This window comes from Condylostylus longicornis, unplaced genomic scaffold, assembly GCF_029603195.1.
Source record: "Condylostylus longicornis isolate FDR11 unplaced genomic scaffold, ASM2960319v2 ptg000005l, whole genome shotgun sequence".
Lineage (NCBI taxonomy): Eukaryota > Metazoa > Arthropoda > Insecta > Diptera > Dolichopodidae > Condylostylus > Condylostylus longicornis.
Window position 1 is genome coordinate 1491736 of NW_026577974.1, and position 72089 is coordinate 1563824.

The window sequence follows — 72089 nt, forward strand, 5'->3', positions numbered from 1 at the left end:
AATATTTATTAATTGCAGCACCTTTTTTAAATTTTAATTACATTAGTTTCACTTCAATGTTAGATTTTAAAGCTTAATTTATGAGGAGAAGTTATATTCCCTCGGTCATGTTTTTAAAGCTTATGATAATTAAAAGATAAAAAAAATACTTACAGAAAAAAACGCAATTCATCTGGTTGGAGCCTTGGAAAATAATGCTAGCAACGGTTGAGTTGTGTTGGTCTTCTATTTACACTGATAAACAGGCTTTGATTTGAAGTTCTCAACATCTTATTTTGAAATTCCGATCTTAGCATGGTATGTGTAGCATATTTTCTGCAATTTTTGATGATTTGTCAGAAGACCTTCTTGATCAATTAATACTTCAAGATTTCTTTGCCTTATTCTTAAAACAAATCTTAAAAATATGATAAATATAATCTTACATTGCTATATATTCAATGGTCTCTTAATCTAGATAATACATAAACTTCATCAACGCTTTCATAAGCCTTTTTCGTAAGTTTAACAATAAGCGGTTCATCACATCAGTGCACTCTTGTTCACTTTTTAAATATCACTATTATATTTATCTTTATAATATTGTTTTACTTTCACTTTTTACTGAACTCTCCTGCTAATTGTTTTTGGTTCCACTATTAGTATTAATATTAAAGTTAGAATTTTTTTCATCATTGTTTTTAATATTACTCTCTTGGCAACGGTTGAGTTGTGTTGGTCCTCTATTTACACTGGTAAACATCCTCTGATTTGAAGTTCTCAACATCTTATTTTGAAATTCCGATCTTAGCATGGTATGTGTAGTATATTTTCTGCAATTCTTGATGATTTGTCAGAAGACCTTCTTGATCAATTAATATTTCAAGATTTCTTTGCCTTATTCTTAAAACTAATCTTAAAAATATGATAAATATAATCCTACATTGCTATATATTCAATGGTCTCTTAATCTAGATAATACATAAACTTCATCAACGCTTTCATAAGCCTTTTTCGTAAGTTTAACAATAAGCGGTTCATCATATCAGTGCACTCTTGTTCACTTTTTAAATATCACTATTATATTTCTCTTTATAATAATGTTTTACTTTTGCTTTTTCCTGCACTCTCCTGCTAATTGTTTTTGGTTCCACTATTAGTATTAATATTAAAGTTAGAATTTTTTTCATCATTGGTTTTAATATTACTTTCTTGGCAACGGTTGAGTTGTGTTGGTCCTCTATTTACACTGGTAAACATCCTCTGATTTGAAGTTCTCAACATCTTATTTTGAAATTCCGATCTTAGCATGGTATATGTGTAGTATATTTTCTGCAATTCTTGATGATTTGTCAGAAGACCTTCTTGATCAATTAATATTTGAAGATTTCTTTGCCTTATTCTTAAAACTAATCTTAAAAATATGATAAATATAATCTTACATTGCTATATATTCAATGGTCTCTTAATCTAGATAATACATAAACTTTATCAACGCTTTCATAAGCCTTTTTCGTAAGTTTAACAATAAGCGGTTCATCATATCAGTGCACTCTTGTTCACTTTTTAAATATCACTATTATATTTCTCTTTATAATATTGTTTTACTTTCACTTTTTACTGCAATCTCCTGCTAATTGGTTTTGGTTCCACTATTAGTATTAATATTAAAGTTAAAATTTTTTTCATCATTGTTTTTAATATTACTCTCTTGGCAACGGTTGAGTTGTGTTGGTCCTCTATTTACACTTGTAAACATCCTCTGATTTGAAGTTCTCAACATCTTATTTTGAAATTCCGATCTTAGCATGGTATGTGTAGTATATTTTCTGCAATTCTTGATGATTTGTCAGAAGACCTTCTTGATCAATGAATACTTCAAGATTTCTGTGCCTTATTCTTAAAACTAATCTTAAAAATATGATAAATATAATCCTACATTGCTATATATTCAATGGTCCCTTAATCTAGATAATACATAAACTTCATCAACGCTTTCATAAGCCTTTTTCGTAAGTTTAACAATAAGCGGTTCATCATATCAGTGCACTCTTGTTCACTTTTTAAATATCACTATTATATTTCTCTTTATAATATTGTTTTACTTTTACTTTTTCCTGCACTCTCCTGCTAATTGTTTTTGGTTCCACTATTAGTATTAATATTAAAGTTAAAATTTTTTTCATCATTGTTTTTAATATTGCTCTCTTGGCAACGGTTGAGTTGCGTTGGTCCTCTATTTACACTGGTAAACATCCTCTGATTTGAAGTTCTCAACATCTTATTTTGAAATTCCGATCTTAGCATGGTATGTGTAGTATTTTTTCTGCAATTCTTGATGATTTGTTAGAAGACCTTCTTGATCATTTAATACTTCAAGATTTCTTTGCCTTATTCTTAAAACTAATCTTAAAAATATGATAAATATAATCCTACATTGCTATATATTCAATGGTCCCTTAATCTAGATAATACATAAACTTCATCAACGCTTTCATAAGCCTTTTTCGTAAGTTTAACAATAAGCGGTTCATCGTATCAGTGCACTCTTGTTCACTTTTTAAATATCACTATTATATTTCTCTTTATAATATTGTTTTAATTTCACTTTTTACTGCATTCTCCTGCTAATTGTTTTTGGTTCCACTATTAGTATTAATATTAAAGTTAGAATTTTTTTCATTTTTAATACTACTCTCTTGGCAACGGTTGAGTTGTGTTGGTCCTCTATTTACACTGGTAAACATCCTCTGATTTGAAGTTCTCAACATCTTATTTTGAAATTCCGATCTTAGCATGGTATGTGTAGTATTTTTTCTGCAATTCTTGATGATTTGTTAGAAGACCTTCTTGATCATTTAATACTTCAAGATTTCTTTGCCTTATTCTTAAAACTAATCTTAAAAATATGATAAATATAATCCTACATTGCTATATATTCAATGGTCCCTTAATCTAGACAATACATAAACTTCATCAACGCTTTCATAAGCCTTTTTCGTAAGTTTAACAATAAGCGGTTCATCACATCAGTGCACTCTTGTTCACTTTTTAAATATCACTATTATATTTATCTTTATAATATTGTTTTACTTTCACTTTTTACTGCACTCTCCTGCTAATTGTTTTTGGTTCCACTAGTAGTATTAATATTAAAGTTAGAATTTTTTTCATTTTTAATACTACTCTCTTGGCAACGGTTGAGTTGTGTTGGTCCTCTATTTACACTGGTAAACATCCTCTGATTTGAAGTTCTCAACATCTTATTTTGAAATTCCGATCTTAGCATGGTATGTGTAGTATTTTTTCTGCAATTCTTGATGATTTGTCAGAAGACCTTCTTGATCATTTAAAACTTCAAGATTTCTTTGCCTTATTCTTAAAACTAATCTTAAAAATATGATAAATATAATCCTACATTGCTATATATTTAAAGGTCTCTTAATCTAGATAATACATAAACTTCATCAACGCTTTCATAAGCCTTTTTCGTAAGTTTAACAATAAGCGGTTCATCACATCAGTGCACTCTTGTTCACTTTTTAAATATCACTATTATATTTATCTTTATAATATTGTTTTACTTTCACTTTTTACTGCACTCTCCTGCTAATTGTTTTTGGTTCCACTAGTAGTATTAATATTAAAGTTAGAATTTTTTCATCATTGTTTTTAATATTACTCTCTTGGCAACGGTTGAGTTGTGTTGGTCCTCTATTTACACTGGTAAACATCCTCTGATTTGAAGTTCTCAACATCTTATTTTGAAATTCCGATCTTAGCATGGTATATGTGTAGTATATTTTCTGCAAGTCTTGATGATTTGTTAGAAGACTTCTTGATCAATTAATACTTCAAGATTTCTTTGCCTTATTCTTAAAACTAGTCTTAAAAATATGATAAATATAATCCTACATTGCTATATATTCAATGGTCTCTTAATCTAAATAATACATAAACTTCATCAACGCTTTCATAAGCCTTTTTCGTAAGTTTAACAATAAGCGGTTCATCGTATCAGTGCACTCTTGTTCACTTTTTAAATATCACTATTATATTTCTCTTTATAATATTGTTTTAATTTCACTTTTTACTGCACTCTCCTGCTAATTGTTTTTGGTTCCACTATTAGTATTAATATTAAAGTTAGAATTTTTTTCATTTTTAATACTACTCTCTTGGCAACGGTTGAGTTGTGTTGGTCCTCTATTTACACTGGTAAACATCCTCTGATTTGAAGTTCTCAACATCTTATTTTGAAATTCCGATCTTAGCATGGTATGTGTAGTATTTTTTCTGCAATTCTTGATGATTTGTTAACCTTCTTGATCATTTAATACTTCAAGATTTCTTTGCCTTATTCTTAAAACTAATCTTAAAAATATGATAAATATAATCCTACATTGCTATATATTCAATGGTCCCTTAATCTAGATAATACATAAACTTCATCAACGCTTTCATAAGCCTTTTTCGTAGTTTAACAATAAGCGGTTCATCACATCAGTGCACTCTTGTTCACTTTTTAAATATCACTATTATATTTATCTTTATAATATTGTTTTACTTTCACTTTTTACTGCACTCTCCTGCTAATTGTTTTTGGTTCCACTAGTAGTATTAATATTAAAGTTAGAATTTTTTTCATTTTTAATACTACTCTCTTGGCAACGGTTGAGTTGTGTTGGTCCTCTATTTACACTGGTAAACATCCTCTGATTTGAAGTTCTCAACATCTTATTTTGAAATTCCGATCTTAGCATGGTATGTGTAGTATATTTTCTGCAATTCTTGATGATTTTATGGCCTTTTAATCTAAGCCTTTTTCGTAAGCTTAACAATAGGCGGTTTATCAGATCATTGCACTTTGGTTAACATTTTGAATATTACTATCTCCCCCATATTTAGATTTAATGTATCATTTTTAAGTCCATTATCATATTTGGTTCCAACATTTTGCTCGATATTGTAGCTCTTGTATTGTTGCTATTACTATTCGTAATTTGTGAAATAGTTTAGAGGTCGTTTTCAACCAATAACTTGGGAATAATTTTAAATATATTTAATAATATAATTTGTAACATTTTTCTTACTTTTACCTTTTACTCAACTGTACTGCTTACTTTTTCTTTTGACTCACTATTGGCATTAATATGATAGTTAGAATTTTTTTCCATCTTTCTTTTAAATGAGATTACTCTCTTGGTTGTCGCTAACGCTCTTATTTTTAAAATTTTCGTTAATATTTATTTTTAAAATTTTTATAGGTATTATTGTTATTATCATGATTAGTATTAACATTTGTTTTATCGTCCTTATGTCTACATGTAAAGTATTGTAACAATCGTGACTCTTGTTAATGTTAAAATTATCATTTTTCTGCTGGTATTATTTTTTGAACAAATGTTTATCATATTCTTTAATTTTCTTCTTCAATTTGTTCTATTTTCACTTATAAGACTACTTATTGGTTCTAGTATTTTACTTTAACTATTGTTTAATTTTTTGGTTTATTAAAATATTTTTATTTGCTGAACTTTATTTCTCTATTTTTTTTAGTTGTTTTGGTTATAATTCAAATTAAGAATTTAAAGCTAAGAACAAAAAGAAAAAAAGCTACTTACGGGAAAAGCTATTCATCTCGTTGGAGTTTTTGTGGATAATTCGAGCAACGATTGGGTTGTCTCAGTCCTTTTTAGACGCAGAGCTGGACACTCGTAAACCTCCTACCTTTCCTTATGTTATTTGGGATATCCACAATGCCTGTACTTTCACGCCTATATTATTCTGCTCCCTGAAAATTTTCCTATATTATTCTGCTCCCTGTCGGGTTTTTCCGTAATCATTTTGATGTAGTTATCTAGAAGCTTAATTGAGATTGAGTGCTCATCGATTGGGCAGAAACAAAATACGAGTTAATATGGCATGCTGTGAGCATAGGGATGAAAGCGAGTGCGTTACAATTTTAAAGAAAGTAAACTGCAGACATCTGTTCGAAATTTTAACAATTTTACTCATTTGCACTCGCAACGGAAATTTTTAATGGTTTTTTTTTGATATGTCATTACTTTTTCTTGTTTAAAATATTATGAGCATGTGTTATGTGTTACAGTATTGTTGGTATTCTTTGACAGATAACAGCAAAAAAGGGTAAAAACTGAAATAAATGTACGATGATTCGTTCCTTTTATCTTCTTCTACTTGTTTTACTTTTAGTTCAGTTTTTGCACATTTCTTTAACATTGTTTTTTCTTATTCTTCCTAAGATATTTTATCCTTTTGTATCTGAAATATAAAACGCTATAATTTAGCCTCAAATATATTTATGAGCATTTAGTTTTGAAATAGATTTTATAAATTTCATAGCAAAGAAAAAATTCTTTTGACAACATATTTTTCTACCATTTGTTATGTCAAATAATTTAAACGTGTGCGTGATAAATGTTTTGCAATCATTATATGTTTATGTTCTTTTTTATTGTCAATGATAATATGTGCAGTGATGATGAAAGTGAATAATGATATTGATAACAATCGAAAGTAGGTTTCGCATTAAATTTTCTTTGGAGATTGTTCATAGGGTGCCAAAATCAGAACCTTTTAAACTTTTTGATTGTTTTCTGTTTTTACTTTTATTGCCTCATCCTTTTTGATTTGGAAAAATTTTCTAAATGAAGTGATTGTTTATTGCTAATTCTTATGGGTTTCAAACAAAAAAAATGAGATCTATAGAATTATTTCTTTCATTTCCTTTTCATTTCTTTCATATTCTATGAAATTTGCTATTTAATTTTTTATCCTATAGTTCAATTTTTTGGCAATTTTTTTTATAAAATCCATTTTTCTTAGTTTTGCTATTTTACTATTTTTTGTTTTGTTATAATCTAAGGACATTCAAAATGATTTAATGTCATTTAGGTTATTAATATTTTCAGAGCTTATAAGTATTTTTGTTGAGAGGTCTTGAAATATTTGTTTTAATTTTAAAAAAAAAGCAGTCACAGGAAAAGTACGTCAGGGCGAATTAATATATTTACGCAAAAAAGACGATTACAGTTACTTATATGTAATGATAAAAAAAACTAATGTTATTGAAATTCCCATATTTTACGATAAGATTGTTAAATTATATTAGATTTATGTATTTCATACATGTATGGTAACTATGTTTATTTGTATTTTTTCCACAAATATCACATAATAATAAACCTTCTTTTCTATTTGAAAACAAATATACTGAAACCCAAATTCAAAAACTGTCTGATATTATGTACAAATTTGTCGTAATTAATTATCATCTTAACTTATGAATTTATGTATACATCTGTGAAACCATCAATAATTGAATTTGATATCAAATGAAAACAATTTTTTTTCTTTTCTATATTCTCTTGTTATAATTATACTGCGACGAATATTGGTTCGTTGGTATGTATAAATGCATAAACGTGTTATATTTATTATTATTAATTTTAATAATAACAATAATAACAATAATAATAATAATGAAACCAATTTAGATGTAAAAATCTACAATTTGGTTTGCAATATGCAATCTGAGAATTTTAAGCATCACCAATTTAATTCGATCTTTTTATTAATGATGGTAAACCTCATAACGTATAATTTGCAGTAGCAACTGTTTTGTAATCAGATCTTATTATCTCCGATCATCATCATCATCATCATCATCATTATTGTTATCAAGTTGGTATACCTAACATGTACATTAATTTATATACAAAAGTAGATCAAACTCTCATGATTAATAATATTTTTATCATTTTAACTTTCATTTCATTCAATAAAAAAAATATGAAAATATAAACCTGCTCTATAAATTATCTAACAGTAAAGAAACTTATAACACTGTTTTGAGTTATATTTATCACAATATCCCACAATATTCACTATATTCTATATACATGTATGACTATACATTCACTTATGTTGGCAATAACCACTAATGACAATTTTGTTAATAAACACTATGAAATTTAATCAAAGTGGCAAAACAACACTTCGTATTTAACACACAACAGTGTTTTAATAACATTAAAATACAAAGCAACAACAAAAACAATCGAGAGAACTTAGAAATAAATGAGAAAAAAAACCTAAATACATTATAAATGTATTCAACAATTTTATATGAGTGTTTATGAGTGAGTGTATGGTGCTTAAAAAATGTGTGCTCTCATGTTTTGATAATTATAAAATTTATGACTCTGTAATTTAATTCAAGTGAAACTAATTTAAAGTCATCATAATTAAATATAAAATACCTATACAAAAACTTATATGATTAAATTTTATTGTAAAAATATAATAAAGAAAAAAAAACATAACCATAATAACATTGAATTAATTTTTGATTGACACTTGCAACAACTGTCAATGTAGTTAAGTTGTTGTTGATGTTTTTTATTTTATTTCAAGAAAAATTATAGAAAAAAGGGAAAATCTTTCAGCTGTTCTGTCAAAATAAAACAAAATGAATACAAGTTTACTGTGTGCGGTTTTTCATTATACTTATAATACTATCTCTCTCTCTCCTTCATTTTGATGGCAATATTTTTGCTTTATGTGAATATATTGTGTAATGTATACGAAGTAATATTTAAATAGATATAAAATAAATTTGTTACTAAAAAAATATTTTTTGCCACAATCTAATTCAGAAATATGAAACATTTTTATCGATGTAAGGCCAAAATAACAAAGATGCATTATTAATTATTATGCTAGTTAATTCAAAATATATAATTCAGAAGGCACAGATGTTAAAGGAGGGCCCTCATGATGTTATATGAGAACTATCATATACGTCACTTACGAACTTTGACAAAAAGAAAGATAAAAGCAGGTATCGGATTGTCATATTCATCATAAAACGCTCGGGCTGTAAGTTTCTGTTCATAATATACCGGTTTGGTCTATTCAACATGTTATTATTTATACTGAACACGTCTATTCCAACCATTATTATTTTTTATATAGTTGATCTAGCGGGCTACTATGTAGTGCAACTTCCGCTAAACGATTCTCGCATTTTAAATTTTGACCCTATGTAAATGGAATATTACAAATTTGCGTATGCGAAAGTATCAAAAAAGGAATTACAGAATGCTACTTTCGCAAACTTTTCATTCACTTGCCATTTTGTTTACGAATCTCATTGCGAGTCAAAGTTTTTGAAAAAGTAAAACTAAATAATGTAAGTGTGACATTTATTTTGATTTATTAAATTTAAAAAACCTTGCATTTCAAATTTACTGCAATTACTTAATTTTTGTATTTAATAATTATAATTACAGGTCAAAATAAAATACAAAACCATTCCGGTTTTGACTTTGCTCCTTTGCAGTTTTATTTTTATGGGACTGAACTTTTTATCTATAGGCTTACAAATTTCGGTTATAAGAAGTAAAACTGTTTGCTGAGCAAGACAAATATTTAAATCTTAACTTGCATAAAAGTTTTTTGCTATCCATATTTGTTTAAAAAATCAACAATAATCGCTTAACATTCTACATACATTTCAATGTATGACTATTATAAAATAATACAAATGTTTACTTTGAAAAAAAACTGTCAGAAATGTCAAAAACAAAAAATTTTAGAAAATGCTGCGAGTTTAAATTTCTTGTCATGCGATTTTATTACATATTACCAAACCATTTGCGAATCGCAAATTAACTTCCATTTTTCGAATGAATGTATGGTATAATATTATGTATTATATGAATTATATTATTATATGAATTTTGCATAGTAGAGAAATGTGCATCTGCCCTGTATCTAATGTAATTATTTTGTTTTGTAAAACAAAATAAATACCTCTAATACAAATTTCATTTAGATCTCTGTTTTCGTCATCATCATGAGAGTTTTATAAAAAGAAAAAAATTAAAAAATATTATTTTATGGAATCATGTTATTTGAGATTTTAGATCTTATTTGTAGAATCAATTACAGTAAAACGGTTCAATTCACATCTGATTGACAGATAAGGAGAACATTTCAATGATTTTTCTTAGGTTTCGTTTTAGCTTTCGCAGTTTTCAAATTTAATTGAGTGATACAGATTCAATGAAAGCCAATAAAATATGAATAAAATTTAATTCGCAATGCTATATGATATTTCCAATGTTTTATTAAAATAAATGGATGCATGCATGTGTTATGCGTTATTGTTACTATATTATAACATATAAGATTTAGTAAAAACAAACACTAGTTAGTTATAAGATTGTTTAATTGTCAAATTGTATAATTTTGTAATGTTAGAATGTTGATAAAGTTTTGATTCGGTTTAATGTCGCATACTCCATGCACTTTTAGGACACTCTAACCAAGAGCACTAAACTACAAAAAAAAATTTATTAAAATTCTTCAGGGTGATTTACTTACAAAAAGCTTATAATTGATAGCAATATCAGAGTGTTGCGACAGCTTCAAATTAAATTCTTAAATGTCGCCATGTGTCGCTATCTCGCAATTCAAATATAAAAACGCAAATACAAAATATTTCCTTTATTTATAGAAGCAAAACAAAATTTGCTCTGGCTCTAAATGGCTTAGTTACACACATTGTACTTATTGGGTACAACGTGTTACAATCATGAGTTTCAAGTTATACTGAATATTCACTAATACCTTAAACTATTTTATTGGAAAAAATTTATTTATTTTTGCAACAAAATATTTAAAGCTTTTAATTTTGGAAAATGAAATTTCTTGTTATTTACAAAACGAATAATCGTAATATATTAATCAACTTCTCAACAAACACTATAAAAGTTAATTCATTACAAACATTTTTGATTATTTACTTATTTAGTATTATTTTTTCTATATTTATTCCCCTAGTTTTTGTAATTTGTGTAATTTTTCATTTCTGTTATCTATCTATTTTCACTAACTATGGTAATAAAATATTTTTATTATACTCTCTAAGGGGTAGTTAAATGTTAAGCCTAATGTTCAGAATATGGAACATAAAAATATTATCCGTATTCGTCTACGCAAATAATGATAGAATGAAAAAAGAGATAATTGCAAAAACTATGCAAATAACCGCTTGTAACGAAAATATATTCTTATAAAAGCAGTAACATCAACAACAGCAGCATAATGATAATAGAAATATTGAAATGAAATCACATTAAACACGCAACATTCGTTCACCTAATTCCCTATTAAAAACAGCTCATAAAAAAAATTGTAAAATATCTTTTAACAAATAAATTTTGAGCAACAATGAATAGTTGAGAACATTAAAAATTGACGTGCTATACATTAATGCAAATGTTGACAATGCTTTATAAAATGAAAAGTTACATTTACTGTTATTTGAAGTCAGTATTAATGTAAGAAATAAATAAAATAAAAAAATTCGAAAATATAAGGGAATTTTATAGATGTGTTTTTTCTTTTAGCAAGAATAATAATTTTATTTTGCAATAATTCGTTTGCCATTCAAATCCAAAGTACGAGGGTTATAATCACATAAAAAATATTTTTTTAAATTGTTTATACAGCTTTGTTTAAAATAATTAGACAATAAACATCATTGTTGAAAATTTTGTAACCGTATCCTTTGCAAAAAAAAAAAAAAATCTACAACTAAATTTTTAGCATTTTGAAAAGAATTTGATGTTTTTTGACAGTATTGTGACGTCCGTCAATCAATTAATTCAACACTTTTCCATATGTTTTTTAATAAATTGTCACACCAGTTTTAATAATTCGGCTTTTAGAAGAATTTTAACTGATTGAATTAAAATCTTTATTGAATTGAAAATAGGAACGTCATTACATTTATTATCCCATATAAAGACATCTTCACATTCCCATAACAGATTACTAATTATAAAACCTGGAGTCCTACTATGTAATTCGAATTTTGTGAAACGATTTTTGTATTCGGAGAAATGCAAAGGTAGCACCAATCAAGTTGAAGCTACTACCTTCTTGAAATTAGAATTACATAATAAGGCTCCTGATATAAAAACTCACGAAAATGACTACGTTTAATTTATTTTAGCCAATTCTTAAGAAATAAGCTCTGCAATTTGCCCGAGTTACCTCTCAAAAACAGTTTAAAACAAATATTTTTATTAAAAATCGTTTTCAAAACCCTCGTACATAACGTAATATACATACACACTATACTGTACATCATTTTTTGTTATAATGTAGAAAATAAACAATTTTAATTTATATGCCTATATAAGCAAATTTATGTGTTTGTATGTAAGCAAATATTCAATTTAACGTTTTAGTGTAAAGTTGGATATTTTGCTTGTAGAAAGAATACTGTGGTGAATATTTAGTAAAAAGATCGTACATTTTTATCCTTAATGTCATCATGTGTCAATGCAAAAAAGAATGAAATAAAATAAAATACCTATAACGCAAGGACAAACGTAAAATTAATATACACCAAGTCAAAAGAGCACGCAATAGCTCAATAAATCAGCTCAAAAAAAAAAGGAAAAAAAATATTAAAAGTGTGAATAGCTTACAAGTCCATATATACGTATACATATATATTGACACACATATACGCAACCATTTTGTACTCATATATATGCAGAATGATAATGAATTGCTTTGTGCCAAGTACAAAAACTTAGGGTTGTTAAGGGATTTATACAAAATATAGGTTCATACAGAGTGTTCATTCTTCTTCCTATTGTTAATTTATTACGTCTATTATTAAATAAAAACTATGTATAAAGACAACAGATATCAAATATAAAATAACAATAACTTATATTCAATTCTATAATAAAAAAGGATCAAAATCAAATCTTGTTGTTTTTACTTTTTTTTATATATTTTTAGGGAAACGTAATTTTTTTTTTACCAGGATATTCAGATCGTTTATTGCTACAGTAAATTGAATGCAAACGGCATGAAAAAAATTAAAGCATGAAAAATACAAAAAAAAAAAAAAATAAAATTCAACTGAAACTGAGAAAACGTGTGCCCACGAACAACAGGATATTTTATGGTTTTATTTAGAAAACCCATATGATCATTAATTTGGTACATAATTTATTGAATCACTTCTGGTTCACTCTGATGGGGTTCTTTTTTATTTTACTATTAGGTGTATAAAATAAATAGGATACATATGATGTACGTATTTATACATCTATAGGTATATATGAGTGTTTAAGCAAGGATAAATAATAAATTTAGAATGTAGGTATAATTTTTTAAATAAATAAATAAAACAAGAACTTTAATCTTTCAAATGTATGTAGAAAATGATTAAATAAAAACAACAAGATAATAAATAAATTAGTATGAAATCATTTAAAGTAAATTATGTTTAAGTTGCAAAGGACTCAACGTGAGTTATCGAGCTGATTTAAAAAAAATATTTATCACAAAGCAAGATGTTTGTATGCGTGCATATTTGACATAGCATATAAATTTTATTCTTCGGTGCTTTCTTAAATATAAAAAAATTTTTTGAATCCCATAAAATCGAAATCAAAAATCGGTAATAAAAAGTTTTATAGAAACTTACAACAATGTGAACAGGGCGTGGAGGAAGCTGCTTTTCAACGAAAGATTGAAACACAAAATAAGGTCAATAGATTGATACTACAGTTATTATTTTGACATAATTCAAATACAAACTTTTTCTAAAAAACATACACTATTCTAAGATGACCTGACCTGGTGGTACAACACCATCAGAAGAAGTCAATACACCATTTAAACATACTATTTTCAAAGTGGTTAAGAATACCCCAACTTGTCAAAAATTACAATTATAATTTCGTTATATTATGTTCTTCATATGTCATATTATTCCTATAAAGAGTTTTTACATTTTAGACCAATTAATACAGCACTAATTCTTAAGAATCCATGTATGTATAACAACTACGATGTACTAAAGTAGTAATTTACCAATTTCTTAACTAATTCTAAAAAATCAAATCATAGACATAACTTGTGAACTTATGGTTCTTATTAATATCTACGTATCATTACAATTTATTCCACTATTTAATTATAAAATCAACTAGCATTAATTACCTTTACTATAATGGAAATTGCAATACGACAAAACTTATAGTAGTTATTAAAACCCAATTTTAGTATGTCTTAAATTGGATCAATTCCATGTTCAATAAAATGTTAATCATGCGTGATATGAATTCTTAATTAAGTCGTTTTAATAAATGTCCCTACAGACAGATGTACACATACAAATGCATATAAAAGTAATAAGTCAAGAAAGATCCGGTTTTCAGTTGTTACTTCAATTTACTTTTTCTTTTTTTCAACATCTTCTGTTAAAATTATTATGAATTTGCAAATTATTCCATATGCGTAGCTCTTAAACACACCAAAATACACATTCGGCTATTTTTAATACACATTCGGCTAAATGAGAAGCCACCATGGTTTAATTTTTTGTAATAAATTTTCCATGGTTTTCCGTTTTTCCGTACATTGGAGAAGTAGAATGTTGATATTTGCAGGCATTGGTAGGAACGACCAGAATACCAAACGAATGGTTTCAAAATGGGAGAATTCTACATTTTCAAATTTGAAAATTATGTTACGATTCAAAGAACTTCTTAACATAAATTTTGTTTATAATTTTTGTTATCAATTACATTTTAATTGCCTATTTTAAAAACAATTCAAGAATTTTTATATAAATAGTAGAAATTTCGAAACAAAAGTAAAAAATTATAAATCTTTAGCTTTTGAACAAGCATTTTAGTAAACACTATTCGAGGAAAATTTTTTAAGATCCTTGAAATTAGTTTTTCAATCGAAGACTTTTTTCCCTTTATTCGTAACTTAAAACATATATTAACCTTTCCACTCTCTTTAATTTATATATTGTCTGTAATTATAATCGCAAAGCATTTATTAAATTAAACAGAAACTAATTATACCTATACAAATGTTTTTCATTCAAAAAAACTTTCTTTATTCTTATATTTCAAAGCTATATAAGAATAAACACAAGAAAATTAAATGAATTTCAAAGTTTTTTTTTACTTTTTTTTTAATCTTAAAGAATTATCACCAACAATCAGGAAAAACAAAAAACTTAAAGAATAAATTACAGATAGCAGAGTTAGTAAATCTTCCGTCCTTTGATCCATAATATCTCATCTATCTTTTAAGTCAATATTATTTCTGTAAACGCTTTTATTGGTATGCATGTGTATGTGCACTTTTTTTTACTTTAATTTATTTTTTTATACACATTCCACTCTATTCTATTCAATCCATCCCCCTGATGATACCATTATTACATTAGACATTAAAAAAAAATTCATTTCAAGATAATAATTTAACGTTAACTAGAAAGTATAGTTTTTATTTGGAAAATAGAAAGGAATAAAGGCAACTAAAACCAGAAAGAACAGTAATAACATTGACTCCTTGATGTGACAGCTTAAGATTAAGTACACAATTTCTATTCATCTCATTTATCTTTCTTCAGTATTAAATTATTTTGTTGCAATCCAATTTTTAATGTACCTACATTAATATGTATAATTGTATACACAAAAGAATTAAACTTCTCTTTTTTATCAGCTGTTCTTGACTTTTTTGAAAATTAAAACTAATTCTATATAAGAAATAAAACATCGTATCGTACATAGTGATTAAACAGTGAATTGTCTTCGCAAATTCCTTCTTCTTCGTATATTTTCAATAGCAAAATACATTTGTATGTACAATCTTTTGAAATTATCTCACCAATAAATTAAAATTAAATACCTTAAAAAAGGTTCTATGAAATACATACCTTTTAATTATGAATATTTCCGAAAAAATTTGTATTAATTTATGTATATGCATATAAGAATTCCTAATTGTCCATTCCCATATTTTAAACATTAGACACTACTGAAATTTCGCATATTTTTTGGCATGAAATCACTTCAATCATTTCGTTATTCACATAATTGTCTCCAGGTAACTTTATTATACATTATTTTCCATTATTAAATAGAATTTTAATGAAATATTCATTTTTCACAAAAATTCTTCTGCAAACTACGCACAAAAAATGGCGGTCAATTAAATTAAATTATCACGCAATAAAACAAAGATGGGAAATATTCAAAGAACTTCTAAGTGAAAATTGAAAAAGAAAAACCAATATTTTTCAAGCACATTTTTTTTCGATGCATCGATTATTTACATTTTTTTTATTAAAATTTAGGTTTTACATATGAAGATATACTTTGTCTCGTAATTTCTTCATATTTCATATTAAATCTACAATATGTCATTTTATTAATACTTTCAAAATAAAGGACACAATTTTTAAACATTAAGGCTTAGCCAAATTAGTTAATACCGTGTATCGAATACAATATTCAATTTAATTTATATGCTATGTGAACCAAAGTAAATACAATCGTACTATTTATCGTTATCTGTCAAAATTTAAACAAGTTATAAAAAGAGTTTATATGTAAAACAAGATATAATATATTGCGAATTAAAAAATACGCTGTATATGTCAATTTTTGTTAGAACATTATCTGATATGGTGTCAGGGTTCTAATATAAAATTTTTCTTTATGTGTGATCGTTAAATCAAGAATGTACTGTAGAGTATAGATGAACAAATAAGAGTATTTCCAGGATAGCAATACGTATTCTCTCAAGAGACCTATTCCGAGTATTTAATTCATAAAAATTGTTTCTTAAGTTACTCAATCTCTTTTCTTCTGATTTTTATTTTTATTCCTTTTCAAGAATTTAATGAATTAATACCTTTCTAAGATGATATAATCTATTTTATGAACATGTATACACTTCTACATTAATTTAGAGCCCCAGCGATCATTTTAAATTTGATATAAATCTATAAAACGTAAATAAATTACATTCAAATTATGCGTGGATAGCATCACAAATTTTCCTGTATTTGAGAACAAAAAATTAAGGGAGGGTTTGCAAGTCATTATTCATTATGCGTTTGGCTATGGTTAATAAATACATACTGCACGAACAATTACACAAATAAACAAAATTTAAATGTTTTTAAATTTTCAAAATGCTTATAATGATTTCAAATTCCAAACTTTATAAGTTATTTGAAAAGCTATTTTCCTGCTACTTTAATTTAGGCATGCAATCCAAGTTTTTCTATTACATAAATTTTAATATATGATTCAACCGATTTAATCAAAATCAAAATCATGAGTAAAATATGAAAATCATAAAAGGTGGATAACTTGCCAAACCAGTTAATCAAATTTATATGTGTGATATGTTATGTCAAAAAATTCAAGAATAAGTACATATGCGTAAGTAAATTTTTTCTCTTAAAGTGAACCTCAAAATTTTGATATTATCTGATTACAAAATTAAATGAAAATTAAAAGATAAAATATATAATTTGAGAACTGTGAGTGAATAATTTTATTTGAATTTCAATCATATGTCATATAAGATATATACACATAAGTATGAAGTATTATTAAATAAATAAAGAGGGTTTTTATAGTAATTTCAAAACACACAAAACTTGCATTGAAAAGGATGCCAGTTGTCAAATTCAAAATGTGGTATTAAAAAATTAATTTTTATATTTAATAGAATTCTCAAAAACTTGTGCCCTTCTGAAACCCAACCCAACTGTACATAATTTTGAATTATATACTTTATAATTTAGTATTCGAGTATGTTAAAAGTATTCGTCATACATACCAAAATTTAATAGATAATGTAACATTATTTAAAAATCATTTGTCTACTGAAAAGGTGTTAGAGATCGAGCAAATTTCAAGAAAAACAAGTTAAATTACTGAAATTGTAAATAAGAAATAACTCTTTAAATGGTCCGCAAAATGTTCTTAATTACATATGTATGTAAGTTTTAGAAAAATTGTTTGATTTAAAGAAATAACCGGTTTCCTGTAGAAAAGACAAAAAATGATATGAAAATTCTGTGTGAACGTTTGGAACTGAAATTGGAATGCACTCTAACTAAGTAAGCTGACCCTTTTTAGTTATAAAATTTAAATAGGTTTTATGACTAACGATAGAAACTTAAAAAAAACACTGCATTGTAAATACTTTTCCAATAAAATGTAATTTTTTGTCAATTTGAGGTAAAAGTAGACTGCGTTATATGGGAGTGTACTTTATGCTGGCTTCATGTTTTTATTAAAAAATATATAAACCGGTAGCTATCCGGAAATCTAGATTTTTGTTTGAATTTACATAATAAAATTTTCGAATTATGTGAAAATTCTTTTATCTGGTAGGGTTATTGTAAATTCCTTTCGAAGTTCACTGTGTGTCCTTAATATATTTCGATATTTTTTACTACCTTTATCTAGTTGTTATTGCTGACAATAATATTGCGATATTATTTTGATACAGATATCGATATTTTTAGTGTCAATGTCGAATGTCGGTAGTACCTTATTTGGTATTAAACATATCTTATCTCCATTTTGTAATTAATTGAGTAATAAGTAATAAATTTTGAATTATGCTGAGTCAGGAAGCGATTATTTAAATCATATTATTTAATTTAACCTATTTAAGGAAAAGTTAAATTTTTAACAATGAATTTTAATTGAAGTTGTCAATAATGCTATTGAAGGTCTATATGTATATCAAAGAAAATTCAAATAGGAATGTAATGTACATACATATGTACATATATGTACTTCATAAATGTAAGAAGGGCTGAACTAGTTTTAAAACGACTGAAGTTGTTGAAATGAAAGGAAACAAAAGAAAACCATGCTGGCATAAAAAGAAATATAAGCGAAGTGGATGAAGTTAATAAGTGGCTATTACAAACAAGCCGTACAATCTCACCGGAATAGGTGAGTATGATTGTTTATGTAATATGCATGGATATATGTATGTATGTAATGGCGCCTAAAAATGCAAGTATGTAGGTAGGTACCTACATTATCCTATTCAAATGTTATTCTTAGTTAACTATCAAGCGTTTTCTCAGAAATATGTAAATAAATCACAAATAGTATCCTTACAAAATTTAAAATTGAACAAAAAAAGCTATACTAGATTGTATCGTTTCCCTTTAAATAGACAAACGTAATTGAAAACCATTTGTATTGTATTTTGCTATTGAAGTTGGATTCCTGTTTTTAAAAATTGTTTAACTCAATATTCTGACTACTTAACTGCATGTGTTTTAACAATAAAATTTAGTGCTTAAGGGTCCAAATTATATAGGAATTGCCAATAGGAAAAAATCTTATAAGAAATTTTTTTTAATAAAGCATTTTACAAAGCTTCAATGACATGAAGAGTAGTATGAGAACATTAACTGGATAAGCTTATAAGTTCAAAAGTTCCAAAGTTAGAGATAATTAATTACTTTGAAAAGTATGTTCGGAAAAATTACTTTGACATAATTTGTTCCAAAATTCAATCTAGTTCATGTCGTTTAGTCAGAATATAAGTTTAAATTAAACGTGTTTTCAAAGTCAGATAGTTATATTTTAGTATAAAATAACAATAATATGAAGGGGGTTTTCATGACAATACCAAATTCATTAAAATTATATGCAAACTTGAATCACATGTACATGCCCACATAACCATAATAATTTAAATATTATACGATATATGTATCAATCAATTGTTAACAAAATTGGAATTCAATTTTATCATAGCGAAATGTTATGTAGGTATAAGATCTTTTTCGAAACATATTGGATATTATTCATGTTCATAAGTGGATTGTGAATAATAAAATTTTCTTTAAAAGTCCTTAAAACTTTTATATTATTTTTTATAGTATGTATAACTTCCTGTTTTATTGAATATCCTGTTAAATTTATTTTAGATTTTTATGTATTATAATAAATAAGATGAATTTAATATGAAGCAGATGAGCTAAATGTTTCAATTCGATAATATAAAATGTGTTTTAATGTTAAGGCCAAGTAGATGTAATAGGTAATTACATACGTGTATTTTTCGTTGAACATTCAAGTATAGGCTCACACTGTTGGGTAAAGTTGGCTAAAAATAAACTAAATTCAATCTATTTTTTAATTAGTTTTGTTTTACGGAAACTATTTTTCTATTACGATTTAATTTCTAAATTTATAACCAGTGGTTTAAAATTTTCCAAGAAATCAAATTGGTACATTCTGTAACATACTAAATTCACTACATATTTCATATTTTAATTCCTTATATTGGCATACAAGTATATATTTCATACACAATACGTGCACATTTATGTGCATATTTCTTTTAATTCTTGTTAAATGCATGTTTTTCTAATTTGTAATAGAATTCCCTGTATAGTTCAACTATTTATTTATGTATTTATTTTCGTTATCCTTATTTTATAATAGCACTTCATACCTGGTGAATTGAATATTTTTGTTTTTCTTGTTTTGTTACTTGTAATTTTATTAGAATAAATTTTTTATGAGTTCTATAAAATGAAACGTTGATGATGGTACTTCTACTCTTAAAAAAATATAACCTGAAACTGTAATTCTTTTGAAACTGTGAAAACAAGAAGAATTGTATAAATGGAACCATAGTTAACTATGCATATATGGGAAAATAAATATTGGAACACCTTAACCCTCAATGCGAAGTTGAAGTTTCTATGTCATTTGTTCGAGCACAATAGGCAATTTTTATTTTATCTATAATTTTTTAAAGTATTTCGTAAACAGGAGGATTTTCTTTAAAAGCGTTAATATCATTCGGTGGATATTTTGTTTTTGCAAAATCAATTTAGAATTCTAATTGAGTCAATTAAACGGCTCATTACAGTTGAAGGCTTATGTCAGGTTTAGCCCCCATGCATACCGATAGAGGTTAAAATCAATAAGTAAATATAAGCATGTACATACTTATTACTATTTATCAACATTAATAATATATAATACGTACGTATGTATATGTAATGCGTAAGGATACATTATAATACGATTTTCTTCAGAATTTTAAAAATAAAATAAATTATTTTATTTTGAATTTTGATAGGACTTAATATGGTTGAGTGCGCACTAAATGAATTAAATGAAAAAACAAGTAAAAATAAAAGATATTTAAAGTTTTTAATGCATCATCACATAAAGTACACACACAAATACAAACACACGCACATATTTCAAGCATTATAAAAACATGGAACATATTTTGTATGTTTATAACATTAAATATTTATTCATCTGTAAAGGACATAATTGTTGATATGGAAAAGATTTAGTTAAAAGTTAGAGAGCTCAAGAATTGAATGAAAATTTGTTATATTGTACTAGTGTGTGTGTGGGTTTATAAAAAAATTCTTTACTCATTCTTAAAACAGTTTAAAAATATTTTTGTTACATTTTTATTAAAATAAAATTTTAAGCATTAGATTTTGAAATATATATTTTTTTATTTAAATTATTAAATAAGAAAAAAACTCAAAGGCAAGGTAATATTTTCCTAGTCTTGTAAAGAAAACATTGGCCATAAACAAAGAATTAGTAACCATAGATGTAAGCTGATATCAGAGCAACCAAGTATTAATTGCTCTACATTTGAAACATTCTAAAAATGTAGCGTTAAACCATGAAGAAGCTGCAATGTAAGTTTCTTATTCTTAAATCATATTGCACTATAAAATATTTTATTTACCAAAATATTAGCAAGTAATAACAATAATTTTGTACATTACAAATAAATTTCTTCTAATTGAAAGCCTCTGGCTTGTAAGCCCGTTGTACAAATCTATAATCTACAAGCCTCTGACGAATAAGCGAATTTTTCAAAATTGAATTTAATCAATTTTGGTAAAATTTCATAAAAACTTAAACACAGTTCTTTTGGTATTAAGTTTTTAAAATAATGAAATATGTGCGCAAAATTTTTAATTAAAATTATTAAAAGATTTGAAGGGATTAAAAATAAAATTTGAAAAAAAAAATTAAATCATTTCTTACTGCCTATTCAAAGTTTGCTTCCAACTCTCTATGATATCAATTTTCATTACTTTTCATCGCAGTTATCCAAAAAATTTCAAGTATTGCATCCCAGAATGTAAATTAAAATTCGCAGCACAGTATGTGATTTTGTAACAAAATGTAAAAAAAACATGATTTTTAGGTAACTTCATAATAGGGTGTTCCTGCAATAGCGGACAAAATTTCAGCGGAAGCCTTTAAATTTTCGGATATACGAATTTGTGAAATATTTTCATTTAAAAATTATATAGGTCTATATTTGAGCCCTTGCTCACAGATCATAATTACTAAGACAATTTAATTGGTTTTGCCATCATTATATATTTTGAACATTCATAGTTGTAATAGAAAGCAAAAAAAAAAAAGAATAAATTCAATTAATTCTATTGAATAAAGTTTTATCACAGTAAAATTTATATCTAACAATAGAGAATCTGGTAAATCCATTAAGAAAAAATCAAAAAAAAATTTAAAATAAATACAAACATTACTTTAATAACTTTAACCTGTATAACTAAAAATGGGTCTAATATTAAGGAAATTATTCAAACTGTTTTAATATTGCTTCTCCTGAGCCACCTTGTTCTAATATTAACCAGTAATTTACCCCTAAATTTTATAAAAATTTTTGAAAAGCAATTGACAATTTTTGTTTAACATAAGTGCATAATAAAACGAGTTAAAAACATGTTTTCGATACACAATTAAATTAGTAATATGATCGTCTCTTACATACATGAATATATATGCAATCTCTAATACCGTATTATATGAATTCTCAAAAAAATCAATTCATGGTTATTATCCGTACATTGTATAATGTTAAGTAGGTTTTAGTGAATTTAATTCAAATCATATACAAAATGTGCGTATATAAAATAATTATGTACTTGGAATACATATATAAAACAATAAATTGTTGTTAAGGATTTACTTAATAAATCCTTATTGGTTTTACTATGATTCTAAAAACAAAAATCTTTGAAGAGTGTAGAATTTTTTTACTGTTTTTTTGTAAATGAACTCTTCAAAATTACATGTATCATATCCTTATAGCCTCTTTTATTATAAATTACACGAAAAAAACATTAGCATTACTTATCCAACCACTTATATCCCATCAGGATATCAAAACAGGCCGGAATTAAACAACTTGAGGTCGTTTTTCAAGTTCTTATAATACTTTATTTAGTACGTTTTCTGTTTTTTTTTTTTTCATTTTTTGACATTTTTGAGGGAAAGTAATATTGGGTTAATGTTCACATATTTTTCATAATTTGAATAATAAATTTCGAATAATTTACACAATTCTCGTATTATAATGAAAGTAGGGATATTTAGAAAGATTTATGTTATATACTATTACAGTAATAATACGTGATAGTAATTTTATAACAGTGTGCATGCTATAGAAAATTATAGTCAATAATTTAGATGATTTTTCAACTTAATTTGTATGAATAAAAAATTTTCTTTCTAGTAATAGACCGTTCAAAGCATATTTAAAAATTTGGATGCTTTCAAAATGTCAATGATCCGACGCCAATTTGAAATTAAAATTATATTACGGAATAATTAAAACTGACACTAGATCTACATTTTAGTAGATGCTTTTATTATCAAAAAGTAAAGTGCCAAACTAATAAAAATTATATTAAAATAATAAAAAAATATTAATAAGTTGTCTTTGATTTTGGTTTTAGGTTATGCGTCTGACTTGAGTTCTTAAGAATGAGGAAAGTTTGGAAGAAATTGCATTTGTGAAATACAGATTATGAGGATTGCCTGCGTTGCAATTTGAAAAAAAAAAATATAATTTACAGCTGATTATTGAAAACATGAGCTTTACCTGAAATACAATTGTACATACAGGAATTCATCTATAAAAGTCTACACAAAAAGTGGCAACAATATTTTGTTTCTCAGTATTTCAATTAAAAAATTCAAAAAATACTTAGATTTTTGCATATTTCAATTACACACATTTCACATATTTATTAACATATGCAAATATAGGATATTATGCAGTCAAAAGAAACATCATGTGTAATGACACTTAAAGGACTACTTCATTATGTCCTTATGAGTGAATAATACACATTTCTTTTTTTTCTATATTAATCTTATGTAAGGATAACAAAAGTAAAAATAAAATCTTCATCATCTTTTCATTCACATTTTATTCTTTACATTTTTTTTTCATATATGACATTACCATATTATGGTGGTTATAATATGGTACTCATATATCCTTTTTTTTCTTTCATTTTGTGTTTGTGGCATACTTATATGGTATTGCCCTAGCAGTATAAATTTTCTTTAGAAACTTATGTTTTCTATACTTACATTTTTTTCGTTTTGTAAGTAGAAAAGAAAAATGGAACTAAAAAACAGAAAAGAATCGAATGACATAGTCAGGCACCTTTATCATCTCATCCGTTTTTTATTCTACAAGAATTGTTAAGATTCACTTAACAACAAAACTGCGAAATTGTTAAGTTTTCTATTTGTCTTTTTTTTTTTTGCTGTTTTCTTTTATTGTTTTCTTTTAAGTTACGTGGTACTTTCTGCGTGGTTTATTATTATATTTTATATTGTTAAATACGAAAAAGTAAAAATACAATGTACTTTTAAATATATAAAATAATAATTTCATTATTTTCAATAGGGTGAAAACGGATGTACTCACCTTCTTTTCATTTCATTTTATTTTAGATTTTAAGTTTCATGTGCTTAATATAAAACAATAATAAGAGAAAGAATATGAGAATTAAAGTAAAAAGTAAATAAAAAAAAGGTTGAATAATTTCATATATGGGACTCAAGTCTACCTTTTTTATTTTAACAATAGAAACGTGAAAATATGATGAAAAGAATCCGTTAACTGTTTATGGTTAGAAGAGGTAAAAAGATAGCAAAAAAAACAAAATAACAAAATTGAGATTGTAAATTATTTTAATGTTTTTATGAAAGGATAATGATAAAAGGATAATGATGACAATTGGAAATAGAATAGCTATACACAATTATTAAAAAAACATAAAAAGAAAAAATTGGATAAATCAACAAACAATTTGAAAACTTTTCCAATTCAATGATTTACGAAAAAAAAACCTTAAAATAAATTTTCACGTTTTAATTATTATCCTTTTTTATTTCAGCGGTTATACAATTCAATTCCATTTTACTGTTATAATTTATTTTTTCTTTTTAGGAAAATAATAAATAACAAGGCCGCTTTCTGTTCATTCTTGTGAGAAAACCGAAAATGTGCCATTAAAATATTTTATTATATCGAGCATCTTACACTAAATAATTTGGAAAGACAACCGCATAAAAGATGAAAACATTAAATATAAAATATTTAGATCAATTGAAATTTTAGATAATGCAGTTTCGCCTTTTTTCAATTAAAATTTAACAAAAAAAAATTTAAAACATTACTCAAAATAAAAAAAAAACAATATTTCAAGTTCTTGTTACTACTCAAGTTATGATAATTAAAGAAAAATTAAAATCTCACAGAACACAAAAAAAGTGAGGAAGATGAGGTATCCTGTCGAGAAGGTGTAAGTGGTTTTTTTTTTCATTTAAAAGAAAATTTAAATTGCCATGGGAAAATTTTTTCTTTTTTTTTAAAAAATTTTAAAAGGATTAAATGAATTTAGTAAGTAAGTACTTTAAGAGGATGCATGATATACACAACATGATGTCCTTGATAAAAATTTTCTGATTGTAAAAATTTATTTTAAATTTTAAATAATGAATTGGTTTGAATTGTTTGAATATTCAAAGTAGGTAGGTAATATAGACATTTTAGAAAATTTTAAATAAATTTTTTTATATTTATGGTTTTAAAAGGAGAGATTCAAACAGGAGCTCTATATATATTCAAGCGCTGCAAATTTAGCAGTATGTACTAGTAGTTTTTTGAGGAATTTTTTAGTTTGAAATTTTTTAAACTTAATCGTCACTCTCATAATTCCGAACATAAAAGAAAATAGTTAATTAATATATAATTAATACTTAAATATGTACAAAATGTTGAAAAATGAAAAGAATCTAAAATATTACATTCCATTTTAAATTTTATTTGAATTTAATTAATTAAATTCCCATTAATGAAAACTCAGATCATTAATTATAATAAAAAAAAATATAAAAATGAAATTTTGTACCTAATTGTTATACAAAATTTATAATAATATTGTAAAGGAATTTGTATAGCATAATAGAAATCATTATACTTTTATAATGCAAAAATATTATATTCAAAATTTTTCAACTAAAAAAAGTTTAACTAAAATAATAATAAAATCATTTTTAAAATAACTTCGTTTGAGACAATTTTTTATCAAACGTTTGCTTTTATGCTATTATTTTTGTACGATTAATGAGTTCAGATAATTTCGCGTTCAAATTCCTTACTAGAAAGCATTCTTTTAAAAAATTTTATGAATATTGTGTTTAAAAGTAAAAATTTCATTTCGCTGTCTTAGAGTTCTTCTCTTTAAATCTTTCTTTTATTTTATTGTTACCATTTAATTTCACATTACAAATATTAAATTAACTTCCTGTTCATTTACTAACTTTTTAATTTTCTTACATTCATTCATACGTTCATTATATTACAAAAAAAATTTTCTGTTTTCTTTTTTTTTATTCAAAAAAATTATTGCTTAATCATTTGATAGTCATAAATATTCAATTAAAAATGTCTTTTATGGTCATCTTCATTAATCAAATGAAAAAAAATCATTAAATAGAATGGTTTTAAGAAATTTCTTGCAGCAACACATGTAACTAAAATTTAGACTATCTCTCATCATAATAACTTGTAAAACTCATGATTATGTCAAAATATATGGAAAAAAGAAACAAAAAGATACTGATAATTATCAGGCTTTTCCCCCTTGCACAAAAATATTATAAATTTTTTGTTTTTATTTTTCGAAAGTGTTAGTTAGTTACAATAAGTGTTCAACAGAATCGAAAAAACCCGTATCAGATAAAAGAAATTCACATTTAACTGAATACAAAATTAAATGATTGTATTGTTTTTTGTATATTTATTAAATGATTCTTTTCTATTTTTACAATGACTCAACAGTTCATAAATTTTCATATATATGTACATAGTAAGATCTCTTTTTACAATGTTCTCCCTTAAATTATACTAATGAACCCAAACAAAATGTATTTTTTGTTTTTGATACTATAAAATTTTTGATTCAGAAATATTAAATTGAATGTAGCTTTGGCTACAATCAAAAATTTTTAGGATTCTAATACATTGAAATTAATATTTACATAAAATTAGGAAAATAATCAGTCCAATAGGAAGTTAAGAAATTATCATTAACTTCGAATTTTTCTAAATACATATTCTTAAAAGACTTAAACCTTATATTTTAATTTGAAAATTTCAGAAATAATAATTTGGAAAGTCTACAAAATTCGAATAACTAAAGGAAGTCGGAAATTGAAATATAAGAAATTTGCATCAGCAAATGTGCGAGATTATCGAATTTTTAAAAAATATCACAGTAAGGTACAAATTTAGCTGCATTTGAATACACTCATTGGAAAGAACAGCTCAGTTAATAACACCTTTAGAAAAAGACTTTGTGAATATTATGGTGAACTTGCAACTTAGCGTGCAGCTGGAACATTCAAAGTATCGCAAACCTATTGTTACAGTGCTCACACACGTTGTGATCTTGAGATTTATAGAAAAAATCTAAAATAAGGCGATAAAAAAAACTGATCTGAAGAAAAACAAAAATATAATATATGTATAAAGGTGAGTGATTAGAAATTTTTAATATTCTTTACATTAGAGATAGTTTTAGGCAAAATTTAATATAATTTTAGTAAATATGATATTAGTACCACTTTGGATTAGAAGTACGGTTTTCACTGCTTAAAAAGAAAGCTTCTGTCTTTTGACGAAGGCGAAGATAAATTTTAAAAAATCTAAATTCAAATATAATAAACGCGAATGATATTATGATTTAGTATTGCAAATTGCGTTGCAAAAGTGCGAAGTTGCGAAAAAATTATCAACATTTTATTCTTCAAAACCAATGAAAAATTTTAAAATATTGAATCAAATTATAGTTATTATAATTTTATGCGATACCAGAAAATATTATTTATTTTTTTAAACAATTAATCGTAAAAAAAAATTTTGAACAAACCCGAAATAATGATCATTACTAAAAATCAAAAAAAAAAAAAACTAAAAAAGTTAATTTGTAACCAATGTTTGACATCAATTCTACTAAATAAAAATTGAAGCATGTCATGTTTTTCAATTAGTTCTGCCCATAAAAAATACTGAAAATAGAAAATTTAAGGTCTGGAACGGACTTTATTATTTTACGGACAGAAATGAAAAAAAAATTTTGAGAAATTCTCATTTTTTCTATTGTATTTTTTTTTTATATAAAAGAACAAAAATTACACCAAACAAGTAATAAAAAAAACTCATAAATTAGAACCTTTCCGGCTTAATTAGAAAGGATAATTTTTCTGTTTGTCATGGTGGTTGTTTCATTCATTTTGTTTCTTCTTTTTTGTTTTCTTTTTCCTGTGAAAACTTTATGTTGTCGGTTCTGTTCCGAATTAATTATCTGTGCATATTGTCTTAATAGTGATTTGTTTTTTTTTTCTTTTTTTAATTATTACGTTTCCCTGGTCTTTGGCTTCGGAATCATTATTCCCTAACAAAGTTCACGATTAATAAGTTAAGTCATGGTCAAAGAAAATGTGAATGTTAGAATAATGTTAATCGATTTCTTATTTAAATGATAACAATTTATGCGCCAATTTATTAAATTTAATTGAAATTAAATTACTATATCAATTGTTTAATAAAATTTTTTAGTATCAAATCGCTTTTCAATATTTTATTTGATGGCCATCTGTAGGAATGTCAACAAAAGAAAGGAAACATTTCATTTTTAAATCAACCAGGTAATTTTGTCAAAAATTGTTTTGGCCTAATAAGACAATCCTGAACGGAAAATATGTAACGGTGCTCTTGAATATTGTTTAGTAAGTACTCTAAATAGCAGAAATTACGTCGAAGTTTTGTAGCATTGCCACGCATTACACCATTGCCATGTTTTATATCAGATTAAATAGAAAACCATTTAAAAAAAAAATTCAACTTTGTAACAATGATGTTTGTGTGTTATTTTTTTCTTCTTTTATCCATTAGAAACATAAATTTTCCATTAATTTTAATTTTTCTTTTAATTAATGTCCCAAAATTTTTTTAACTCTCATCATCTAAAAACAACTGTACGAGAAAATATTATTCACATTATTAATGACGTTCTACATGCTCGCACCGTGTATGTAAAGATAGAATTCCAGGCAGCAAGTGAACATTATCATATTCATGGTCATAACTTAATTTACGACCAAAAATTAATAAAATACAACGAAAATGAAATTTTTGTTCAAACCAAAAAAACATATCAGAAGTTCAAATAGATCCATGCCAGTTCAGGATCATTAAGTATAACTAATATCAGTTAGGAGGATATTTTCTTTCTAATTAATAACAGTTTCACATTCTAATAATAACAGAGGGAAAACATTGAATAAATTGTTATAGTTCCTTTTTTCTCCCTTTTCTTCCATCTCTCTTATTCTAATAAATTTCAGTTTCACTTATCCATTCCAGAAACTTATGCGAAGGAATTTTGTATACATTTACATTAAATATATTTTGTATTAAGAAATTTTTATTCCACATAAGCATTACATCCATATGTGAATGTGCACGCATCTATAATTATATTTACTGTTAAATAAAAACAAATTATTTAGCGATGACTTTTAAATTTTTTGATATAATGAAAAGTGAAAAGGATAAAATGATTTGTAATAAAGGATGGTTGGTAATGAATGCCAGAAAAAATTAATGGCTTATTTTAATATTTACAGGCTGACTGAAATTTTTAGAATTTTTGGAAAATAAAATAAAATTCTAAGGGAGATTCTTACGCTGCAATTCAATTTTAGCTTATAGAGAATTAGGAATAAAATTGCTTAGATATTTTGAAAATATTTTAGAAGAAAATTTTCTAAAAATTTTGAAAATTACTTCTATTTCTTTAGAATTTTTTACGAATACTTTGATTTCATGTTGTTTGCTTCTTGGATATCAGAGCGAAATTAATGAAGAATGTACATACATATATTTTAAATAATAGAATTGTTTTCCTTCGGATAGAAGAAGAATAGTTTTGAAATCCTATTCAAACGAAAAATTAACACAAGTTATTTTCTATTGGATAGTAATGAATTATAGGAAAAGTTTAAAATGAGCTAATGAGAATTTTGATAGTAAAGCTATTGGTTAAATTTAATACAATTGTTTCTTTTTGTTTCTCAGATTATGAATGCTGTAAAAAAAGTATATGTAAATCTGGATAAATCAAGGTACCTCATAAATGGCAAGGAATAGAATTAAGGTGCTCAGAATGGAAGTCATTCGATATGATTCAGTGTGGGAGCTCAAAATACTAAAATAGTACTTTTTCCATGTTTTCACTGTCTCTTCAAATGATTCTCAAGGAACAAAAAAATAAAAGGATTGGATTAGTAACAAAAAGTATTAATAGAAAAGTAAAAAAATTTCAGTTTCTGCTTTGTTTTTTCTTGTCATCTTTACGTTGTGTGGCATTCTTATGTTTCTTTTGAAAAACAAGCAATTAAAATTGAAAATATCGATATTATATCCATAAAAAGAAGTTGTAAGTTTTGTACGAAGAATACTTTCAATATTAATCCTGTGAGGATTCTGCTTTTAAAGAGGAATGTTGGAAGCTGAAAAAGAAATTTTATTCAAAACTAAGTAACTGATTGCTTATAATTAACATAATAATTCCAACTTCTAATCGTTCACAACAGTTGTCTAGCTTTGTTATGAAAATGAAAAAGGATATTTCATTATGTCCAAACCATATTTTATAAAAATTGCATCTAAAGTCATGGGAAATTTTATATTTTATCATTTCAATCAGTCCATTACAATTTTACATATGAAAGGACGACTTAATTCACAAGCAGAAACTTCTTTTTGTTTTCTTTTAACAAAAAAAAACAGAAACAAATTTCATTTTTTTAACTCAATTCATGCATAAATTGAAAAAACATCTCCAAATGACATAATATTTCAACATTCTTATTGAATATTAAAAGATCAAAATAAAAAAAGAAAACAAAAAATTTCAGCAACCTATAAAATAAAATGTACATAATATAGTAATTCCCCTTCATTGAAAAAAATATTCTTTTTCCTTAGATTCATTGGCATTCGGAAGGCAATCTAATACCTCCTTTTGACAATTAGTAAAAAAAACCACTATTTAACCCATATTTTACACACAAATTTCATTTTGACAACCTAAAATATCCTTATTAAAAAAAAAAAGAAAAAAATCGAAAATGATAACCCCTATTTTAAGTAAAATATGCCTTGCTCATGTAAAATGTACAAAGAATATGAAGCAAAAAAAAAATAAATTCTTATTTCAAGATTTTCAAGAAATAATAAAGAACCCATTCAACCCCTCATCTTAAAATTATTCTTTTGTTGCTCTTTGAGATCCTGTCATGAAAGAACTCATGTAATTTGCTTGCTTATTTTTCAAAAGAAAAACGAAAGAATGCCACACAACCTAAAGAAGACAAGAAATAAAAAAAAAAACAAACTCAAATTTTTTCACACCATTTAGAGCGCAATAAATTAAATAATTTCGGTTTGGTTTTCCATTTTTTCTTTTATTTGTTTTGTTTACTTGTTCCATAAGGATCATTTTAAGAGCCAGCTAAAACATTGAAAAAGTACTTCTTTAATTTTCAAATAAAAGATAAGAAAACAGATTCGATCATAGAGTCCTTTTTAAACTATCTATATTCAAATAAAATTTTTTGTCATAAGAAAGACATTGCATACACAGGAATTCAAACATTATACATAATTTTACCAAGTATAGCAATAATAGTCTTACAGAATATTGTCTATTTTTCCAAGTTTATTTCAAGTTTTTCCCTTTGAAAAAAATATTCACTATTATGATTTTTATCAGTAAAAGAGAACGATTTGCTCAGAGCAGAAGTAAGAATTTTTTTTTTTACTATACTAAAGACTTTATAATTGGTAAAAGGAGGGTAATTTATTTTGTGGCTGTTGTCAAAAAAGAACAACAACCAATATTGTATTATGTACATACATATTTATACATGAGTATCTCCATAAGGCTTCTTGATTTTTCCTCAACACTTTGTTATCTTATGAATTCTTGAACGGTAATGGAATGAACTATAATAAGAGGAATTCATAAAAATGAAAAGTCCTTGAAAATGTCAGAACAAATTTTAATCAAATAAAAAAAGAAAATAGAATTAGAAAAAAATAAACGCTATATTGAAGAAATTTAATAAGCCATGTTAAAAGGACATTATTAATATACAATAGTTTGTACAGTTACTTGAAAAGGATCCTCAATTTTTCATATATCAATCTATATATATATATATAATTTTAACGGTTGATTTAATAAAAGGAAGGAAATTTGATTGCGGAAAATAATATCTTAATATCCTTAAAAATACGAAGAACAAAAAAAACTTCTCAGATCAAGAGAAAAAAAAACTTGCTATACAAAAATACTAAGGAAAATATTGTCAACTACATCGTTTTATAATAGCAAAGTCACATTTAGAAAGCATATAAACAAATTTTCAGGTTGCATCATTGAAGAATGAGTTTCTAGTATTTAATAAATCACCACATAGTTTCTAAACTGGCTATTATCCGGTTCAAATGCTCAAAGAGTTTAAACTTTCAAATTGATAATAATTTCTTATATTTTGTTTCTTATATAATTTTGCTAGGAATTTCATAAGATACTTTCTTTTCAGTTTATTTTTCCTAATCCTGGCATTTGAAACATATTTTAGTAAAGTAATTTGTGTGGACGTAAATCAAACATGTTCGAACTATATACAGACACATTAAAAATTATTGTTAATAAAAATTTATAACTTTCGAATTTTAAAACCAAGCATTCCTCCTGCAATCTTATAGGTTTTTTTCAACATTATCAAAGTAAATCACGTAAAATAATCGTTTGATATTTAATTGAAAAAGCGCTGTATATCTTGAAATTTTAGAAAAATAAAATTAAATACCATAGTTCTCAAAATTTTCGTCTAAACTTTTCCTGCTTTCGCGTTCTTTTAATACTGATAATAAATTTGCAAATTGTTTATGTTAATTTGTTTCAAAACTTATTAAAAAGGATTACTGCAGCGTATCATCTGCAATTTTTATTTAAAATTATTTTTTTTCTCTATCTTCCCTTCTAGTTCTTTTATTGCTTTAATGTCAAATATAATAAGAAGGAGAAAAAAAAAATAATTCTGCCAAAAACTTTTGATGAAAAATTTTTCATTCAATAATTTTCCATTTTTTCACGGATTTTTTTTTTCTCTTTATTTGTGTTTCTTTCACTGAATATATTAACATAAAAATTTATTTCACCACTTTACATTGCAATTTTTGCAAAGAAAAATTTGAGAAAAAAAAAAATTGGAATTGTTACGAAGTGCGGCACGGAATAAAACATGAAAAAAAGCAATAAGACAACAAATTAAAAAAGTTAAAGAAGTCCTTAAAAAATTTGCAAATTGTTTGCAAATTTTCTTGAATTTCTTTTGTGTTTTTTTTTTTGTTTTATTTTTCTTAAGTCAGTAGTTGTCAAACTTTTAAATAATTTGTAAATGACATACAAACATACATAGGTTAAACGAAAATTGGAATAATGGTTACCTGCTTTCTTATGAGTGCTGAGTATTCTACCTAAAGTATCGCTTGCACATCTATAGTTTTAAGAAGTTTATGGATGCCCCGTAAAAAAATGCCTAGACCTGCGAGTAAATTGAAAAAACGCCTACAGTAGCGGGTATTTAACAATTTTTTTAAGGTGGCAACGCTCTTCAATTTGTGAAAAAATTGTATTATTGTTCTCTCAGCCTCTTTAAAAAACCGTCAGGTTTTGAATTTTAATTTGGAATTACCTGGGAAAATTCTTCTGTTTTAAAAGTGAATTATTAGAAGGTTTCCGAGACATTTGCCGGAATTCTATATGGCTTCTTCCATAGATCCTGCTTCTTTTGCTATCTCATTTCTTAGCAGTAGTGCCAAAATTAAAGTATCAGATACAAGCTATGTTGAAATATACGCTTGTTAGTTACTTTTGACACTTTTTTCTAATCCAACGTATTGTACCAAATTTTTATTTACCAAATCATCCTACCTTATCCTGGAAAAAATATTAAAGTTTTCTGTACATTTCCAAAATCAAAAACATGATAAAAGTTTAAAAGTTTTCTCGCGGAAAAAAAAATTCGCCTCTGTCTTGTTAATAGAAAAAAGTTAAAGAAACGAATTTCTCTTTCATTTGCATAAACTTGTTCTTCAGTACCTGCAATCTACTCGTTACTTTTTCTTTGATGTTTTCATCATTTTTTTTCTCTTTCTAAATGAACGAGAAAACTGAAATATTCCGGCGGAAGCGTTTGTTTATGAGTTCATGTCAAAAACGTAATTGTTTTGTTGTTGTAAAAAGATTTTTTTTTCATATTATAGCTATTTGGAAAAAGTACAGAAAATTTATGATTTGTGTTGTTGTTTTTTTGTTTAAATTTTAAAACAAATGTGGAAAGCACAAATATTTGAACTACTTTAGGTTTTTCTAATTCAGATATTTTTTCTGCTCCGATTTATGGGAAGTTTTGAGTTTAGAATTTTCGTAATTCAATATGAATAATGAGGTGTAGGGATGTCCCAAAATATTTTGAAAATATTTATACAAAAGGACTCATTGGTGGGTTCAACAGCATTTTTTTTAATGTAATTAAATTTAATGGCAAATGACTCTGGGTACAATTACAATAGAGCGATACTTGCATGATAATTATCTAATGATTTTATTGCCAGCGAATTTTAATGAATACTCAAAACTCGCTTCTAACTTGTACTCTAACCTATTTTTTGTAAAAATGTGTATTTGCTTTATTCAATGATTGTGATTAATTTGGAACCATTTCTACCTTCGCCATTTTTTATAAAGCATTACAAATATAGTATTACTTACTTATTAAGTACATACATATGTAGGTTTAATTTATCAAAATAATAATAATACCGTTTTTTTTCTTTTTAATTCAACAATATGCCGTCATGAATCTTGTTATAATTGTGTAGAAAATTCAATTCTCTTGTATACGCGTTTGTTTATCATTTCGTCACTTATTTCTCATAATGCTGTCAAAAAATTTCCAATCACGTAGCATTTTTTAAATAATAAATTAAGATTTTTCATTCATTTAATTTAAAAAAAAAGTAAGTGACATATACAAACACACTTACATATTATACTTTTTTCGGCAATTCATTATTCTAATAAATTCACGAATGAAAAATGGTTTTTTTTTTCTCTCATTTTCAAAATAAAAAAACCAGAATTTTCCATTTCATTTCATATTTTTGCGAAATATAATAATTTTCGTCCATTCATCATCAAGAATAAAAAGCAGAAATGAGCAGAAGAAAATGCTTAACTGGCAGAGAAAAGTCATTTGTTTGTTTTTGCATTTCTTTTTTCTCATCTTGTTATTTTTCTTTTCTTTTCCACTTAATTTTGTTTTTCTCCCTATCATTCTTTGCGTCCATTCTTATTATAAAAATTTCAATGAAGAATGTACAAAAATTCCCAATCCCTACAACCCTCAGTTCATTTTTTTTTGTTCTATAATTCATTTTCATTTGTTTTTCAAAACGAGAAAAAAAAACTGTTCATTGTGTAATTATATTCGAAGCTGTCATATTTCAACACCAAACCCCCAGGGACGATTTTTATTCCTCATTAAACTGGCAGTTAATCAAAATTTATTAAAAGTGACAGCAATTATTAATCATTTTTCACAAAATTTCCTTAATTTATTCTACATTTTCAATGTTAAAATTCTTGAAAAAAAAATTGAACGTTCTTGTCCCAAGTGTTGGTAAATTATATAAGAACATGCAAAAGTTAAATAAATATGACATTTAATTATGGAATATAGTTATCCAACAAATTAATCAAAATTGTTAATGAATTTTCATTAGAATTTTTTTTTGGACATTATAATATAAGAAACTCTTTTATCGTATATACTAATGTTCATTTGCTTGTATGTATTTTCAGTATATTTCAGGTTTGCAGTGTTGTTTTTGACATATTGCCAGGCAGGCAGGCAAATATTAAAAAATTCACATAATTTGGATTTTTACAAATTTAAATTTTAGATTACATGAGGGTGCGATTGAATTTATTTTTCAGAGAAAAATTCTCAACTTTGATTGAAGCTTATTCCGGAGAAGAAGATGAAGATTTAGTAAAGTAAGTTGCCATACTCTTTACATACACAAATGGTTTATTACTTTCATTTATAATTATTGATAGCAAAATGACAACAAAATTTATCATTCAACCATCTCATCATCATTAATACAAGCGTAACCGTATATATCAACTAAGAAAAATGTGAAAACAAAATTCCATTTTTACCTTTTACCTCCTCCTTTTCTCGTCCTTTTTTGTTTTATTTAATACCCTTCTTGAATTTTTTAGTTTGATTCTGTCTACATTTTCAGTTGAGTTATTTAACGTACGGATATCATCGTTAATTATTCTAATTAATTACATCATATTTCATTTTTAGTCATTTTTTGTAGTCATTTGTTAAAAAATTTTGTCAGTTTCGTCTCCTCTTAATCTGTGTAGATATTTTTCTTCCTTTTCTTTACTACTCTATTATCTTTTATTCCTTATTTTTCTATATCTTACTCTTTCTATTATAATTTAACGAAAAAAAAGAATAATGACTTTGTGTTTTGTTTTTAAAACTGTAACACGCACTTGTGTATTAAAATATTTTTATAATTTTATATACACACATACAAAACACGCTACTTATATTAATATTATTATATAATATTCATCCTGTTATTTTGTTGTAATATTAATGAGGGGAAGAGAAAATGGTATATTTTTTATGTCAGAATTCTGAATTGAAACTTAGCGAAAAGAAAAAAAAACAAAGCAGAAGAAAAACTGGAAAAACAATAAAATTAAACGGAAGGTCATTAATTTTACAAGACATTTCAAAAATTATATTGAAAGGAGAATTTTGGAATAAGAAAAAAAAAAGAGAAAAATAAAGTAAAAGAAATTAGAGTTACCGGAAGCTACTTGTCAGGAGAATGCGAGCAATCGTTTTTATTGTAGTCGCTTGAGGTTCTAAATTTTCGTTTAAAGTACACAAGACTTCAGCAATTCTTTTTGCTCATTTCCAGCAATAACGCGTTCATTTGTGCTATTGTTCTAATATGCTGTAATAATATTAGGAAAAAAGTGAGTTATGTCAGGTCGACCAAGCTTTACAACAGCTGTTAAGGGTTAAAGTTTTTGGATATAATGATTATTTTTCAATTGAATAGGCGATTTCGAAAGTACGTCAGTAATTTTTTCAAAACGAAGAAATACAAATTTTAAAATAATATAAAAGGCAGCTAGCAACACTAAATCTAAATAGTATAATTTTGCCAAATTTTCCCTAAATATAAGAAACTGAAGAAAAACTTTGAATATAAAAAGTATAATGAATTTATATTTCAATAAAAACAAGAGAGGAACATTATTTCCAAATTTCATGCAGTAGCATAAATTTTTGCAGTCAAAAGAGTCCTTAATGATGTCTTTTTATACGTTCTTACATCAACAAACAAAAAAAAAGAAAAGGGACAGTAAGATTTATAAATATAATAAAGAGATCAATATTACGAATAAATAATAATTCTCTTGTTTTTTCTCATCTTTCAAAGCAGAAAGAAAAAATTTTTTGAAAGAGAAAGGCGCAAGAAGAGGCGTTTATATTTAAAAATGAAGAAAAAAACATGGGTTCGCTTTTTTCTTCTTACTCAAATTCAAATGATTATTTTGCTTTTCCTGTTTTATTTAAATGATAAATGACAAGGACATTTTAAATGAAAAGAGAAAATTTGTTATAAATTTATAAGCGTTTTATAAAGTCATATTTTCCCTTCTGCTTCTTCTTCATTTTCTCCTTCGTTTTTAAAATTAATGATCTCTTGCTATACAGAAATTCGAATTTATGAACGTTTGATTCAGACAGGGGTATGGAGTTGGTTGGGTAAAAATATTGCGGAATTATTTTGTTTTATTATATTCGTCCTCTCGCAGAAAAGCACATAACAAAAAAAAAAAATACAAATGAGGATTATTTATTAAAAAATGAAAGCAGAATTCAATGGGTCGCAGAACTTAAATGATGAATTGAAAAAATAAAATAAAATATATATACGTATGTACATGTGCGCGTTCATACTTACTATTTTATTTTCATCCTTTTTTTGTTTGCTAATGGACGAGCAAAATATGTTTGAATACATTAGTAATTTTTTTTATTCTTCGAAAATTTATACTTAAAATTTAACCAACCAACCAAATTTATTGGAAATAAAAGTTCTTAGAGATCGACATGGAAGGTTTCATAGCCAAAGCAAATAAATTTTTTTAAGTGTAAATATTTATATATTTTAATATTTAAATTAGGGGTAACATGTAATTTTTAGTAGCAAATGTTTGATTGCTTATTTGTATTTCATGGGTTTAAGGCTCAGGAAGACATGCAATTTTAAGTTTTGCAAATTAATGCTATTGTAAAATAGTTGTGCGCAATTGTAAATGCAACTAAACTATTGCGTCAATGCAAATCGATTACATTAATTAAAAATTGCAATCAGTTTGTAAAAAATTTCAATCTTATTTGATTGCTTAATTGCATGCGATCTCACAGTTGTATGTGTGCGCCCTTGAATCGAATATAAATAAGCAATCAAACAGTTGCAAAATTAAAATTGCGTTTCTGTCTGAGCCCATTAAAGTATACATATGTACATATATACAACTGTGTGATCGTATTAAGCAATTAAGCAAAAATAAAATTTTCATACCAAAATATTCATATACATATACTTATCCGGATTTGAGCCGACAATCAAAATTGTGACAATTCTTTGAATACAAATAAAACTAATAAATACATTTATGATGGCTCTTAACATCACAATATTAATACCTCCACTTACTAATAAATATTAAAAATTCCATTCAAAAAAAAAAAAAGTTTTATTTTTCAAATTTTGACAGATGAGTAAAAAATAAAAAGGTTCTATTATGTTATTGAATACCGTATTTAAGCACATACACACAAAATAAATGAGGTTGTTTTCCCAAAGATTTCTGTTAATAATTGATTGGTGATGAAGAAAAGATAATATGTCTAAAAGATTATAGAAATTTTTAGATTATTAAGTAGTGTTCACACTTGCGTCTCAGAGTCTTGTTTGAGTCTTTTAATTTCGAAATTATAAACTTCAGAAATAGCGACTTTATTTCTTGATAGCGACTGAAATTCTTTCGATTCCTTAAATTCATAGTTTTGTGAGGTTTTATAGAGTTGGTTCCTAGAATCAGTTTATTTTTATAATCAATTTAAAATATAAAACAATTTCATGCCAACAATCATTGTAAGTCCATATTTTCTTAAAGAAGAATAACCAACACATAACACCAGTCTAAACATGTTTTTTTTTTTCTGTTTTTCTAAAATTCTTTAAGGACTTTTGTGCCTTAAAAACAACAAAGGTGACAAATACATTTTATTAATAAAGAAAAGATCGGATTTACTATATTGATTATTTTGTTATTAGGTTTCCTTTTTTTTTCACTCCCGGTGTGTTCCTTTTTGTAATCTTTCTTTATAATCCTGTTGTAGGTAATTTAATATTAAATCAATAAGGATGTTTACCTGCTTTTTATAGATATATTATACATTTTTCATTATCATAATGATGTGTACATTTCTATTCAAACAATAGATTTCCAAAAATAAATATATTATGGAAAATGTGCAATTTTTATAATAAACGATAATACTAAGATTAAGTTAATTACAATAACCGCATAGAAGTTGTTGTTTTTAAAAAACCTAAAAGCAATATTTTCTAAGAGTTTTGTTTTTGGAAATATTTTTCGTTATTATTGGTATAGGTCAAAAATGCTATAAAAACATATATGTAGTCTTTTCAGAAATATGGAACAGTCGGACACGAAATTTCGAAATTCATAGCTGTTTAAAGTGAAGCCTGTAAGGGATCTTTATGGCGGATAATTCTAATAAGGTATTATAGTGTTTTGTAGAGGGTCGGCGATAGATTTTTTTTTGACTTATTGTTGGACGTTCGTGTTTTTTTTCCTTTTAATTGTTATTATTAAATAGCATATTTAAACGACTGTCTTAAACTTACATAATTCAAGTATATTGTTCTCTAAATCTGTAATGCTTTAGAATAACAACTGAAATCTCAATTTTAAGATTAAAAATATTCGCTTTAATTCGCTATCTTTAGAGCCATGGCAAAATTTGATAAGAGCAATATTACAATACAATATTACATTTTATACTTAAATTTTTAATAACTAGCGATCGCAATAGACCTTAATAAGGTATTAAAAAGAAAAAAAACAATAATAATAAATATTTTCATTCCAACGGGAATAAATTTTCAAGTTGTCATGTTATGGATTTATTTACTTTTGGGTTTTTTCTTGAAAACTTAAGAAGGAAATTAAAAGGTTGGAATTATTGTCATGGGGCAAAGTAATATCACAGTGCATAAAACACACTCTTTTTAATAAAAGAGACAAATGTACACGATGCGATGCGAAGAAATAAATTTTTTTGTATCTACATATACAGGGACATACATACGTATAGAGCGCATATTTTAAGGTGAAAAATGTCAATGAAATTTATTACCACCTTAATAATATTATCTAAGAAATAAATTTATATCTTTTTTTTTTATTACTGTCATTGTTTCTGCTCTTTGTTTATATTTTTGTATATGAAGTAAGAGTTTTGTAATTTAATTATTTAAATAATTTATGTGAAGTTGACAATTACAGCAGCACCAGGAATATCATTAGAACACGACATAGATTATTATAAATATGTTGACAGCTTTTTCTTATAAAGTAAACGTCATAAAATCTCGCATATCTTAAAAGATTTTTGATTTTTAGATGTTTTAATGATGGCACTAAATGAAAGTTTATGTGACACTTAATTATGTAGATATTTTGATGAAAGAAGTTTGGACAGTTGAAATAAAAAATTTTAATAAAAGTATTTAGAAAATGTAGAATTATGAAATAAATGTTTCATTAAAGATGGCTAAAACAAACCAAAGTTAAAATATTTCAATCGTTTGAGTTTAAACAAGTTTCGTTCAGATTTCGTTTACAACATATTCAATATATTTTAGTATAGGTTTTCTTAATGTTCTTTTCTAGTTCTACATTAATAGTTCACAAGAATATTACTGCCTAAATATTTTCAAAAATTAAAATTAGATGACTGAACTTTCTGTCCTTCCTAAATGAAATATTTCTTTTTAATTGTCTTGCTCATATCCATGTAACACGAGTAGGTATAAATTTTAAAGTGTCACTTAAAACAATTTTCAATGTATTTTCTTATTTTTTTTTTTCGTATACATGAAAATGAGCCAAACAATACTTCAAAATAAATTCTTTGTTTATTTTATATGACCTATTAATTACGGATCTACTTAAGTTTTTTTTTCTTTCATATTATATTCTTGCATCGTCACTTAATATTTATTTCTTCCGTTTTAGGTACACAGACTGGGATATGTGCGTATTGGTTGCTCATATGAAAACAACATTATCCTGAATATGCATAATTTTGATACTTAAGACATCACATACACTTAAAATATTTCTCCGTTTTATGGATTAAGTTCTTCATACAATATTATATGAAATGTTATTAATGAGGATATCATTTTAAATTTTTGAAGTGACATTAAAATTTGTCATGTACATATATGCACATAGTTGCATTAACATATTGAAAGAAATTTATAATCGAGTCAAAAATTATATTACAAAATATAGTCTATTAAAGAGAACCTTAAAGAAAATAAAAATGGGAACTGTATATTGTAAGGAGCATAAGTACACAATAAATTATATCCTTAATTATTTTTTAAGGATAATTTACAAGCAAGAAGAAATATGACTTGTGAAGTGCTGTTCTAAATATCTACCAAACTCTGGATCAATTTATTTTTGAGTTATTGTGTAGGCTGTACTATGAAATGAAATATGTAAAATCAGAGGCTGCATAAGTGATGAAATGGAGGATAAATAGCAAATAGCAAGTTACGTATTTATATTAAATTTTAAAATTTTTCAATTTTAGGATGCCAAGTAATATGTTATAACCATAGGAATCTAAACTATCTAAGCTAAATTTTATGGTTTTAAGCAATAGCAACTAAGCTAAAATATTGCAAATTTATCTTTCACATTTTGATCATCATAATTTATAAAGTGCAAATTTTAATGTTTTATTTTATGAAAGAAACAATTGTTGTAGTACATAACGTAGCAAAGTAATTTTTTCACTATATTTAGTAACGTTCCTTTCTAACACATGAAATTTTAAAATTTCCAAATAAATTCTTTTTTAAATAAAAAATAATAACTATAGAGAGAAGGTTGCTGTGTTCGCTTTATGCACTTATTAATTTTTTGTTTTGGATTTTTGATTTTTTTAACTGGAATTTGAAAGATTTATTTTCTCTGGTTTCAATAAATATAAATAAATAGCTACCGCAAAAATCTACTGGTTTTCACCAACCAAAAAATAATCTTATAAAGTAAAGCCGACTATTAAGAAAATTTTTAAAAAGAAAAAAAGGAAAACAAACAATATGAAACTGTCACCAAAATATTAATATTTTTGCAAAAATTTTATTTTAATTCTTTTCTTTTTAAGGTCCAATTCGCATACACGTAAGAACAATGACGATTTGGACGACAAAGAAAAAACATTTTTTCAAAGTTTAAAGTCATTCCATTTGACATTGAACTTCTTTTTTGAATTGACATAGAATTAGTTGTAATTTTTTTGGTTTTTGCAGAAAAAAAAGCAATAATTATGCCTATTCAAAAAGTATTTGACATTCTTTTTAGTGCGTCTAAACAACAAAGAAACTTAAAAAATTTGAATTTCGTTTTTAATAATGTTTACTAAAAGGAGACACCGGTCTTTCTTTCAGTGTACACAAAAAAATTTCTCTATAACAAGGATTATAATTTCCTATTCCTAAATTCAAATGTTTTGACTAGAATATACGATCATTCAATTTTAAGTTGTAAAATGGTGATTCACCAAAACTGAAACACAATAACTGTCATAAAAAAAACATTGACTAAAGATTTACATACATAGTAAAACAATAAAAAATCAGCTCAAGTAGGTTAGTAGGAATTTGAATTGATTTTCAATAGAAAAACTTAAAAAAAAATTTTTTTTCGGTTTTATTTCTTTCATTGTTTACATTAAAGTCAAATAAAATTAATTTGAAGTGTATTTGAGCCGCCATCAATAAAAAATTAAAAAAAAAACTGGTTTTTGAATAAAAATGGTACCGTCTTTTGAGTGAAATTCAAAATCTAACATTCACAACGTTCAATGAGAAATAATAGACCGTAAAAAAGTTTTGCCTAGCTTACGATAAAGTTGATGATGAAAAAATCATTAAAAAATTTTTGTGCATGATTGCAATGCAAGTAAAATGGATTAAGGAAGTAGGAGACTGCGAACTAACTTTCAAACTTATACGGAATCCGGAAATTTGATCATCAGAAGATTTATTTAAGTGTTTAAAGAGTTTACAAAGTTAAGTGTTTAAAGACGCAAGTAATTTATGTTCTGTTAACTTCTAAACTTACAAAAATTTTAAGTTTACATAAGCCCAAATCACTGTACAGATGAATGTACAAAGACTCGAATTTAGTCTTAAATCCACGTAATAAAATCTTCCAGGCGTCAAAATATTTATACCTAATTACAACAAAGTATAAAACTTACTTTTTAAATTGTAATTAATTTGAATTTTTAAGGTTTTTAACGTGGTCTTTATTCTAATATTCTTTATATTTATTAATTGTAAGAATAAAAATCTGGACGGGCACTTTATGTAAGAAAGATAAATAATCTGATAGAATAATAGGGTAATAAATTTTAAATTTGAAGAATCTGAGATTCAAATATTTTTCCTTTCAAATTCTTTATCCTCAAATAAAATAAAAGGAGTTAAAAAGAACTGTACTAAATCAGTGAATTCACTGATTATGAATATCTACCGATAATTTAGAAGCCTACTATAAAAAAAAAAACAACAAATAAAAATTTTTAAAAGGGTAAAACAAATAAAAATCACAACGATAATTTTTTATGAGAACCTTAATTTTCGGCATTGTATTAGTTTATGTTTTTTTGTGTACCTTGAATCCGCGATCACCTTATAGATCAAAGAAATAAAATGCCGACAAAACAAAAAATATTCTATCGTATGATCCTTTCCAGAAATAACTTTTATTGTTATTGTTAATAAAATTTACCAAAATGTATTTTCTATGTCTGCTAATGAAATGACATTTTAATGGTTAATTTTCTGTTAATGAAGTCATAATTTAACAGTTTTATTGTTATTTACGGTCCCGAATTTTACAATCATTAGGTGAATAAGGTGAATTTGAATATGATAAACTTTTGGCTTGATAGAGTCATAGGTTTGAGAGCAATTTAACTTTGCACAAGAACTATTTGGTCTTTGCTGTAATTTAAAATCACAACATATGAAAATTTTGCATTCATAATAAAGTCTAGAATCCCAAAAGCTGACAATTGTTTTTTTAATTTTTCGATATTGCGCGAACAAGAGGCGAATGATCACAAAAAATTCAAGTGAAATTCTCATAAATTTTCAAATGATTGCTATGCTGTTTAATAAGCTTACAGCAGTTATTCAACAATTTTGGTTTAAATGATGCCTTAGAAACTCATGTAGTTCATGTAGTTTTCCAAAAATCATTCTGGCACCTATCTTTTTATTTAAAATATTAGGAGCAAGAAAAAAAACTCTCATTTTACACATTAATAAAAAAAACTAAGTAAACGTGAAATAAATTTAAAATTTCAACATTTTAATTTTATTTTGGTCCGTTTTGTTATAAATTTAGAAAAATAAAAAAAAAATTTGTTACTAATGTCTTTAATGATTAAATCGTTAATCTTCCATTTTTAATTATCAATTCAAATTCATTTGTACATCGTATTCTTTAAGTGTACACATGTACGTACATAATGTTATGATGTTATAAGAAAGAATGAATGGAATGAAAACAAAGGGCGCTGAAAAGAAATTTAGAGTTGATCTTGGCAATTTTAAGTATTCTGGAAAACGTACGTTCTTCGTTCTGCAGTTGTTATTGAGTAGCTTTTTTCTAACCGAGGTGTTGTTTCGGTTCAAAGAATTTCTGTTTACACCGTGATTAATCTTCTGTGTTTTATCCCTTTGCTCATAGCGTGGTATGACATTTAGTATGACACAACATTTTAGTTTGAATAACTCTAATTTAAAAATTAGTTTGTTTTATAAATTTAATAACCATTTCATTAGATTTCTAAAAAGAATTTGCTTATACATTACGAATGAAGTTTATTTTTTAGACATTCCCATTAAGAATGTTGGTTGTAATGTAAAAAAAGAAACAAAAATCAACATTTAAAATATTTAGCTACTATAGTCACTTAATCTATGTCACATTGTAATTTAAAAGATTTTTATTTAAATATTCTTTGCTTACATTTTTTAATAGATTTTCTGAAATAAAAAGAAAAAAAAAACATTCTCTACCTTTTTGATGTTAATTTAGCGCGCAACTATTTAATTTTCATGGTGTTGCACATCACTACCACTACTTATTATGAAAGAAGACAGATAAAGACAACAGAAAAATTGTTGTTTTGAAGAAAAAAAAATTTTTATTTGTTTGATGTTTAACCGCTCATGAGTTTCTTTGAGAAGAAACAAGAAAACAACCGCTCCTCTAACTTTTTCGTGTTTTTTTTTTTTAAATACTGTAGTTAATCAGCGACAGACAATTTAAAACAGCAAAAAAAAAACAGGCAAATAATGAAAAAAATAAAGATTCTCAACTCATGGTGATTTTATGCAAAGTGACTTTATTATAAAATCATCAGAATTAAAAGAGACATGAGACACGAAAAGAACATAAAATGAGAAATCCACAGGTTCTTGGGGCCTCCTAATGGTCTTATGTAAAATAAACACTTTTTTTCGTTTTTGGTTCTTTTATTTTTTCTTATTCATAATAAATCCTTGTTGTACGTTAAATTGATCTCCTACTATACTATACTATAAAACTATTAAGTTTTTGTACTAATGCCAAATAGCTACCAGCAAATAAAGCGCGTATGGCAGCGTTTATTATGCAATTTTTAAGCATAATAATTGTATAGGTAAAGTTCGACAAGAGACCATTTCGAGTTAAGATTTGTAATACAAACTGAGATTTATTATCTCTTAATTCTTCTGTTTGAAAAAAAATATATATATTTTAATTTATGTAAAAATCACATTTTCTTCTACTTGTGTATTTTAAATGTTAGTTTCATCCAGTTTAATTTTTTTTTTTTCATTTTCAGGTTGTTATTTGATTTTTGCAGAAGTGTAAGAAAGAAGGGAAAGAAGTAAAACCAAATTTTAAGGTTGAAAGTGCAACACTATACAATGTCGTTATATAAGGCAAGAAATGTGAAATTTTCACTTAATCGCTATTACTTTGATAACTTATAACATCACAATGTTTCATGCGAGACTTTAAGTTGACGGTTATATATTTTGGAATTTAATTATGAAGTCTTTTAAGTTAAAAAACATTTGAACACAGAAAATAATTGAGGCGAAAACGAGATTTTTTATAATACAATAAAAAATATCAAAATATACACAACTGTAATAAAAATTTCTATAACAATGAGCCAACTATTAAATTATGTGGCAAACTTAATTCAATTATTTGGTTTTATAAATTATCGCTCTACTGTATTCACAAATCTTCAGAAATTTTGAAATATTGGTTTATGGAAAACTTAACAAATAATGCTAAAACACCTCTCCACATCATTTTGAATGCAACGATTACAGGACAGCTTTTTTAAGGTAAACTGGTTGGATTTAATAGTTATTGCCATTTTGTTATTAATTTTTTTGTATGTCGTATGAGAAATTTTTTGATAAACCTAACGGTATTATTTTCAGTTTGTGATCATAAGAGGATAACCAAGAAGTTTCGATCGCTGAATGTTAATACTGACGTTAGTCTTTATATTACTCGGTCTTCATTTGCTCAAAATACTATACTTACGCCTAGGTAAAATACGTGACTTTCTGTAAAAATTTGTCAATAAATTTTAAGCAAATCAGCTGTGTGTGAAAGTCGCATCTTTTCAACCGGGATCTAATTAACTATTGCAGAATATTTTGCTATATCCTAATATATACTCTGTTATATCGATTTGAGAACTTTTGATTTTTTTTAATAAATTTTTCCATTTTGAAAAATAGCAATTAATTTTTATATTTCTTCATTAGTTCCCACATCAAAAATTTTACGCTAACTGAATTTTTTTCTTTAAATTTTCTTTAATTCATGAACTCTTTGAATACCATATATTTCTTTTCACTACAACCACACTTACCAAGATCCTTGCAATCTTAATAAATTTTTGCATACATTTCATTTTCTAAATTATCCACGAAATAAATTTTCTGGCACAATCTTACACAAACCCATATATACGTACAGTACTAGTAATAAAACATAAAGAAGTTGTTCTTTATCATAATTTTATTTTGGCATTAAAATATTTTTCGCCAAAACTATTTATAAAAAAAAAAGGAAAAGGAATAAACAAAAATTTTTCTTTCAACCTTTCACACTTAATCTTACCTTCAAATTTAAATGTAAAAGCAAGGAATAAAATAACAAGAAAAAGAAAGAGGAAATATTTACCACTCTTTTCTTACCACCCACAATACAAACTTCAATTTAATAAAAACAAAAGTAAAAAAGAAAAGAAAAGCAAAATAATTTTTCTTTTTCGGTTTTGACAAATGATCAAGGGGGAGCCATCAACATAACAAATAACGTCGACTTACAAAATTGATTGCATGTCATTAATTTTCATTCAAAGCACACCGTCACACTCGTATACTCTGTGTGTACATTATGCTTGCTTACCTATTTTTATTTGAGAATATACTGAATTATTATAAAACAACAAACAAACATACAGATATTCTTATGTCTAAGTATTATAGTGTTTTTGGTGTTTTTATTTTCACACTATTACCATTGTTTTGCATTTATTTTATGAAATTTTTATTTTTGGCTCAAATTAAAGTAAAAGTATAAATGTTTGTGATTTAATTTATGTCCCAAATTTTTTTTTAATTCTTAAATTACTCAGTTAAAAATATTTTTTTTTTGTTTATTGAAATCTTGTATTTGAAGATATTTCGGAATAATATAAAATTTCGGTAGGATTTTTCTCGAAATTCATATTTATATTATATTTGTCTAAAATATCCAAAAAACATGACTACGTGTAGGTCCAAAAAAAATATTGTTATATTTCAATAGTTAAAATTTTCGATACTATTTGAGCACAATTTGACAATTTTATCCAACCCATTGAACTAAGCCTGAAATTTATTAATATGTAAAAAAATTCGTTTTTATGTATTGTAAGTAATTATGAAAGGTGATCGAATATGTCGTTTTTCAAAGTGTGAAGGATCGCTCAATCTTTTTATTTTTCCGTCTATTTCATACTTGTGGGATAAATTAAGACCATTTCACTATTCTTTGGCTATAAAATTTTTTCAGAAAGTTAGAACCAGGCTCCTTTTACACAGCTTAACTGCTTTGCTATTGATTCAAGTCAGTACTTTTATATGCGCTTTAAAATTTTTTCCAAAACAACATTATGAGATTAGGTTTTTGTGTTTTAATCCATTTGTGAAACAATGATACTGCAGTTGCAATTAAATACCATCCAATTTCATATAAAACTTTAAAGATGTTCATTGTTAGTTACCAGTTTTTTACCATTTATTTTCCTAATTAATTATGTATTTAAACAAAAAAAAAAGCAGTAGGTACACGTTTATGGAAAATTTAAACTATGAATAAAAAAAAATGAAATATTTTATAAATCCTAGCACATCAAAGCAAAAAAACAAAAGAAAACAAATGGATGCCATTCATTTCCGTTTTATACTCAATCAAAAGAAAAAAATATCAGACTTTTAGTCTTGTAAATATTTAAAGATTCTTTCATTTTGAATCCATCTGTATAGTTAACTTGGAGCTGGACATGATTGATGGACACTTTAGACAGTTGATTACCATAAAACTGTGATGTCAGAGGTATTATAGGTTAACCCATTAGAAATAACCAACAAGAAAAAAGAAAGAGAAAAATACTGAACAGTTTTAGCTTGCAATAAGCGAAGCAACACAGAAAAAAAAACATAAAACTTTTTTGCCAACATAAACAAACTGTACAAAATTTATTCTGTCTAAAATGTTTCATTAAATTTTTTATTTTAGTTTAACTCAACGCAGTAGAACAAAACTCAGCATAAAAAATCTGATGTGATCAGCACATAACCGAGCGCAATGTTTATTTTCTAGTTTAGCGAAAGTGTAACAGAAGATTATGAAAATACTACTTTAATACTTCTTTTTTAAGGACGATAGTAAGCTTTTAGTTAACGTACCTGGAAAAATGTAAATTTGGCTTTTAGTAGAGTTTCGCTTTGTGTCATCTGGATTCCCTTCAGAGCAGTTTGCCAGTTAGCTTCGGCTACAACCAGAACTCAAATATTTTAAAAAATTCTATCAATTGGCTTCGAGGACATGGTAAAAAATATAAAATCGACCCTCACTTCGATTTCTGAGCCCCGATTTTTCAAAAAAATTTATAGGTTCATTGTTTTAACACCCCGAATTTAAGTATTAAATTTCAAAGAAACTTGTTGATTATTTCTTCTTACATGCGCAAAAATGTAAAATCGGCTCGCAAAAAAGTTCAGTTCCAGAGACCCGATAAACCTCAAAACCACAGCCAAGATCAATTATAATGCAAAATTGCAATCCGTACCCCAGCCAAGATCAATTATAATGAAAAATTTCATCAAAGTTGGTTCAGCCGAACTTGAGATACACGCGTGCAGACAGATTGTCACCTATCTAACAATAGTTTATTCAGGCTTCCCTATCATAGAGAAGGGCGTTCCGACCAAAAACCTCGACATCCGAAATTTAGTGCCATCACATAACCGTCCTTATTGTATGCAAAATGGTCGGTAAAAAGAAACTGCAAATAAATGAAAAAGTGCATTGCAATTACAGGAAAGCATTACGGAACATAAAAAATCTAGAAATAGAAAAGAAAATAAAGAATCTGACATCACAATTTTTAGACATTTTTCATTCTGTTTCTTATTTTCTCTATCATTTTATTCCATCCATAAAGAACATAATAAACAGTAAGTCAACACTGTACTGGAGACCAAAAATATGAAAACAGCAAAATATAAAACCAAGTGGAAAGCATAGAAGCGTGGAAGGAGGTCTAACAATGTTACTTACATAATATAAAAATAATGCCGAAAAGAAAATCTAGTGAAACTGAATGAATTTTTAAATCCCCAATTCTACTTGTGGGTTTTTTATTTGCCTTTTTCATTTAAAAAACACTAACACAAAAATAAAGTGAAAAAAGTGTAAAAATTATATAAAGAGTGTTGTAAAAAGTAAGAAAAATGAAAATCTAAATAAAATGAACTGAATAGCCTAGATGTCACTCAAATCGCAAAGTGTAAAAATAAAAAAATTCTTTGATGTGCACTTGCGTTTAAAAAGCCTGGCATTGTAAACATTTAAGTGGTTTTTCCAATTTAGATTTTAAAATATGTAAGTATAAAGAAAATAAAAAGTGAATTTTAAAGAGTTTAATTACATACAAACGTTGCTTTGACAAAAAAATCTGAAAAATTCTCATTTTAATTTCATTTTGACTCTAAAATTATTTGAGGTAATCGGAGTTTTTTATGTCGTTATATAATGCACTTTTAAATTAAAAGAATTTTGTAAAAACATTAAAAATGATTTAAATAAATGTGTTTTTATGTTAGCTATTTTGAAATTTGTAGAAAACATATAGAACTTATTGTATATTTCGGTGTTCTACTTGCTAAATAAGAGTGTGCGAGTAAAATTCACTTTATTTTTCATAAAAACTAATATATTTACTCATATTCATATTTCGGATTAAATTGATATGGAAAATAATTGACTACTTCTGTGAAACGATGACTTTGGGCTGTTCCAAATCTACGGGCTACCACGTAAAGTATTAAATTTAACAATTGTAGCTGCATTTTATTTTTTTGCGTAATATTAGATTAAAAAAACTAATTTTGAAAAGTTTTTGTCCCTTTTCTTTTGTGGTTTCCTCATTAGAAAAATTATTTTAACGCAATTATGCTCTATAAAGGATTAATAAACGGACATTTGGAAAAAAAATCAAAATCATTGCATGCCATGCAACTTATTAAAGACTGGAAATAAATTTTTTAAAATTTTTTCATTTTGAAAAGACTCTTTACATTTTGTACGTGTAAAGTTAGAAGATAGGTAAAATCAATAATGGGTGTGAAGCTACGGACATTTGCAATGATCACTTACTCCTAACTGCGGACATAAGCTGCTAAAAGGAGCACGAATGGAAGCAGGATGAGAAAGCTTGACACTTATGAGAAATCAGGTAGTATGTTGAGAAGAATTAAAAAAAATGGCGCAGAAGGTGAAAAGAGAAAATTTTACAATAACAAAATTGATATTCTTTTCAGCAAGAACTACAAATTAAGAACTGCAAATTAAGACCGGTAAGGAAAAAGTTTGGCAGTCTACTTATATCAATTCAAAAACAATTGGCGAGATACTGAATTTGAAACCAAGAATTATACATTAGAGATAAGACAACAATTGACGAGGGGCACCAAATATAAAAGAAATAGTGGACGTAATTAGAAAAGTCAGATATTCCACCTGAACTGTTTAAAGCAGGAAAGATTACAACAGCCAATGCACTGTAAACAATAATAGAAATACAATAAATCATTAACAGAAAAAATATAGCAAGACGAAAAAATCTTCAAAGACTGGAAAACGGGACTATTGATCAACCTAATCAAAAAAGGTTTTAGGTCAACCTAATCAAAATGTCGTAATCAGAGAGATATAAAAATGTTTTAATGTAATCGCTAGTATTGTGATATGATATTATATAAGACAGGATAGTAGGAAAGTTCGACAAAAGTCTAAGAGAAGCATGCGGACTTTCAATCGTTTTATTTTAATTCCAGTAAGTAGTTCTCCTATGTATATTTTTTATTTGTTTTTTTTCTTTTGACTAAAAAAGAAATGCTAACAACTTAGACCACATTTAATTTTACTGAAATTCTGGGATAATTTTTTCCTTTTTATTAATTCCTTTAAAAATCATCTTCTTTAAGACATGGCCGATTTTAATAATTTAGGAAAATCTTAATTTTTCTTCAGAGTTTTGTATACGAAGCATTTATAGTTTAGTCAGAAAACGCATTATAGTTTTTAACTATTTAAAAATTTATAAATTACTTTTAATTAACAATAACCAATATTACAAAATTTAAATAGTCCGTAATTAGCCCTTAAGATTTTAATGGTTGGAAAAATATTTTCATTTCTTTTTTTAATTTACTAATAAACCACTTAACCTTCCATGACAATTCGATCGTAAATTAAAAAAAAAAACTTTCTTCCTTCCAGCTGCTTTTAAAAAACTGTCTTGAATGATTTAGAAGTAATTTCTGTAAAACAAAAACGCAAAAAATTAAAGTGAATTGTAATGTTAATTTATGTACTTCTCATCACAGGACATCTATTTATCTAATTACAAGGACTTTTATTTAATAAATGTCAATTTTAGGTTTAAACATTTTGTTTTCTTTTACTTTTTATTTTTTTGTGTTTTGGGTTGTCGTTGTTATTTGCAATTTCAAAAATTTTTTCAGCAAAAAATACTAAAAATCCTATACATTAACTTTTTATTTGGAACATCTTTTTCAATAGTCTAGAACACACCGAAATAAAAATAGTAGAAAAAAAATGTAAAACCCTCAAAAGTCATTAATCACAGCAAAATTTGACCAAAAAATATTAAATAGATTTGGAAAATAGCAGGATATTTACAAGTCAAGAGTATAGAACATTTTAATAGGATAGGGTCCTTTTCACTTATTCCTCTTTTTTTTTTTTTTTTTATTATAGTTCTTTTATAATGTTTTGTGAATCTAAAATAAACTATGTACGTATAAAAACATACATTCATACGTACCGCTTGTAGGTTAATTTATGGATTCCTGTCTATACGCATTAAACATTTCTATTCACAAAACATTGAAGAAAAAGAAAAACAAAACTTAGTTTTATGTTTTCTTCGCTTTTGCAAAACACGCCAGGAAAACAGAAAAAGAATGCAAATGATTTTTGCATTTTTAAATTGGATTTTGTTGCCGACATTCTATAAAACTGTCAAACTGAATAGAATAATAAAAAAAAAAAAGAAAAAAAAAAGTTGACAATACAAGGTACATAATACAAACAAAAATCCTTGATCCTTTTTTTGATTTTGCAATGCTAGTTACCGGTATTTTCTATACGGTGTTATGACTTATGGTCAACAATGTAGAAAACAAAACGACGGTGAACAAAATAGCATGTATATTGTAGATATGTAATTAAAACAAAATATGCGACCATTAAATTATCTTTTATACTTTTGTGTCTCTTTTTTTTCTACATTTTGTCCACCAAACAAAAGCGACGCAGGATTCAAAATTAGAGAGCGATTTTTTTCAATTTCAAATCAGAATAATGAAAGTAAAGTTGGGGTTGTAAATTTTTTTTATAAAAATTACAATTAAAGTACTATAAATAAATTAAATAATTTACTACAGTCCATGCAGAATTTTTGTGCAAAAAGGTCTTTTGGTTCAATAACTCCATGCTTCTTTTTGGTGCTCATTTTTTATTTTAAATATATATTAGAAAATAAGAAGCATTGAGTCTTTTATAAAAAGTTTGTTTCTGAAATTCTTCCCCTGTTGGTTACACCAGAACAAAGTAATATGTACTTTAAAATTTTTGTTAAGAATATCACCATCTTAAAAAATGCGGGTATGTACATATTTTTACGCTTAACTCAACTTGTTCACTTGTAAATACCATAAAAATTCTCTAAAATACTTGATTTGAAAATTTTCTTGAAATTCTAATCTCCAAATACTCAATTTTAAGAAGAAACCTATTCAAAAAAAGAATCATATTTTTTTAAATTACCCAAAGGACTTAGCAATTTTTTACTTTCTACTTCATATTTGGAAAATTAAACATTAAAAATATTATTGTTTGTTCTATTATAATTAATAATACCTTGTATTTGTATAGTTAAAAGTCATTAATTTAATTTTTATAATGCCAAACTAAAATATAAAAAATTCACATTTTTTTTTCTTTACTTTTCTTTTCACAGAACAAAAAAAACACAATTTCTTTCATTGGAACGCTTACAACGCTTTATTTGTTGTAAATATTAACAATGCTTTACTAAATAGAGGTGAAAATTGCAATATCATTTTTTTTGTGAGGGATGAAATATTAAACATTATTAAAACCCATGGTATACAAATACAAAAAAATCAGCAACAATAACGGGGGAAAACAGAGGATAATTTAGAATTTAATGCAAACTCATTATTCGGCAAATAAAATATCACCGTAAATAATAATAAAACGGTAACAAAAAATAAAGCGTACACATACCATAATGATAAATGATATCCTAAAAAAAAATTTTCCTTTCATCAAAGAAAAAACAAATCATTATAATAAGACATATTTTTACAGAGAATCAAGGAAAAAAAAGGATATTTAATGGTCTCCCGGTTTTCTCTCCGGTTATGATTATACATATATTTTTGTTTAAAAAACTGTAAAAGGCGAGTCAGTATAAGAAAATTAATATTGCGGACACAATGACATTACACAAAAAATAAAAAAAATTAAAATGACATTTAAGTAAATTAATCATATGTCAATATTTGACATTAAAATTTTGAAAAGAAGTTAAGTTTATTTTATGAAAAAAATATGTTTTAATAGCAAAAATATTATAAAAGTGAGTAAATAATAGCGGTAGGTTGGTCCTCCAGTGGCAACTTATACATATATAATAGATATAAAATAAGTCTAAGTCATTTGATATTTGAAAATAAAAAGAAAAGATATATTGTTATTTTTTTGAAAAATCATTGAGTATCATTTTGTCATTCTGTCACTTTTAAAATCTGTTTTACTGATAATTTTACAGTAGAAATTGATTTCTCTTTCATTTATTTTTAATTTTTTTAAGATTCCCCCTGGTAGGTAAACGAAATAATTTTTTATTTATTAAAATAATAAACTGATTGAATTTTTGTTTTTTCTTTTTGAATTTGATATCTTATTCTTAAGGTGAATTATTTAAATTAATATTCAAAAAATTAAACAAGAATAATTTATTGTAATAGAATAAAAATTTAACAGGTGTGGTCAGATAAAAAGATTAATTTCATATGAGCTAATAAGCATACGAAATGAAATAGGAAAGAATTGTAATAAATACTTTTTTTTGAATATTTCTCGTATACAATTTTTTACATACATATGTATGAGGATGTGTGCATAAAATGCACTACAATATTATATTGCGGGTCAGTAAATAAATCATTCTTGTAGTGAATTAAGAGATTATCATCTGCCATCTTTTATGATTTATTCTTTTCTCTGTCATTTAATAAAAAGAAAGTCATTAATTATCACACGAAATCCATTTAATATTTCGTATACAAAATGTACTTTAGCAGCAGATGGACAACGGATAGCAATAGTACAAAACCAAATAATTGAGTACACGTATGTAAATTATTTATATTTGACACACTAAGCGATTTGTCAAAAATCCAAGGCGTACTTGGATCCTTGAAAATCTTTAATAAACTTTGTAGTTGTTATACATATACATACATATGTATGTATGTATGGCAAAAAAACTCAATTTTGGTCAGACGGAAACTAATTCAGGACATCGAATTGCAAACTGTTTTGTAACGACATTGGCGCAAAGGTAATATTTTCACTTGTTTTTTATGTGCTTGCTAAAAATTATAATTTTTTCGGAAAACATATACTTTAAAAATAAAAAAAAAACCAATTTGCTTTTTCAAAAAGAAAAATCGCAAATTTTTAATGGGTGACCGTCGACCGATATTCACTTGTCAATATTTCAATTTCATATGATATTATCGAATCTTTGTTATCGATACAAATGGCTAAATATCTGAAGAAAAAATCGATACCTACCTAATTTGTAAAAAAGAAATTGTTAGACAGTGGTCGCGTAACATTTGACGGGTTGAGATTAAATCATTAGAATGTTATAAGTAGATAATAAGTTTTTTTTTTTTTTTTATCCAAAATACGTTAGTTCCAGTGCAGTTAAAACGCAAAAATAGTTTAAGTCCATTAAACCAAATTGTGAGTATCGAAAATTAGTGCAATATAATTATAATTAATGTGCCTCTATAAAATAATTTAAAATACACATCAATTTTTAAATTTTCTAAAAAAAGTTCGAAAAAGCAAAATAAATCTTTTCAATCCCAATGTGGCAGAAATTATACCAAAATACCGACAGTTATAATCTAAAATTCATTAATATTTATGCGTGCAATCATCCAAGATAACGAAATAGTTGAAGTAAGTAGTTATATTTACATATATATACATACTTATACATAAATATGTATTTATTTATGCGTGTAGAACCGTTATAGGGAATTACATTAAAATTAAAATAAACTCAAAACAAAAATGAATTTGGTTGGGATTTTAACGAAGTCACCGTGAAATCCATTTACGTCGTCATCATCAATCCATAATAAATACATATATATCTACATTAAACGTTTATTTGTGTTATAATAATGACAACAACAAGAAATCAAATCTGATCTAAATTTAGATATGAACTTCTTAATTTGGTGGTTTCTATAACGATCCAGTCAGCGAAATTAATAAAAACTTTATAGAAATCTTTGCAAGGCCAAAATTACTAAATTAATAGTTAATAAGAAATATTCATTAAAAAAGCTTTATATTAGACGGAATCTGGTTTTCTTTCTGTGTGGAATGTCCGGTTCACACAATCTCACATCACTTGCAGTTCTAGAAGGCAATGTGTAATTAATGATATTCAAACAGAAAGATTCGAGGAATAGGGTTTTTAGGGGAATTATAACAGTAACGGTCGAAAAAAGATTACAAAGGAGCGAAATGTAATTTAATTGATCGTTTCTTTTTTCTCTTTGAGGTCAAAATTATACACTTCCAAATAAATTAAGTGAAGAATAGTTGGCCTATAAAGGGAAGTTTAAGTTTTCTTCCTCAACATATATTTGGATGTGTTACAAAAGTAATAGGACCGTTCTTCTTCATTATGTTTTCTGTTGGATTAGGTCTGATTGCGGTAGGTAGGTTCTAATACCTATTCAAATTTTAAATTTTCTCAATTTACATTTTACATGTGAGAACAAATGTGAAATTTTGTCACCTGTTAATATCAGAAGTTAAGTAGGTAGATACGTACATAATTTGAAGGGGTATCTTTTTAAAGGTTGCATTACAGGTAAAAAAAGTTTATTTTTGGTTGTATATATACATATATATTTGTATATTTATATTTATGTAATCATGTACACTAATATTGCAATTGTTGTATGACGATACAATTTAATAATTTTCGTAATATATTTATGACCTCGTCGCTCATTGCGCAGTGAAGCAAACAAATTTGAAATTTACCGATGTACATACATAATATGTATTATTGTACATCTATAATTATAGTATTATCTGGTGTGTAGACTATATTAAAGAATATTAAGATACCAAATAGTTATGAGATGAGAGAAACCAAAATGACTACAAAATGAAACGAATAAGAACTTCATACTGAAATCATTTCAAAAAGTACTCGAATTTATTTGAGAAACAAAAAGTAATATGAAATTGTTTTGCTGTTTGCGTACTGGTACTTGTAAATACAAACATATTATTACGGCACAAACATAAAATACATTAAATAGATGGGATTTTATATGGCTAGTTTGATGATTGCGCTCAGCGGTAGATTTTACTTTGATCCCGTCAATTGAAATATTGTTGATTTTATCATTTCGTTTTTTTCTTTCTATTTTGTTTTTCTATTTTGAATAGTTTCTGAACTCATTTATATCTCTTTGAATTTATTGGAGTATCGGGTCTTATAACATTATATGTATATTGAGGGACGAAATATGTATAAACATATAAAGACATACACATAATATATGAGGTGTTTTTATAAAAAAAGCAAAAAAAAAAATAATTTTTTAATTTAAGATATTTTTCATTTTCGATTTGTTGAAACATTTGAGGCATTAAATGGTTTATTACTCCTAACTTGTAAATTGCTTGTGTTACCTCGTATATTTATTAATAGACATATGTATGTACGTACTATATTGAAAAAATGGAGAGAATTGTTGTAATCAAATTGTAGTTATAATGTTAAACGATTTATGGTGATTGATATTAAAACCAAATATATATAAAAGAAGGCAAAACATATCAATATCTTATAGTGAAAATGAAATAAAAAACATACTGAGTCAGTTTTTAATTGAAAAATTTATAGTCTAGTAAATTTAAAATGATATTTAATGGTGATCAAGGCAAGATAAAACAAAATGAAGCACTTAATTTGGCATATATGAAATGGAATTTGTTACCGCTTTCTTTTGTAGTTTTTCTATGTTGTTGCGGAATATTTTTAGTCAATCAAAAGTTATAACTGATGCTTATAATGCGCATCAGAATTGAATTTTTCAATTATCACTAAATTCAGGGGATAATGTGACATGCGGTTATCAAAAATTTCCGTCATTTTTGTTTCGGCATTCCGAAGTATCCTTTGTTCTTATTAACGTATGACAGATTTGTATTAAATGTCAAAAGCAATGCGCTCTAGTATTTATAATTGCGAGTCTGTGTTGTGGTTGCAATTTTATGCTGATTTAACGCATCAATTGATACTAAAGCAAGTAAATGAATAAAAATTTGAAATGTGCAAAAAGAGACATTGTATAGAAATCAAAAAAAATATTAAGTAATTTCAATTTTAACCGAAAAGTCATTTACCAATCAGAACGTGTGTGTGTACCTATAGTATATATGTATTTATGTACGTCCATACATAGGTACCTGCAATTTTAAAATAGGATTAACCCAAAGTTTTATAACATATAGTGTAAAAATTTTAAATCTTCAAGACGACAAAGAAATTCATTCATCCATAATGATGGTGTAAATTCATTTTTAAAATAACAATATTTTTATTACATTATGACGCTAATATAAAACAATTCTAAAGCCTATCTTAAAAAAATGAATAACAATTTATGACAGAGGCCGGTTTGTTATTGTTTAATTTAAAAACATAAAAATTGTATTTTTTTTTTTATTTTATGATTTTACGAGTATGTAAGATAAATTTTTGTTAGACTCTAATTTAATAAAATATAAATTTGTCGGTACAAACCTGTCATCACAGTAATTTAATACGAATATATTAATTTATTTTATATTTTTGAAATTTGTAAAATTCAAAGGCCTGAAGAGATAAAAACTTCATTCATATAATTCTAAGTTCATATAAGCATAAGTGTAAGGTGTACCGTTGACAAGTATAATACTAATATGAATATTTACTAAAAGCTCGAAGATAATTTTGAAAAAAAGCCTTTTAAATCACTTATTGATTTTATTAATTTAAGCTGCTGTTAAGCTAGTTTTATGGTCTGAACAAAGTTTTCAATAGAACTTTAAACAAAATTTACTATATAAAAATCTAGAACATATTATGGATAATGACAATTGATAAATAGACGTCGAATCTGGTTTATTAAAAATTATAAATAAGTCCTAATATTGGGCCTCAAATTAATACTAGTCCTTACTGTTGCTCATATAAAGCGGGATTTCCATATAGATCCATTCCATATAGCGATCCAATAATGATTATTAAGTATACCTTTAAAAAGTTTTCACATTTACTTTTTCTACTATCAATGGGACATCCTTTATTAAGTATTTATATGTATGATTTTGCTTTTTGTAAATTTCCGTATTCTTTTTTTAAGTTCATCAGTTGGTGTAGAGTGAGTGCTCACATCTTTTGTATAACAATATTCACTATACATATTTCTTTTTTTTGCTTTTATTAGACCCTCCTATTAAACACTTTTGTGTTATGTTTATTTATTATTGTTTTATAATACCCATTATAAAATTGCATTTTGCCTTAATTTAGTGCAATAAATTAAATGGCTTTAGGATGCAAGAACACAAAATATAAATTATTTTATTGCATTTAATGAAATATGATCATTTCTGAATTTTACTTGTGTATATTAATAAATAATATAAACAATGAGTATTATGGTGTCGTATACTCACATAAAGCAAATTACACAAAATGCACAAAATTTATTTAGGAAATGAAACTTACGAAACACAAAGAAAATATTAAAAATTTTTGTTTTAATTCCCTTTTCTGTTGAGATGCAATAAAGTTTAAATAATGAGAATTTCGAAAAATTAATCTAAACAAATGTTATAATGGTTTCAAAAATTGAAGAATGTTCATAAATATGAGATTTTTTCAACGTAATGAATTCTTGCTTTGGCTGCTTGAATGTTGTGAAAATTTCGAATTACGACATTTCTATGCTTTAGTAATGGGTTCAATTGTCAAAGGAATAGCGAAAACTTTTAAGCAATTGAATTGATACTTTTAAAGTTAATTTAGGAGGGTTTTATGGCAATTTCAGTGTCTGCCGCATCCGATATTTTATCCCATGAATCATATATAAAATGTTGCAAAGAAATGAAATATGGCATGCAAGAATATAGAAACAATGACCGAGTTCAATTTAGTTATAGGTACCGAAACTAAATTGTGTTCTATGCCACGGTCCTTAAAATTGTTTTTTAAAATTTTACATTTTCACAATTTATCTTGCATATTTTTATTAAAAGAAGGAAAAATCTAATCCCGTAATAGTTTTTGTCTTTATTTAGCTTAAAAATTATAATCGCTTCGCCTTATGTCAAACATTGCGTTGAGTGACGCTGGATAAATAAAATGAAAAAAAAAAAACAAAAAATTCTCGACAAGAAATCTTTTCAGGATGTTTTTATATTTAACAAATGACATCAATTAACATTATCATCTCTATGCGAAGAATTATATGGATGCTTATTTAATGTAATTTTTTTCTTTAACAGCTTCGGTATATTTAAAAAATAAAATTAAAACTATGATAAAAACCACTGCGACGCGTTCTTTTTCGTCTTTTTTTTGGTATGTGGTATTCTAATTTATATTTTATTTTTGTTTTACGAATGAATTGTCATCTAATAAAAATCTGAAATGCCGAAAAAAAGCAAAAAAAAAAAAAAAAAATTATGATGCCGACAATCAAAAATCACAATTTTATCTCACACAATAATGTTTTCTTACCGTTGTTTTATGAACATGTCAAAATAATATAAGATTGCCGTAAAACTTCGTTTAGGCATAGTATTTGTTGTTGTAAATTGACATTATAAAAGAACAGAAATCATAAATCCAGGATTCTAAAATTATATTGTTTTTATATGTGATATTCTAACAACGATGACGACGACGGCGATAACATTTATATAGGATAATAAAGACGAATGTGTATACGTTTGTGTGTATATTTAATAAATCTTCAATGGGGGTAATTAATGCATGAGCATTTACATTATTATTATTAGTTAAATGTTATCAAGCGGTTGTTTATTCTTTAAAAATTCTATTTATTATTGTATAATGAAGATAAGAAGCAGCATTTTCTATTTTATTTAGTTTAGAAATTAACAGGAAATTGTAAATAATGCAAACATTTAAATTATTTTTTGTTTAGTTTAAATTGTAAGTTGACAAGTGCGTACATACAAATATTTACATGAAATATGAACCAAATAAGCATTTGTGCCAACAGTATCTTATGAAACAAGTTAATTTTGTAGATATAGTGAATATTTGAATGGCAGAAAGTGTATGAATAATAGGACTCGTAACGAATTCGCATTTTATATGAATTCTTAATTATCAGGAGTTGAAAATTAACATCAGTAGAAATTACAGTTATGCTAATTTGGGCATTTTTAAATTTTCCTTAGAATCTATTTCGATTTTGGTTCTAGGGAAAATTAAAAATGTTACAGCTTTCATATTTAAACACCTTTATTTTTCTTAAATATCGCAAAAATCGTTTCGTATTGTATAATTAAATTTGTTATATAATTTAAGCTCTGTTTTGAATTCAAATTTATTTTTATCATTATTGTTATAATTTTTATACTTCTTTATTTTGATGAACTTGAGGTAAATTTGCGGGATCGCATGTATACCGTACATTTTATGGCCTTGATCGTAAAAGTTTGTCAAACTTTTTTCACTTGTTCTACCTGTGTATTTCCCCAATAAGTTATTTTGAATATCTTTCATAAATGTGTGCAAGTTTAACTTGATTTCCAAATCGATTTGATATTTAATTTATTGACACTTTTTATTTTCATTTTGAATTTATTTCAATCATTATTCGAAATCACTTGTATCTATTTAAAGAATATTTTTCTATTTTTCATTTTTATTGCTGTACAAAATATTAATTAAGGAAATCCGTAATTAAAAACCAATGATTTGTTTTAAAGCTTTTATATTTTCACATTTATTTTACATAAAAACCAATTCAATTCTTTATATACTTAATCATAAATTTTGAAATATCGTTGAGAACAAGTTGTTACTTAAATAAAAATCAAAAAAGAAATACCGACAAAATATGTGACTTGCAGTTATAAAAATTTGTTATTGAAAATTAAGAAATTTTTATTCGAAATAATTAAAAAATTATAAAGAACAATAAATTTTTTTCTGTGTATACATTAAACATGATAATTTTTATACTTACAATTACATAAAATGCTAATGTACGCTTTAGTGTACGCGTAAAGAAAGTCTATAAAATTAATTGCTTCCTGTCATTAATTATATTACAAAAGTTTTGATTATGATGTAAACTATGAATATATAAAAAGAAAAATTTAATGGTTAAATGCCGTAGAATATGACGGCTTCAATTAAAATATTGAAATTATTAACGAAATTTACAAAAAGAATATTATTAAAATTTGAATTAGTATGACAAAAAAAATGATATTAAAAATTTATTGCTTTTAAATAAAATTGTAAGATTTTTAAAAAATTTCAGATCGATTTAAGAGAGAGTAACCACGTGTTAGATTGGGTATAATATTATTGTTATGCAAAATTTTGTTTGAATGATCAGTAGCAAATTTTAAATTCTTATTCGTACTCATAATTAGTGAGTACTTTATGAAGCGCTGATTAATGTCAAGCCGCTTGGGCATTCAATCATTCATTTTCTTGTTCCAATACTTTGTAAGTCCCATATTTCAAGGTTATCCACACTCTAATTTCATAATATTCTTTGCATTTGTTCGAATCCTCAATTAATACAGAAACTACCTAGAAAACTGCAAGCTGTAAGTTTTTCATTCAAAAATTAATTCATTCAAATATATATAATTAAAAATACTTTCAACTATAAGATTTTCCCTTATAGTAACAAAAAAATTAAAAATGTCCAGTTTGCCAATCAAAATCTGACACAATTTCAATATTTTTCGTCTTATATAACAATATTAAGCACCGCATTATATTAAACACATAAAATAATAAGAATCAATGTAATATAACATACATGTATACAATATTTACATACATAATTTATATAATAAGTCACAATCCACATTTGTATGTGTGCTTGTTAATTTAATACACCACAATTCATACCATAAAAAAATCTCAAATTAACTTTTTACTGCTTAATTTCATGAAAATTGCATGCTTACAACATAAATTATGATTTTTTATGATTTCCTTTTACCATATCATCATATTTAGATTTTCCAGTTCAGTTTAAAGTTACATTCTTTGGTCATATTTCATACATAATATGTTTTTATATCTATGTATATTAGGAATAATAAAAGTACCCATTTATGTGTTTGTAAAATTGAATTAATATTTTTTAAAAATAAAATTAATGAGAATTCTAAAATTTTAGGTAGGGCACAATTTAAAAAATTTGATATCCCCGGAAAATGTTTTGTGTATTTAAAGGTATGAATTATTAAGTCTATGTCACATGAATGACTGCTATTGTTGTAGCAATGTGTCATCTTTATTAACTAGTTTCTTTGCCAATGCGCATGAGCTACAGCTAAAAATCGTCAGGGAAGGGGATCTCCAACGTCCCTCGTGGCATAAAGGACGATAACGACAAGATAGTTCGCAGGCTCAAAACCCAAAATCGAGAACTTCGGGATTCTAATCTAAGAATCCTTTCTCGGAAGGAAAGAGAGAAAAATTTTCTCCAGGTCATCAGCTCCTTTGGCCAAAAAATTTTGGAGTTTCTGAAGCTCCAAAAATTTAGGGTGAACTGGCCATTCGGCAAGTCATGTAGCGAATACCTTTACAGATTCTAAGGGAGCCAGACCACTACGGATGATGGGAACACGACCTTAAAGCCGACAACCTCTACGGTTAAAAACCCAGGCAACTCCTCCGAGAAAACCTTAATGGCAGCATTAAACAGTATGCAAAAACTTTAGCTAATTTTTTTTTGTTTACGCAGTCTACAAATTCTGAAAATTCTAAATAATCAGTCGTTCGAAAACAACTGAAATGACATTGTTTATGAAATCGTATCTCAATACTTTTCGTCTACCAATTACCGTAAAATAAGGAAATTTTAATAAGATTTGAAGACTCAAAAAAAACTTACTTTAATAAAAAACTTACTTGATGGCGTCGAAACTGATGCGACATCTACCTTTACGGTGAGCGATGACGGCGTCTTGGCCACTTTGGCCGCTAAGGCCTCATCTGCCAGCAGTCGTGTAGATCCGAGCTCAATGGCGATAGCATTTCAAGGTTCTTCTATGCCCAAAACCAAAAAGCCGTCCAAAAAACATGGTCTGGGCGACGGTCAGGGAATCAAAAGGGAAGTCCCGAAAGAGCAGGGCTCCTAGATGCCCTAAATAAAAGACAAAATGGCGAGCAATCGTATGGTACATCGACTATTCGTTGTGTTCAGATTAATCTCCATAGATCAAAAGCAGCCTTTGCTAATCTCGCAATGCTCTCGCTTAGCAGTTGCTGAGATATTGCCTTCATCCAAGAACCGTGGACTCATAACGGTAAAGTTAGAGTATGTAAGCTGCAGAGGTTTATGTCGATGGACCACAGAAATCCGTTGGGTTCCTTCAGGAGGACAGGTGGTGGTTTCACGGCTGCCTGTGCAGAGACCCTGAAGCTCATGGTGAAATCACATTTTCCTGGCTCCAGGTCTCTAGACGATCGTGACTGGGCGGATGCTTTCTCGACAGTACCAGTTTTGAAGTCATTGAACAAGTGATGAGATCGAGGGGCATCTGCTCCTTCATCATTGGATGGACCACTTACATGCTCAGGGGTAGAAGAATCGAGGCGGAAACTGGTACTGACTCCTTGATGGTCGCGGCCACTAGAGGCTGCCCGTAGCATGGGGTTCTTTCCCCACTTTTGTGGCTTCTGGTTATGAACCAGCTACTTCTCAGATTGGGACGATTACGATTCGGATGCATTAGCTATGCTGATAACCTGGTAGTGATGGTCCAGGGCAAGTTCGAGACTACTGTGCCGGAGTGCACTCAACTGGCTCTGGCTGTAGTTGGGGACTGGCGTAAGGGGCGGATTTAAATGTGAATCCGCAAAAGGTAAAATGTGTACTTTTCACCAACAGGAGGGGTGTGACCTTCCATGCACCGAAATTGGGCGGCTTTCATGTCCTAATGGCTGGGGACGTTAAATTTTTATAGTTTCCGACAGCCAGACTGCTTTGGCAGCACTGAAATCATCAACTTTTAATTCGAAGCTAGTCTGGAGTTGGAGTAGAATGAGCCGATTGTCTGGCGAAGTTAGTGGCGAATTCCTCCTTCATCGGGCCTGGTCCGAGCGTGGGCCATTCTATGAGGTGTCTTCAGAAGATCGTGGCTGCCTGTGTGGAAAGGCGCGTTTCGGAGCTGTGGAACTCTTATGCGAGGCTGTCGCGGTCCAAAGACTACTTTGGTCGACAGATCGCGGGCATTCCTGACATTGTAAGGCGAAATCGCTCTTCATTGAGGGTTCTATCGTGGTTTTGTACTGGGCATGGGCCCTTTAACTCATATTTACAAAAAATTGGCAGATCAGATACGCAGCGATGTAGATTCTGCGATCGGGGCACGGAGGACTCCATTCATGTCCTATTTGAGTGTGATGACTTGGTCTGCACTTATCAAAACTCAAGAGAAGCAAAACTAATTCGTCAGAGGGAGTGAAGCTTAAAATCGTTCGTTAATAATATAGGAAATTGAAATTTCAGTTGCTTTTCAATATATATACAATTCGTCATGAACCGAATTATATTTTTTATTTTTTAAGATATTAGGCATTTCTTAAGATTATTAGTTGTATACGTCTGGCTTTAAAAACTTTCGATATTTCAAATTACATTAATTTAATAAAGTTCAAATTCGAGAATTCGTTACCATCCTCCAGAGCTTAGCTGTATACATGTACATTTGTATATGTATAAAAAACAAAAAATATCAAAGTGTTTGTAAATACACTTTTTGTACAAGGAGATGCAGAGCGGATAAAACTAAATATTTTAAGTACATTTTGAGTTCTTGTGTTTTTTATGTTAAAAGTCTTCAGGAATATAAAAAAAATTATAAAAAATGGTTATTATTAAATGAAAAATTATTACTCTAGAGGCATTTTGAAACTATGAGACTAATAAATTTTTCATGTTAAACATAAATTTCTTTTTAGATTTTTTTATTTCCTTTTTTTTGCTTTTCTAAAGTGTAGATTGTACGCGCTGGCCATATTTGTTAAAAAGTTGATGTTTGGCGGTTTTTCCTTTTAATATTTTCAAAGTTTTTTTATACTTTTATACTTTACATTCATATTACTGTTTCTTTCTGACTTAGTGTTTTATATTCGTATTTACAATTCTATTCTTTATTACTAGTGAAATAGAAGAAAATTATATTGCAATTGGCCCGAAAAGTCTACCATAATAAAGTCTACCATTCTTTTTATAATATTCTCTTCTTTTTCTTTTTAATGCTAAGTCTCTTGTTCAAAGTTTTAAAAAAAATACTGAACATTGATTTTTTTACTATTCTGCTTAAGAAAATATTAAATAGAAAATCATTTTTAAAGTAAATTAGCATGTTGGTACTACAATATTTATATTAAAACAACTCTATACACATGCATACATACGTAAAGTTATTCATAAATTATAAAATATTGTAGTAAAATTTATGAATTATGTTGTATTTATTGCACCCTACAATGTTTGTAGCTTGTAGTTTTCAATTTGAATTTTTATAATACACAATTTAAATATAGTTGTAGTTTACTGCATGTTGAGTCGTTTTTACTATTCTACGAACATATACAAGCTATATACCCACTTAAGTCTCGTGATTCAAAATATTCCCTCTGCTCTATAATCGTGTTCGATTGATTATAAAATTTGAATTATTGAGGAAAAGGCTACAAAAACAAAGAAAAAGCGTTTTCTAAGTATTAAAAATATTTGTGCATTTTTAATAAATTTTGAGGCAGGCAATAATTTATAGGCACATGTGCATATACATATACATGTATCTGGGTATGAACGGTGTTTTCTAATATGATAAATGTCTTAATAAATATTTAGATTTATTTTTAATAGTTTTTTCGTAATTTAGACGGAATTTAAAGAAGGCAAAGAAAAAAAAGTTTTTTTTTTTTATTTTTATTTCTTTTTTTATATTCTTTATGTTTACAATTTTGTTTTTTCTCTAAATATTGGTAATTTATAATTTTTGAATTATTATATTAAATTTTTGTGTTGTATTGGTGGGAGGTTGAGAAGATAAAATAATAATTTAAAAAATTATGAATTATTTTTAATCTTTTCAGCGACGGGTACTCAAATTTATATTTAGTTCAATATAGTTTGTGTTAAAATAGAGTATTAAAAATGAGTTCTGTATGAATTACGAAATTTTTAGGGAATAAACTAAAATCTGAGTTTTGGGTTAATTATAAGCGATTTCTCTCCTGGCCATATCGGTCTACATCAGAAAATCGATGAATAACAATTAACAGAACTAGCTATAATCTTTCAAGAATAAACCAACATTTTTGCCGTATAATTTTCCACATAGGGGAACAATATATTCCTAGCGTGTAACGTTCTATATTCTGCAACAAATTGTTATGTTATCTTGGCCGAATCTTTAACTTTAATGACAGTCTTATTAAAATACAGCAAAAGCTAAGTTGACATTCAATACTTCCAAATCATCAAAGAAAAAAACCGGCTTCGAGCCTCCTGTTTATCCTTTTATATTCACCCGTAATCCTGCCGCATTTGTGTGTACATTGTGCAATGAAAATACGTAGTTGACAGCAAAAATATCATTAGATAATTAGGCTAACTAAATATTAACAAAAAATTTAATAGAATTCTATTATTTCTACTGACCATTATTTGAATACGAGAAAATATTTTGATATATTCGTGAATATCTAGAAAAATTCTGAAGAATGTTTTTTATCAAAAAACAAGCCTTGAATTTTGTCATTATGGAATAAGGATAACCTTGAAGCCTGTATTTTTTTTTGTTATTCAATAAAATGGTAATAAAATTTCTAAGAAAAAATTTATTTTAATTTTGAAAAAAGTTGAAATATTTAAAGCACTTTATAAATCAAAATTTTTCTTCGAAGACACAAAAACAAAAAGAAATTTTTTTTAAGGAAAAACCTAATAAATTTTCACTACTCACATTCTCGTACAATATTTCACTTTTTTTCTTCGGTTTTTTTATATTTTCTGCATAACATAAACTATGTAGGAACCGTATATTCACACATCCACACAAAATCATCGAACAAAAAAACGTTTTTCCTCTTCTTTTATACTTTCAGACATTTTATGTCTCATGCGAGTAATTTATCAAAAATCTACACGAAAAAAAGAGAAAAAAAAAAACAACATGAAAAATGTTTTTTCATGAATTCATAAAATTGTCAAGAAAAACAGCAAAAACAACAAAAAGAGAGCTAAAAAGAAGAAAAGAAAATGAGGAAAAGTTATTCAGAAAATTAAAAAAAAGTAGAGGAAAAAAAGCGAAAGAATTTTAAAATTTTTCTTTTGCAAATAAAAATGTTCACAACATTTTTAAAATGGCATAAATTTTCCACCGATTAATAAATCATCCGAGTAAAATTGCAATTCAAGGAATTTTTATTTTCTTAATTTATTTTTTTTATTATTTTCAACGAAAAAACAAAATTCACCTTGCAAGAAAAAATTAAAAAATGGAAAAGTTGGGAAAACAAAAAAGTTTCTCCATTTAAAGTCCTTTAAATTTTGTTGTTTTTTTATACGCAATGAATTAAGAAAAGGTGGCGGCGATATGGACTCTCTTTTAATCTACTAAACTTCTAGAATTACATCGATTAATTCATACTTAGGAAGGAAAAAACGATACTTTTCTTATTCAACTGCGTTTGTTACATTTAACAATATGGGTTTAGCAAAATAAGATCATAAATAGTAGAGAATAAACTGATGATGAATACAGCCATACTGATGATACACAGCAATGGTGAAAGTAAACCTTACATCATCCTAATTTATTCAGCAATGCAGTTTTAGTTGCTGAATAAAACAGATTGCAGATTTAGAAAAAAATGAAGTCGCAGATTCTATTAGAAATTTTTGTTAATTTACCACTGAATAATAAGTAAATTTACAATTTACTTATTATTCAGTAATTTTATAATTGCTGAATGAAGCATTTGGATATCAATTTTAGTTCTGATTATTGTGATCAATAGTTTTCGCAAAATAAAATATTAACTCGCAGATAAATAAAGTATTCATTGCATCAAATTTACTAGGCTTTGATGTATTTGCAGTATTTACAAAGTTGATAAATAATTCAGCTTAGAAATGCGAATTGCTGAATTGCGTAATGATAGTTTATTATTGCAATTCCATAATTTTGGAGAATTTGGAAATCTACTGGAAATTCGAAATTGGTTATCTTATATAAGTGACATAAAATATTAAAAAAAAAATCAAGAAATGTCTTCCAGGTTTTCGGTACACATAATTATAATTGCACAAATAAGAAATAAAAAATGCATTTCAGTTTTTTTGTTTTGAATATTTGAGCTTCATTTCATTAGAAACAAATTTCTGTTACAAAAACCAATAAAACTTCAAATTAAAACCCTTATATATATGCTATGTACATATATGGGTGTACTTAAGTTTCTGTCCTGAAGTTATAAAACTGTACAAATAAAAGAAAAAAAATCATTATCCTCTTTTTTTTTAAATATTTTATAATGTTTTCTTTTGCATATTAAGAGAAAAGCAAAAGAAAACAAAATCATTTCTTATAATATAGTCCTTTTAAAAAGAAATGTAAATTATTCTGCAAATAGATATTTATCCTTCCCGCCCATTAGATCATCCTTATGGTATTATTTTTACTACTTCATCATAATAACAACGAGAAAAAAAATATTCGCAGATAATAAAAATTTTAAAAGATATTATTTTTATATTTCCTTTGAAAATTTTGCAAAAAAAAAATCATAAAGAACTCATCTCTTATCCTTATCCTTCCTCCTATTAAAAAAAAATAAAAATTTGTAATTCTTTAAAGAGTAATGAGAGTATAAAATTCACTTTTGAATTTTTGTTTTTTATAATCTTCGCTAAAATTTATGCACATTAACCATTTTTAACTATAAAATACGAATTTAAAAGAAAAGGTAAAAAGTAAAATAGGTATAATCCGCTTAGAAATATTCAAAAAAAAAAATATAACGAAAAAGTAAACACAAATAATAATAAAAACATAAAGAAAGGGAGAAAATTCATAAGGATTTTTAAGGATTTTTAAAAGTGGTATAGGAATAAAGTATAGTTAAAATATTATAATAAATCTGCATAATAAGTTTTCAAAAGTAATTAGTGAAGGATTCAGGATCATTAAATTTTTTTTTGATGTTTTCTTTTCTGTTGTTTGTTACCTTGATTTGTGTTTTCGTCCCTTTTTTATGATGGGAGTTTTTATTTTGTTCATTTTTATTATTTTATAATTTTATGATGATTTTATGAAGATCTTTGCAAATTTTTCTTAATAAAAACTTTAAACAACAATACAGGCAATACACATAACACGATCAATCAATCTTATATATTAGGCAAATTTAAGCGTATATCAGTTTGAAAAACCCATTAGTAAAAAGCAACTACTTGTATTAGGTGTTAAATGGAAAAAGATTAAAGTGTTATTAACAATTGTTATAAATTTCTTTTGTTTTGTGATCGCATTAATTAAAAATTTTTATGTTTTCATTATTCAACAGAGGATGAAAAATTGTTAAAAAATTTAATATTAATTTGAAAATAACACGAATATTGCGATATTTGGCTATTTTTTTCATTCACTGCGAAATGTCAAATTTCACTGTAGGAATTGGATGAATTCAATTAGATTATATTTGTCCATATAAATGAGTTAATTA

At 26.2% G+C, this 72089-nt stretch overlaps 1 long non-coding RNA gene across 1 annotated transcript; it reads left to right on the top strand.

Moving 5' to 3' along the window:
* Window positions 1–18533: 18533 nt before the first annotated feature.
* Window positions 18534–55404, top strand: LOC129615904 (uncharacterized). The gene is made up of 9 exons (XR_008697491.1): window positions 18534–18836; window positions 25174–25528; window positions 27389–27762; window positions 36233–36427; window positions 41813–42360; window positions 46722–47238; window positions 49694–51914; window positions 52000–52514; window positions 54726–55404. It is a non-coding gene; the product is annotated as an uncharacterized LOC129615904 (long non-coding RNA).
* The last annotated feature ends 16685 nt before the right edge of the window (window positions 55405–72089 follow it).